Genomic DNA, 72,089 nt, shown 5'->3' with positions numbered 1-72,089 from the left:
ATTATTATTGTTGAGAGTCTGGCTTACTGTTCCCCAAGCTGGGACAGGAGGTCACACACTGTATTATTATTATTGAGATACAGGCTCACTGTTCCTCAGGCTTGGACAGGAGGTCACACACTGTATTATTATTATTGAGAGACAGGCTCACTGTCTGTTCCTCAGGATGGGACAGGAAGTCACACACTGGATTATTATTATTGAGAGACAGGCTCACTAATCCTCAGGCTGGGACAGGAGATCACACTGTATTATTATTATTGAGAGTCTGGCTCACTGTTCCCCAGGCTGGGACAGGAGGTCACACACTGTTTTATTATTATTGAGAGACAGGCTCACTGTTCCTCAGGCTGGGACAGGAGGTCACACACTGTAGTATTATTACTAAGTTACAAGCTCACTGTTCTTCAGTCTGGGACAGGAGATGACACACTGTATTATTATTATTGAGAGACAGGCTCGCTGTTCCTCAGGCTGGGACAGGAGGTCACACTGTATTATTATTGTTGAGCGTCTGGTTACTGTTCCCCAAGCTGGGACAGGAGGTCACACACTGTATTATTATTATTGAGAGACAGGCTCGCTGTTCCTCAGGCTGGGACAGGAGGTCACAATGTATTATTATTGTTGAGCGTCTGGTTACTGTTCCCCAAGCTAGTACAGGAGATCACGCACTGTATTATTATTATTGAGATACAGGCTCACTGTCTTTTCCTCAGGCTGGGAAAGTAGATCACACTGTATTATTATTATTGAGAGTCTGGCACACTGTTGCTCAGGCTGGGACAGGAGGTCAGACACTATATAATTATAATTATTGAGAGAAAGGCTCACTGTCTGTTCCTCAGGCTGGGACAGGAGGTCACAATGTATTATTATTGTTGAGCGTCTGGTTACTGTTCCCCAAGCTAGTACAGGAGATCACGCACTGTATTATTATTATTGAGATACAGGCTCACTGTCTTTTCCTCAGGCTGGGATAGGAGATCACACACTGTATTATTATTATTGAGAGACAGGCTCACTGTTCCTCAGGCTTGGACAGGAGATCACACTGTATTATTATTATTGACAGACAAACTCACTGTTCCTCAGGCTGGGACAGTGGATCACACTGTATTATTATTGAGAGTCTGGCTCACTGTTCCTTAAGCTGGGACAGGAGGTCACACACTGTATTATTATTATTGAGAGACAGGCATGCTCTCTGTTCCTCAGGCTAGTACAGGTGATCACGCACTGAATTATTATTATTGAGATATAGGCTCACTGTCTGTTCCTCTTGCTGGGACTGGAGATCACACACTGTTCTATTATTATTGAGAGACATGCTCACTGTTTGTTCCTCAGACTGGGACAGGACATTCCACACAAGGTTATTATTATTGAGAGACAGGTTCACTGTCTGTTCCTCAGGCTAAGACAGGAGATGACACACTGTATTGTTATTATTGAGAATCAGGCTCACTGTATCTCTGGCTGGGACAGGAGATCACATTGTATTATTATTATTAAGAGACAAGCTCACTGTTCCTCAGGCTGGGACAGGAGATGACACACTGTATTATTATTATTGAGAGAAAGGCTCGCTGTTCCTCAGGCTGGGACAGGAGGTCACACACTTTATTATTATTATTGAGAGACAGGTTCACTGTCTGTTCCTCATGCTGGGACAGGAAGTCACACACTGTATTATTATTATTATTGAGAGACAAGCTCACTGTTCCTCAGGCTGGGACAGTAGATCACACTGTATTATTATTGTTGAGAGTCTGGCTTACTGTTCCCCAAGCTGGGACAAGAGGTCACACACTGTATTATTATTATTGAGAGACAGGCTCGCTGTCTGTTCCTCAGGCTAGTACAGGAGATCACGCACTGTATTATTATTATTGAGATACAGGCTCACTGTCTGTTCCTCAGGCTGGGAAAATAAATCACACTGTATTATTATTATTGAGAGTCTGGCTCACTGTTCCTCAGGCTGGGACAGGAGGTCACACACTATATTATTATTATTGAGAGACAGGCTCACTGTTCCTCAGGCTGGGACAGGAGATCACACTGTATTATTATTATTGAGAGACAGGCTCACTGTTCCTCAGGCTTGGACAGGAGGTCACACACTGTATTATTATTATTGAGAGACAGGCTCACTGTCTGTTCCTCAGGCATGGACAGGTAGTCACACACTGTATTATTATTATTAAGAGACAAGCTCACTGTTCCTCAGTCTGGGACAGGAGATGACACACTGTATTATTATTATTGAGAGACAGGCTCGCTGTTCCTCAGGCTGGGACAGGAGGTCACACTGTATTATTATTGTTGAGCGTCTGGTTACTGTTCCCCAAGCTGGGACAGGAGGTCACACACTGTATTTTTATTATTGAGAGACAGGCTCACTGTTCCCCAGGCTGGGACAGGAGGTCACACACTGTATTTTTATTATTGAGAGACAGGCTCACTGTTCCTCAGGCTGGGACAGGAAGTCACACACTGTATTATTATTATTGAGAGACATGCTCACTGTCTGTTCCTCAGGCTGGTACAGTAGATCTCACACTGTATTATTATTATCGAGAGACCTGCTCTTTCCTGATTGTTCCTTTGGCTGGGACAGCAGATCATGATCTGCTTTATTATTATTGAGAGACTGCCTCACTCCTGTCTGTTCCTCAGGCTGGGACAGGAGATCACACACTGTATCATTATTATTGAGAGACGGGCTGACTGTCTGTTCCTCAGGCTGGGACACTGGATCACACACTATATTATTATTACTGAGAGACAGGCTAACTTTGAATTCCCAGGCTGGGACAGGAAGTCACACACTGTATTATTATAATTGAGAGACAGGCTCACTGTCTGTTCCTCAGGCTGGGACAGGAAGTCACACACTGTATTATTATTATTGAGAGACAGGCTCACTGTCTGTTCCTCAGGCTGGGAAAGGAGGTCACACACTGTATTATTATTATTATTGAGAGACAGGTTCACTGTCTGTTCCTCAGGCTGGGACAGGAGATCACACACTGTATTATTATTACTGACAGAGAGGTTCACTGTCTCTTCCTCAGGCTGGGACAGGAGGTCACACACTGTATTATTATTATTGAGAGACAGTTTCACTGTCTGTTCCTCAGGCTAGTACAGGTGATCACGCACTGTATTATTATTATTGAGATATAGGCTCACTGTCTGTTCCTCTTGCTGGAACTGGAGATCACACACTGTTCTATTATTATTGAGAGACATGCTCACTGTTTGTTCCTCAGACTGGGACAGGACATTCCACACAAGGTTATGATTATTGAGAGACAGGTTCACTGTCTGTTCCTCAGGCTAAGACAGGAGATCACACACTATATTATTATTATTGAGAGTCAGGCTCACTGTTCCTCAGGCTGGGACAGGAGATCACACAATTTATTATTATTATTGAGAGAGAGGCTCACTGTCTGTTCCTCATGCTGGGACAGGAAGTCACACACTGTATTATTATTATTATTGAGAGACAGGTTCACTGTCTGTTCCTCAGGCTGTGACAGGAGATCATATTGTATTATTATTATTGAGAGACAAGCTCACTGTTCCTCCGGCTGGGACAGAAGATCACACTGTATTATTATTGTTGAGAGTCTGGCATACTGTTCCCCAAGCTGGGACTGGAGGTCACACACTGTATTATTATTATTGAGAGACAGGTTCACTGTCTGTTCCTCAGGCTGGGACAGGCGATCACACACTGTATTATTATTATTGAGAGACAGGCTCACTGTTCCTCTGGATGGGACTGGAGATCACTCATTGTTTTTTTATTATTGAGAGACAACCTCACTGTTATTTCCTCAGACTGGGACAGGACATCCCACACTGGATTATTATTGTTGAGAGACAGGATCACTGTCTGTTCCTCAGGCTAAGACAGTAGATCACACACTGGATTATTATTATTGAGAGACAGGTTTACTGTCTGTTCCCCAGGCTTGGACAGGAGATCACACTGTATTATTATTATTGAGAGACAGGCTCACTGTTCCTCAGGCTGGGACAGGAGATCACACTGTATTATTATTATTGAGAGACAAGCTCACTGTTCCTCAGGCTAGGACAGGAGATGACACACTGTATTTTTATTATTGAGAGACAGGCTCACTGTTCCTCAGGCTGGGACAGGAGGTCACACACTGTATTATTATTATTGAGAGACATGCTCACTGTTTGTTCCTCAGACTGTGACAGGACATTCCACACAAGGTTATTATTATTGAGAGACAGGTTCACTGTCTGTTCCTCAGGCTAAGACAGGAGATCACACACTGTATTATTATTATTGAGAGACAGGCTCACTGTTCATCAGGCTGCGACAGGAGATCACACTGTATTATTATTATTAAGAGACAAGCTCACTGTTCCTCAGGCTGGGACATGAGATGACACACTGTATTATTTTTATTGAGAGACAGGCTCGCTGTTCCTCAGGCTGGGACAGGAGGTCACACACTTTATTATTATTATTGAGAGACAGGCTCACTGTCTGTTCCTCAGGCTGGGACAGGAAGTCACACACTGTATTATTATTACTGAGAGACACGCTCACTTTCTGTTACCCAGACTGGGACAGAAGATCACACACTGTATTATTATTGAGAGACAGGCTCACTGTCTGTTCCTCATGCTGGGACAGGAGATCACACTCTTTATTATTATTACTGAGAGACAGGCTCACTGTCTGTATCTCAGGCTGGGACAGGAGATCAAACAGTTTATTAATATAATTGAGAGATAGGCATACTGTCTCTTCCTTTGGGATGGGACAGGACATCACACACTGTATTATTATTATTGAGAGACAGGCTCACTGTCTGTTCCTCAGGCTGGGACAGGAGATCACACACTGGATTACTATTATTAAGACACTGGTTTACTGTCTGATCCCCTGGCTGGGACAGGAGATCACACACTGTATTATTATTATTGAGTGGCTGGTTCACTGTCTCTTCCTCAGGCTGGGACAGGAGATCACAAACTGTATTTTTATTATTGAGAGACAGGCTCACTGTTCCTCAGGCTGCGACAGGAGATCACACAATGTATTTGTATTATTGAGAGTCTGGCTCACTGTTCCCCAGGCTGGGGCAGGAGGTCACACACTGTATTATTATTATTATTGAGGGGCAGGCTCACTGTCTCTTCCTCAGGCTGGGACAGGAGGTCACACACTGTATTTTTATTATTTTGAGAGACTGGCTCACTGTCTGTTCCTCAAGCTTGGACAGGAAGTCACACACTGTATTATTATTATCGAGAGACCTGCTCTTTCCTGACTGTTCCTTAGGCTGGGACAGGAGATCATAATCTGCTTTATTATTATTGAGAAACCGGCTCACTCCTATCTGTTCCTCAGGTTGGGACAGGAGATCACACACTGTATTATTATTAATGAGAGACGGGCTGACTGTCTGTTCCCCAGGCTGGGACAGTGGATCACAAACTATATTATTATTACTGAGAGACAGGCTCACTTTCTGTTCCCCAGACTGGGACAGACGATCACACACTGTATTATTATTGAGAGACAGGCTCACTGTCTGTTCCTCAGGCTGGGAGAGGAGATCACACACTGTATTATTATTAATGAGAGACCTGCTCTTTCCTGACTGTTCCTTAGGCTGGGACAGGAGATCATAATCTGCTTTATTATTTTTGAGAAACTGGCTCACTCCTATCTGTTCCTCAGGTTGGGACAGGAGATCACACACTGTATTATTATTAATGAGAGACGGGCTGACTGTCTGTTCCCCAGGCTGGGACAGTGGATCACAAACTATATTATTATTACTGAGAGACAGGCTCACTTTCTGTTCCCCAGACTGGGACAGACGATCACACACTGTATTATTATTGAGAGACAGGCTCTCTGTTTGTGTCTCAGGCTGGGACAGGAGATAAGACAGTTTATTAATATTATTGAGAGATAGGCTCACTGTTTCTTCCTTTGGGCTGGGACAGGAGATCACAAACTGTATTACTATTACTGAGAGACAGGCTCACTGTCTGTTCCTCTTGCTGGAACTGGAGATCACACACTGTTCTATTATTATTGAGAGACATGCTCACTGTTTGTTTCTCAGACTGGGACAGGACACCCCACACTGGATTAATATTATTGAGAGACAGGATCACTGTCTGTTCCTCAGGCTAAGACAGTGGATTACTATTATTATGAGACAGATTTACTGTCTGATCCCTGGCTGGGACAGGAGATCACACACTGTATTATTATTATTGAGTGGCCGGCTCACTGTCTCTTCCTCAGGCTGGGACAGGAGGTCACACACTCTATTATTATTATTATTATTATTATTGAGAGACAGGCTCACTGTCTGTTCCTCAGGCTGGGACAGGAGATCACACTCTGTATTATTATTATTGAGAGACAGGCTCGCTGTTTGTTCCTCAGGCTGGGACAGGAGATCACACAATTTATTCATATTATTGTTGAGAGACATGCTCACTGTCTGTTCCTCAAGCTGGGGCAGGAAATGACACACTGTATTATTATTATTGAGAGACAGGCTCACTGTCTGTTCCTCAGGCTGGGATAGGAAGTCACACACTGTATTATTATTATTGAGAGACAGGTTCACTGCCTGTTCATCTGGATGGGACTGGAGATCACACACTGTTCTTATATTATTGAGAATCATGCTCACTGTTTGTTCTTCAGACTGGGACAGGACATCCCACACTGGATTATTATTATTGAGAGACAGGATCACTGTCTGTTCCTCAGGCTAAGACAGTAGATCACACACTGGATTAATATTATTGAGAGACAGGTTTACTGTCTGTTCCTGAGGCTGGGACAGGAGACACACAGTGTATTATTATTATTGCTCTTCCTGACTGTTCCTTAGGCTGGGACAGCAGATCATTATCTGCTTTATTATTATTGAGAGACTGCCTCACTCCTGTCTGTTTCTCAGGTTGGGACAGGAGATCACACACTGTATTGTTATTATTGAGCGACGGGCTGACTGTCTATTCCTCAGGCTGGGACAGTGGATCACACACAATATTATTATTACTGAGAGACAGGCTCACTTTGAATTCCCCAGACTGGGACAGATCACGCACTGTATTATTAATGAGAGACAGGCTCACTGACTGCTCCTCAGGCTGGGACAGGAGGTCACACACTGCATTATTATTATTGAGAGACAGGCTCACTGTCTGTTCCTCAGGCTGGGACAGGAAGTCACACACTATATTATTAGTATTGAGATACAGGCTCACTGTCTGTTCCTCAGGCTGGGACAGGAGATCACACACTGTATTATTATTATCGAGAGACCTGCTCTTTCCTGACTGTTACTTAGGCTGTTACAGGAGATCATAATCTGCTTTATTATTATTGAGAGATTGGCTCACTCCTGTCTGTTCCTCAGGTTGGGACAGGAGATCACACACTGTATTATTATTATTATTGAGAGACAGGTTCACTGTCTGTTCCTCAGGCTGGGACAGGAGATCACACACTGTATTATTATTATTGAGAGATAGGCTCACTGTCTCTTCTTTTGGGCTGGGACAGGAGATCACACACTGTATTATTATTACTGAGAGAGAGGTTCACTGTCTCTTCCTCAGGCTGGGACAGGAGGTCACACACTCTATGATTATTATTGAGAGACAGGTTCACTGTCTGTTCCTCAGGCTGCGACAGGAGATCACACTGTATTATTATTATTGACAGATAAAATCACTGTTCCTCAGGCTGGGACAGTAGATCACACTGTATTATTATTATTGAGAGACAGGCTCACTGTCTATTCCTCAGGCTGGGACAGGAAGTCACACACTGTATTATTATGATTGAGAGACAGGGTCACTGTCTGTTCCTCAGGCTGGAACAGGAGATCACACTGTATTATTTTTATTGAGAGTCTGGCTCACTGTTCCCCAGGCTGGGACAGGAGGTCACACACTGTATTATTATTGAGAGACAGGCTCACTCTTCCTCAGGCTGGGACAGGAGATCACACTGTATTATTATTATTGAGAGTCTGGCTCACTGTCTATTCCTCAGGCTGGGACAGGAGATCACACACTGTATTATTATTATCGAGAGACCTGCTCTTTCCTGATTGTTCCTTAGGCTGGGACAGCAGATCATAATCTGCTTTATTATTACTCAGAGACTGGCTCACTCCTGTCTGTTCCTCAGGCTGGGACAGGAGATCACACACTGTATTATTATTATTGAGAGATTGGCTGACTGTCTGTTCCTCAGGCTGGGACAGTGGATCACACACTATATTAGTATTACCGAGAGACAGGCTCACTTTCAATTCCCTAGACTGGGACAGAAGATCACACACTGTATTATTACTGAGAGACAGGCTCACTGTCTGTTCCTTATGCTGGGACAGGAAATCACGCTCTGTATGATTATTATTGAGAGACAAGCTCACTGTCTGTTCCTCAGACTGGGACAGGAGATCACACAGTTTATTAATATTATTGTTGAGAGACATGCTCACTGTCTGTTCCTCAGGCTGGGACAGGAGGTCACACACTGTATTATTATTATTGAGAGACAGGCTCACTGTGTGTTCCTCAAGCTGGGACAGTAGATCACACTGTATTATAATTATTGAGAGGCTGACTCACTGTTTCCCAGGCTGGGATAGGAGATCACACACTGTATCATTAGTATTATTGAGAGACAGGCTCGTTGTCTTCTCCTCAGGCTGGGACAGGAGATCATACACTGTTGTAGTGTGCTCTCACAAAGCACCAGTTCTGTAGGGGTTTGGGCATTTACTGGGACAATTATTAATTGTGGCAGTAAATCACAAATTTGATTCTTTTAATGGTCTCAGAATCTAACCATGCGATATAACTCAAACAACGCACACACAGGTACTAATACACGAGGATGCATTTATTATTATATAGAATATGCATGTAAACCTAACAGATCTTATCATAAGGGTTATCAGAATACAAAAGATATAAATTCATTCAGTTACAAAGACTTACACATATCAAGAGGACATAAGTTCGGTATATCATTCATTTAAACCGTTTCGTAATTGAACTTGTTTACAACTTCTACATTAGATACTCAAAACAAGTACATAACCTTAGGAATTAAACTGATATCAACTGGTTGGGATAACAATTGAATTCTCGAGCACTAATGCTGTGAAGTTGAATACTCACTGCTGGTGAAACCCTTTTCCCACTGTTTCCGTAGTGTAGTGGTTATTACGTAGTGTGGCGGGATCTGCACAGTGCGTGTCGCAGCGCATCCTGCTTTCACTTCAATGCGCATCCTGATGTACCCCAGTCTCCCGCGTGACAGGTGCGGATAATCACCACTATAGATAGATAGATACTTTATTGATCCCGTGAGGGAAATTGCAGTGCAACAGCAGCTTAAGACACACAACACAGCCACAGTGTAACGAATTATATAATAATGGTACAATACATACAATACAATACAATACAAGGTTACTCACAGTCCGGATGCACAAGAACAAACTAGAACAGAACAGTACACAGAACACAGAGTAACTATAGATATAAATATAAATATAAATATAAATGTATTGCACAGGTCCCTGGCATATATTGCACAAAAAGTGGTTGTAAACGGGAAAAAGAAAAAGAAAGAGAACAGATGTAGCAGTAGATGTGTAGATGCGTTTAGTCCAGAAACAGGTCACTGTCGATGTTGCCTCCACCCAGATGCAAGGTGGATGCGTTGTACAGTCTTATGGCAGACGGCAAGAATGACCTCCTGTAGCGTTCCCTGTCGCACCGTGGATGAATCAGTCTATTGCTGAACGTGCTCTTCATTCCTGCAAGCCTGTCAAAGAGGGGATGGGAGAAGTTGTCCATGATGGCCTCTAGTTTGGACACCATTCTCCTCTCAGCCACTACCTCCAAGGAGTCCAGGTCAGACCCAATGACAGAGCTTGCTCTCCTGATGAGCTTGTTCAGCCTTTTGGAATCTACTGCTCTAATCCCAGAGCCCCAGCACACCACTGCGTAGAAAATGGCACTCGCTACCACCGACTGATAGAACATGTGTAGCATCTTACTACACACATTGAAGGACCTGAGCCTCCTCAAGAAGTAGAGTCGGCTCTGTCCCTTCTTATAGATGGCCTCGATGTTCTTAGACCATTCCAGTCTATCGTCGATGTGCACTCCCAGGTACTTGTACGAGTCCACCATCTCCACGCCACTCCCATGGATGTAGACAGGAGTAGGTTTGACCTTTTTCCTCCTGAAATCTACCACCAGTTCCTTTGTCTTCGTCACATTCAGTTCCAAGTGGTTCACCCCACACCACTCCACAAAGCTGCTGACCAGTCCTCTGTACTCCTCCTCCTGCTCACCCTTGATACATCCCACAATTGCAGAGTCATCTGAGAACTTCTGCAGGTGGCATGACTTTGAGTTGTACTTAAAGTCCGAAGTATAGAGGGTGAAGAGGAATGGAGAAAGAACTGTCCCTTGAGGTGCCCCTGTGTTACTCACTACCTGTTCAGACACACAGTTCTGAAGTCTCACAGACTGTGGTCTGCCTGTCAGGTAGTCAGTGATCCACGAGGTCGTGGAGGCATCGACTTGCATCTCCTCCAGCTTCCTCCTTAGAAGTAAGGGCTGGATGGTATTGAAGGCACTGGAGAAGTCGAAAAACATGATCCTTACAGTGTTGCCAGCCCTGTCCAGTTGTGAGTAGGCCCTTTGCAGCATGTAGATGATCGCATCCTCCACACCAACACTGGGCTGGTAGGCAAACTGTAGGGTGTCCAGTGATGAGCTGACAGGGGTCTCAGGTGGGATAAGACCAGCCTCTCCAGTGTCTTCATGATGTGAGAAGTCAGTGCAACTGGTCTGTAGTCGTTGAGGACAGAGGGGCGCCCTTTCTTTGGTACCGGGACCAGGCATGATGTCTTCCAGAGCACCGGGACTCTTTCCAAGCGCAGGCTCAGGTTGAACAGTCGCTGGAGCACTCCGCTCAGCTGATCAGCACAGGCCCTCAGAACTCTGGGGCAGATGTTATCTGGTCCTGTGGCCTTACCCTCGTGCAGCCTCTTCAGCTCCTTCTTCACCTGGTCAGCTGTGATGGTCAGCCTGGCCTGGGGGATGGTGCTCATACTGCTTTCAGTGCTGCAGGTGTTAATGGCGGAGGTGTTGGAGAGTGGCAGCTGTGGGGGATGGGTGGGTGAGTAGCCGTCGGGGGTTGTGGCTGTAGGCGGCCATGTTTGTGGGGGGATGGAGGAGGTATTGGGCAGTCGCAGCTGTGAAGGGTTAGGGAGCGTGTGGCAGTGGGGGGATGGGTGTTGCGCCACAGAGGACCCAGAATCAAACCTGTTAAAGAACTGGTTCAACTCGTTGGCCATCTCCAGGTTCCCTTCTGTTGCACCCCCAGCCTGTTTGAAGCCAGTGATCTCTCTCATGCTGCTCCATACATCTCTCACCCTATTCCTTTGCAGCTTGTCCTCTATCTTCTTTCTGTATGCGTCCTTGCTCTCTCTTAACTTCTGCTTTAGCTCCCTCTGTACACGCTTGACCTCTTCCTTATCTCCCCTCCTAAAGGCTCTCTTCTTGTCATTCAGAAGAGCCTTCAGGTCGCTGGTGATCCAGGGTTTGTTATTGGAAAAGCAGTGTACGTCTTTGGTGGGGATGGTGTTATCTACGCAGAAGTTAATATAGTCAGTGACACAGTCCACCATACTGTCTATGTCGTCCCCATGTGGTTCGCACAGCACATCCCAGTCGGTGGCCTCCAAAGCACCACGTAGATCCTCCATAGCCTCCTGAGACCATCTCCTCACAGTCCTCATGGTCACAGGTTGGCGCTGGACAATAGGCGTGTACAGTGGTGTAAGCAAGACAAGGTTGTGATCTGATCTGCCAAGGGGGGGAAGGGCTGTGGAACTATATGCATCCTTAGCATTGGCATATAATAAGTCCAGTGTTTTGTTTTCTCTGGTCGGGCACTTAACAAACTGGTGGAAAGTAGGCAGAGTGGTGGAAATAGATACGTGGTTAAAGTCCCCTGAAATAGCTATAAAAGCGCTTGGGTGCTTTGTTTGTAGCCTGGCTGTGACTGTGTTTATGACGTCACACGCTACCTCTGCATTTGCCGTAGGTGGAATGTAAACAACAACAAAGATGGCGCATGTAAACTCCCGCGGCAGATAGTACGGACGCAGTCCTACGGCTACCAGTTCGATGTCCGGGTTGCAGACGCGCTCCTTAACATGAGTATGTCCAGGATTACACCATCTGTTGTTTACAAGCACCGCGAGCCCCCCTCCTTTCCTCTTACCGCTCTCGGTGTTTCTGTCCGCCCGCACCGTCTGAAAGCCGCCGATGGTAACGTTCGAGTCCGGAATAAGTTCCTGCAGCCACGTCTCGGTGAAACACATGATACTGCATTCACGATACTCCCTCTGGCTTCTCACCAATGCTCCCAGTTCGTCCATCTTGTTCACTAAGGACCTCACATTTCCCATGATGATCGAAGGAAGGTAGGGTTTAAATCTCCTTCTCTTCGACTTTCGCGTCGCACCAGCCCTACAGCCTCGGCTTCTCCTCCTCAGCTCCTCCGGCACCGATGGCTTCTCTCCAGTGAGTAGAGCCGGACGCGCTAGCGCGATCAGCTGGTCCCGCGTGTAGACAATGCTTCTGTGGCTATCAGCATTGCAACTCGATAGCCACAGAGGTCCAAGTATCAGAAAAAACAAGAAAAAGTTTCTCAGCTTCCTAGTATCCATCATGTTGTGATCGCAAATCTAGTTGCCGGCAAAGGTATGAAGAAAAAACACTAACACACTAGCATTAACTAACTGAAAGAAACAAAAAGACACAGAGCTGCTGTAGCAGGCTGCCACTAACACGGCGCCATCTTGGAACTTATAACGCGTGGAAACGACCGCAACTTCGTTTTCTGAGATGCTTTCTCTCACGTGGTGAAATCTCGACCTCTTTGGCATCTCTGGCTATAGTTCTTCAGTAGAGCAGGCTTTCACACCTCTGCTTATAGTGCCCTTGAAGTCATTTTATTTTTACAGGAAGACGCATTCCCTAACGATCTCTCCTGTTTTAGAAATGCTTCATAAGTCGTGTTTGATTCAACGGACAAACAGTATACTAATTGTACAATGCAGATCTACGCGGCATTCGTACTGGATTTGACTGGGATTCTGAAATACTTCTTGCAAAGGTATTCAGACTTTCTAGAACCTATATTACAACCACAGACCTGAAACTCCCTAGCTTCCAATCTCTGATGTTGCTGTCCTTAAACTCGGACGTGATGTTCTGCAGACGTGTGCATAATGTCCTGTTTTCTTACAGTGTAGACATTTTGCTGTTCACGCTCCGCATTCATCTGCTTTGTGCGTTGTTAGTCCGCACCTGTAACATGTAATGTCAGCCGTCCCCTGTTCTTCTATATCTCTAGCATGACTGCGTCCTGCTGCTCGGCTTTTGTTTGTAAAGTTTGAGCGAGCGCCCCGTTCAGTGTCACTTTGTCACTGTGGTCAGAAAGCATTCTTGATTCTGCTTGAGCTGCTTCATGAATTCTAGCGACTTTAAGAGCTCTTTCTAAAGTCAGCCCTTCCTCCTGCAGCTCCGAGGTTCAGTAGAAGCGGTGGAAAAAGCTGGGCATAAGCAAAGCTTCTCGGCGCGGTTGCCATATCTTCCATGGCGCAAGCTAAACGAAAAGTCCGAAAATTCAGAAGCTCGTTTCTACCAGCAAGAGAACTAAAATCTGCAGTGTTCTGCTCGCTTTGAGTCCGTCAAGCACTCATCTCTCGTCGCCATAAATGTTGTGTATCTTAATAAAGAGACGTTTTTATATTATTTTAACTATTTTATTAACTACACAGATCACGCCCTTACACCTTATATTCCCGCCTTCTACTCTCTCGTTCTGTTGTCTCACGATGTCTACTCACAATACTACATTTAGCATGACTTCTTGTTGCAGTTGAGCTCAAAGCTGGAGATGATCTCCATATTCTACCGCAGTAACTAGTCCGAAACGTAGTACACAGTACACACTTTTTAAGTGAAGTCAGGTTGTTAAAAAATTAAACCAGCGCCCTGTCACAGAAACGTACCCCGGTCTCCCGCGCAACAAGCGGGGGTACTCAGCACTATACTAACGAGGAGCGCTTGTCTGCAGCTGAGCGTCAGCTCTGTTTACTGTCAGCAGTCATTTCCTCATTTCCAAAGACTTTTTCACCTGCTCTCAGCTTTTAAAGACGATCATAAACGCTCAAGAAGTAATTCATGTCAGTTTGAAGTCTGTTTCTGTTGTCTCAGCTCTTGATAAAGAAAAGCCGTGCGTGGGAGACTCCCTCTCTGAAGAAGTTTGCCGTCACCCTGCGAGGGAGAAGAGCCATCAATCACCGAGGCAACCACTGAGACAGTTAACATTGAACACGTGAAATGCGAGATGTTGTGATTTTTTTCCCCGCTTAAGGCTTCTATCGTTTCTACTCTAACGAGAAAGACCTCTTTATTAGAAGTGAGATTTTAACAAACGTCTCCAGGGGTAACTGCGATCTGAACGCAATGCCTTAGACCACCAGCCATCTTGCCTGTGGTACTTATAATGAAGTATATATTTTATTTCTACTCGTTGATAAGAAAAGTGAAATCATGTAATTAGGGATATGTCCTTTTTTCATGGGGAAAACTAGCCCGAGCAAATGTAAAGTTTAGAGCAGCGCTCAATAAAAATGATCAGAACCCGAAAGCCTTCTTATGCGGATCAGTATATTCCGATACCACTGGTTCTGCAGAAGAAATAAGAAAAGCCGAACTCAAAGTAGAAATGTGTTGCCATTACGGGTACTCTGTCTGCAGCTGCTTTAATATCTACTCACACCGTGTTGCCATTAAGGCTACCTAGTTAAAAACAAAACTTATCGTCACCTTTTTGAACGTGATTATTAGACACCCGTTAAATCTCAACCGAGGTTTCTTGAGAGATCGTTCAGCGAGCGAGTAATAAAAAACTACTTCGCTTCCAACCTCTGCTGTCGCTGTGAACTCGGACGTGATGTTCTGCAGATGTGCAGTGTGCCTTTCCTCTTGTCGTATTCAAGAGTACTCACTGTGTGAGCTCCTCACTGCGTGTCCTGTACTCTACTGTGATTTCAATTAGATTATCTATGTGGAGTGTAGTAACATGATCTACTTGAACATTTTCGGTTTGTGAAATGAAACACTAAAGAAAATACAAGCAATGGACATTTAAAATAACCACAGTAAAGCTAGAAGAGTGAAAGATAAAAGACTGCTTAGAATGACATTCACAATAGACTTAAGAACAGTACAACCGCCTGAACAAGGAGTTGAACCCTGGGCCCTCAGATTAAAAGTCTGATGCTCTACCGACTGAGCTATCCGGGCTCTGAAAAAAAGTCGACACTGTCGGGATCCTCGCAAGTCACGTGTCTCTTGTGCCGAAGAGCAGTCATACCTGACCCGTCTGGAATGACCACTGACAGACATTATCCAGAAGCGACGGCACCACTCCCAGTAGAATGAGTGAGAAATACAGCATGACATGGGGAGGTAAGGGGCTCCCGCAATTAATCTTTCCTCACATTACTGATTTTTTCAATAGCATTTTGACCTTTTTTCACATTCAGATTTTTTTTCACATTTAATACAATCTTTTAATCAACAACATTAAAAAGAAAACAAATGGAACATTTTTTGGAACAATAATTAAAAAAAAACTTTCAATGCCTTGGTTGTATATGTGTGCACACCCTTTATAAAGGGAGTTGCAACAGTGCTGAAATTTAAAGAGCATTTCTGTAGAGAAAACAGCATTTTTTCTGCCTTGATGTTAAGCTTAGGGAGCCTGTCTTTTAGAAATTCTATTTCTTAACACCTTGCACAGCCTCCTGACAGACTAACAAATATTTTTTGGAGAAATTGGCTCACACACCGGAAGACACTAACGTTTATTTACGTTAGAGTATGTGAATAACAGTTTAACCGAAAAAGTTTGTAATTGTGATTTTGTTAAAATTCAATAAATCGTCTATCAACAGTAAGAAATTATTAAGAAATTGTTTTATTTCATAAACTATAAGACAATTAAGAGAGTTTATAGGTCATATCCGTCGCTTATGTTCTTTTAACTCTAGCGTTCAGGATCCAAACCCAGGTGCGGACGGTTGTGTTTCTTGAATCTCTTGTAATCATCAAAAGTCGATGTGTAGTCCTTCAGTACTTTCTCGAGTTGTGCCATGGATATTTTATTCGATCAATACTTGTCATGCTCTTTTGCATTTACCTAAACAAACGGAAAAAGTTCAAAGTGTGTTTATGGCTGTGCTTCACATCTAGACGAGAGCATTTGTAACAGTACAGGACACGCAGTGAGGAGTTCGTGAAGCTTTCAGTTTAGTGCGGAGTTCAGAAGGAGGATTCGCTCGCTGAATGATCTCTCAAGAAATCCCGGGTGAGATTCAACAGGTGTTTTCTGCAACAGTCACGACAAGTGTGAAGCAATCTCTGGATTTCCTGAATTTGAACTAAATTACTAGTTCAAATAATTTAGGATTTAACAGAACTAAATGAGGTACATTTAAAACAGCAGCGCAACTCTGCGGCACGTCGAGTTTAATTGTGTAAACCTGGCTCTCTCTGAACACGAGCAAAGAGTTCTCACTCAACAGAAGATTGCAATGTGAGTACTGTAATATAAAGCACTTGGAGATGCCAGGGATTGAACCCGGGACCTCATACATGCGAAGCATGCGCTCTACCACTGAGCTACATCCCCGATGGAAAAGGTAGTGGAACAGACTTAGAGATGTGCAGATGCTCACTGATCACAATCCACCATTCATGAAGAATGCCTGCAGTTTCCTACTTTCGCGTTTCCTCTACTACAGAGTAAATTAATGGGAATGAAGAAATAAGGAAGGAAAAATAATCGCATTGAAGCTTCAAGAGACTGGGCAAAAATTAATATATTATTTTTGTATCCAGTCACACGTGCGACGGTGGTTAATTCCCAGAGGGGGGAGTGCTTTTTTTCTACCTCCTTACTCGACTGTCTTTCAATTCTGTTTTATTTGAAAGCTTTTTACGTCTTTTATGTGCTCTTGATTAAACTATGCATAGAAAAACAGCACTACTGATGATTTTCATGGACCGATGCACACTTGTTCTGTACAACTCGAGTGATAAAGCCCTGTCTGCAAATGTTGTAACGCCCCAACCACAGGAATGGTAACAGGAAGGATCGTGTTCTTATTTGATAAGTCCTTTTGAGATGTCTTGTCAATGCACACAGGCGTTAGAGCTGAATAATTTACTTTTAGTGGTGTTTTTAAACAAAGATGGAACATGTTATTTCTATACCAGGAAGAAAGGAGCAGACTTTTACTTTAAGAGGCAAAAACGACACCTTATCAAAGCTAATATTAATTAAAATGACATCACAACAAAAGAGTGGAGCCTTGAGTGAATTAAAATTAGTTTTCATTGGACGTCTGTGTCTCCTTAACTTTGTAGGTGAGAGAGAGGATTGTGATTATTTGCAGGTGCTTCTCGGAAGTGTGTTGGTGCTACAGGTGCCTTCCAAATAATTAAGTCGGGTTTGAATCCCAGCCAGTACAAACCCAAATCTTTTCAAGATAATCTGTGGTCCGTTAACACATCTTTTGAAACACTACAACAGGTAACACCCCGTGTGAAACATCATGAGCATCTGTTAAACCTCTCTACCTGCCCGTTCCTCAAAGAGACATGACGAGGGTCTGAAGGGACATTTTGTGCCGTAGAAACATTTTATCATTCCGTACTTTCCTGTGCAGTCAGGTCAGTTCCACTTCAACTGCGCCCGACAATGGAGGTCGTTTTGAAAACAACGAGAGTAAAGAGACAGTGCACGTCTGCAGAACATCACGTCCGAGTTTAAGGACAGCAACATCAGAGATTGGAAGCTAGGGAGTTTCAGGTCTGTGGTTGTATTATAGGTTCTAGAAAGTCTGAATACCTTTGCAAGAAGTATTTCAGAATCCCAGTCAAATCCAGTACGAATGCCGCATAGATCTGCATTGTACAATTAGTATACTGTTTGTCCGTTGAATCAAACACGCCTTATAAAGCATTTCTAAAACAGGAGAGGTCGTTAGGGAATGCGTCTTCCTGTAAAAATAAAATGACTTCAAGGGCACTATAAGCAGAGGTGTGAAAGCCTGCTCTACAGAAGAACTAAAGCCAGAGATGCCAAAGAGGTCGAGATTTCACCACGTGAGAGAAAGCATCTCAGAAAACGAAGTTGCGGTCGTTTCCACGCGTTATAAAACCACTAGGTCAAACAACAAGAGCTAAAGAGCCGCTGTTGAGAGTAACGCGGCCGAGCGTTCTAAGGAGCTGACTTAAACCTCCAGTCTCTTCAGGAGCATCTGTTGGAGTCGCACTGCTACTGCGTATCTCCTTGTTAAGTATCCCTTTTATTGTTGTTGCTGCCTCCAGGCGATGTAAACCACATTCAGAAAAAAATAATTTGAACAACATTATTCCCCCGTTTACTCAAAGGGACGGTGGCCAAGTGGTAACGCGTCTGTCTCGTAAACCGAAGATCGTGGGTTCAAACCCCGCCTGTGCCTGTTTCTTTTGTCACTGCTTTCCTTTAGTTTCAAAGTCTTCAAAAAAATCGCAATGTAGGAGTCTCAATAGTAAGAGAGCATAACTGTCGCCAGTGATTAGTATTCTTGCATATCCTGCCTTGTTTTTTAGTCGACAAAGCTTGTCTCTCTTCACACCCATCTTCCGAATGATCGCCTCAGCATTGGGAAGGAACGTGCGGTTGGTACAGCCCCCCACTCCATGGTCTGATCACAAACAGATCGGGTGAGCTGTCAGTCCAGGTTGGAAATAACGTTCGAAAGCACTAAAAATCTGAGTTAGGAACGAGAAGACCGTGTTTTTTTAAACGAGTAAACGATAAAATAATATACTGCCTGCAAGACTATGTCAAGTTCAAGTTCAAGTTTATTGTCATTATACTCATACGCAGGTATATGGTATAACGAAATGCTATTTAGCTAGCTCTCGGACATAAGTAGTACAAAGAAAAAAACACAACAACAATACAATTGTATAACAAAAGAAAGACAGAGACAACAGCCGATGTGCAAAAAACAACAACAGGCAGTGTGCAAAACAACAAAAAGGTAACAGGTTATGTGCAAAAACATGCATCAAAAGAATGAAATAAAGGGATAGAAATTATGGGGAGTGAACTTTTGACATGTATGGTAGAGGTAGATTTTCAATGTGTGTTTGGGTTTTTGGTAAGAAAAAAGGCACTGTGAGATTCAGATCATAGGTGAGAGGTGAGGTCACAGTGAGAGAGGCTGGGAGTTTAATAGTTTGATAGTGCGGGGGTAAAAACTGTTTCTGAGTCTGGTAGTCCGGACCCGAATGCTACGGTACCGTTTTCCATGTCATGCTAAACGCCACAAATTGTGTTCAACCAGTCGTATCAATCGTCCTAAAGTTACGGAAAATCGGATGCAACTACTGCAATCAGCACACATTTCTTCAGGATAATCGAGCGGTTTAAAACAGCAAATTCACAGATTCGTGTCTTTTAAGCTTTGTGTTTCGCTCTCCAAATAGAGGCACGGGTTCAAATCCCACTCCCGACAGTCAGGCGTTTTACCCTGTCTTTTTTACCTGCCTTTACACTGTTTCAGTCTTGTTGTGCTCGCTGACAATCACAGTACGAGGAAAACGGAGAAACTAGCAAAAACATAACGGACAGAAAAAAGCTTCGTAAACACGTGAATGTGATTAGCAGCAGTAAGGTATGCATTCAAATGTTTAAGGCTGATTTATAAAAGCAGCAGAAGAAAGGTGCAGCCTTTGTGAGAATTCGCGGGTTTTTATGCTGCTTGGACTTCTTTCAAGCCTATGAAGTGACCCCCGTTTTATTTTCATTTTCAAACTTCAGAACCGAATAACAAAAAGGTTTCATGTGTGACAGCATTCCGTTGCAAATACCGTTTCCACGATGTATTCAGCGACGGGAATGAAATATTTTAGTGCTGGCTCAAATGCGAGGAATTTCCGAAAAGCCTGGAAAAGCAACGCTTGCAGTAAATGACAAATTTAAAGCGTATAGTCAGTATGAACAGAACAACGTAATGCTCTGTAAAAACGATCTGAAGCCGCAATTGCTCTTTTATCTCGGGCAGTTCATTCCGATACGATGTTTCCGCAGAATAAATGAAATGCCGAACTCCAAACATGTTGTTGCCATTATTGTTACTCCTGCTGCTGTAGTTTTAAGCTTTAATCAGTGGGTATGTAATGTTGTAAAGGGGCTGGACTACTTTGTTCAGTCCAAATTCCATTATGTGAATTTATGCTTTTTTAATATAAGCATTAACAATACAATGCGTGCTCAAAAACCATTACTTATTAGCTTAAGAAGCGGCAGTGTTTTGACAAAGTGTGGTATTCGAACAGTAAATGCTGAAGTGTTTAATACTTGCTTGTGAGCAGATCTCCCTCTGTTTAGACAAACTCTTGTTTGGCCGATGATTTCAGATCAAAATCTGAATCAAGTGGAAAGAAAGCTGAATTACGCAAAGGTCATATAAGGCACTGGGTATCACTGTTACGCCATCAGGTCCTGCTAGGAGGATTGGGGGGATCAAATTGACACAGAGGGACCCAATGTGGGGGCTGAACCCACAGTTCTGAGATTAAGAGATTCATGCTGTATTGACTGCACCTATATAACTCTTGTGCTACAGCAGTAATGTTTCTGGGTGTGGATGGACATGACATAATAGGCTGACAGCAGGAACACGTGGCCCACAGGCAGTGACAGTATCGCTATCACATTTGGCTGCAGTATATTGTGTTGAGAGCAGCAATAACTTTCCTGCAGAGATGGGAGTGCCTTTAATACAGCTCTTTCAATCGGACAGAGTAACAGGAACGGACCAAAAGTTTCTGCTGTGGATCCATCTCCACGTGGGGGAAAGAGACAGTAAAATAGCGATGAAGAAACAGAAAGAATTGTGCTCTCTGCAAAGTAGGAGAGAGGTGGTCAGACACATAAAACAGCTTGGTGATAATTTGCAGCGACAGTTTTATGTTATTTAGTACAAGGATTTCTCGTCATGTGACTTAAGATGTGTAATTTGTATGTTGGTTGTATGAGAACAGTTTCTTCTAAAGTCCTGTCAATTGACAGTGGAGAGCTAGCTGGTGCACATCTTCAAGAAGACTCTCTTTAAGGCGATTACAAGTTTCTTGAACAAATCTGTGTCATATTTTTAAAATAATTTAGCTAATGAGCAACGAGAGTATAAATGAATTCTCCCACCCTCCATTCAAAGATAAAACTCCATGTGCGAGTCTAAGTTTCCTTGGAGCTACTGATGTTCGTCATTATTGGACATTCCCGGTGATATTGACTAAGGAGCTCAAATTTTACGTGTTGTAGTTCAACATGTACAAAATATTCGTATCCCCTGCAAATATCGGCAAGGTCAGTGATATTCTCAACAATGTGTGCTATTGCAATTCGTGCAATTCGTGCCATACTTTTTCCCAATGTATTCTGACATGCCAAGATCAGAGGGTCATATTTAAAAAAACTGGTGCATTAAAATGTTTTGTACTTCAGGATTTTGATAGTCTGTTACATTGTCTTTCACACGTCGGTGTCAGAACTGTGAGACATTTTCATAATTGGGGGGGAAGGCCGTAGCAATAAGCAGAAAGTACAATCACCTTTTCCCAGTGTAAGTCCGTGTTATGGTGAGTTTTCAAAATTGGTTTGCGATTTTCTGAAATATATTCCATGCAAAAATATAATTTGGACAGTCGCTATTTATTTGGATATTCCCTTTCACTGAGGATGTCTACAGTATTCCAGCCGGATTAGAACTGATCGAAGAGATCCATCTACAGGCGAAAGGCGACATAACATCACAGCAGCAGCATTTAAGGTGGAACGAAAAACGCGAAGAAGAAGCTGGCGAATAAGAAGCCAACTTCAGCCTCGTAGCAGACCCTGGGAGGCACGCTCAAAATAATCATCTTTCCCAGTACTTTAGAGTCGTATTTAGAGCGCTTTACTGCAATTTTATGTGATCGATGGAAGATGTGAAGCCATCGAGCCTGTACTGCGATTCACATTGAAATTGAAGCCATTTCTCATGCTTTCTCTCAGTTTCGGGGCTGCAATTGCGTGTAAAGGAGGCGACTTGAAAATGAAACATGCAATCACCTTATAGAGGGTCTTCACGACGGGGTGCATCAGCTAGTTCTCCATTATTGTCAATTTACTGGACTTCTGAAGAAACCTATCGACATCAAAAATACAAACTGCACAGCTTAAGGCACATGAAGAGATCCGTGTGCTGATTGACTCAAAAATGTCGCTACAAATAATCCGCCGGGTTGATTTACTTGTCCGACCACCTCCCTCCGTCCCTCTTTGCTGTTAGCACAATTCTTTCAGTTTCTTTTCTTGTATTTTCCTTGCTATTTTACTGTTGCTTTTCCCCATGAGGAGATGGATCCACAACCGAAACCGTTTTCACCCTTTGTTTCTGCAGCGTCAGTCTGTATGAGGAGCACAACTCACACAGCTCCAGTGGCGCAATCGGTCAGCGCGCGGTACTTATACAGCAGTGCACAGCGGAGTCATGTCGAGGTTGTGAGTTCAAGCCTCACCTGGCGCAGTGTCTTCAGCTACTGAAAGCAACTGTCGAGTTTAGATACTCTTAGGTATTTGATGGAGATAAATTAACATCAAACGAACAGGTAAAGGTTTATTTCGACTCACAAAGAAGGCTCCACAGCTGAAACATTGTGTTTCCTTCTCTTTTCAGCATGGAATGTGTACCTCCAGTTGACCTGCACACAAATATATGAGAGAGGTCTACTGAGGTGAGTGGAGCACTGAAGACTTAATAAAGCTCTTGCATTAGATTCTGTTTTTGTTGTTCCCCAGATTTGTTTTTAAATGTTCTTTTTCTTTTGAAGTTGTTGCGTTTGGTTGTTTTTTTATAGTTGTTAGACAACTACAGGGATTTACCTAGGTTCCCGGAAGACTTCTCATTTTGTGTTTGTTGTGTTTTTGGGTTACAACTATTTTTTTTCTGTTAATAGGACCCCACGCATTACTCTGGGACTAGTTAACTTTAGTTCTTACATTGTACCTGAAATGACCTCAATAACTACTACTCTGTTTCCCTTTTTTTTAAAAAAAAGGCAAAACTGATGTTTGTTTCTCCTTGTTGCTGATTGGTAGCTACAACGGGTCAGTTGCAACAAACTTGGCCTCTGATATTTGTCAGCAGCTCTGTACTGAACCTGTTCTCAATTGCAACAAACCTAAAATAACAGCAGCTGCCCATTAGATGTTACTGAAGTAGCAGACTAAGCGGAACAATAGATTACATTAGAACTGTCCTGAATGTAGTGGAAATAATATCGTCATTAAGTAATGAACTGATGCACCACTTGTTTGAAAATTATTTTTATATTTAACTAAAATTGCTTTCCAGACACTACAATTATTCACAAGGTATTTTATCAATACATATTTTATTAATAAAAGTGTGATATCTAAATAATAAAGTTTAATGTTATCTTTAACATTAGTACTTTAGTAGCTGTATTATGCTTTTGTGAATTTCCAGGTATCCCGGTGGAGAGAACTGAAATTAAGGAAATACATATTTAAAGGGGTGTAAGTCTTAAATGAGTTCTGTTACATCTGGGTGTTAATTGAATAGATTTGTTGTATTATTTAATTTGATTTGACTCTACACTTCTGTTTCTCATGAGATAATATTGGGGATTTGCAGATACAGATAATAAGTTGTACTATACAGGCAAATGTATGGTTACCTTAATGAAGAAACTGTTATCATTACCCTTTTCAACATTATTATTTATGACAGTCTTTCAGAACAGTATTCTCGTATTAGTGGCTATAGTCTAATGATAACGGTGGTGAAACAGGCAAAATGTGTGGAAAGATTTGGAGATGGAACAGGAGACTCATACAGTCGATAGAAAGGTTGGGTAGGATTGCACACACCACCATGCCAGTGCTTAGTATAGTGGTTTAAAAACATAATAAGTGATTTAACAACATCAACTGCACAACTGAGAGCTCAGCTCCACTACTAGTAATACATCGCCCCTTTTTGTCAATTAGATAGATGTGTTTTCAACATGTATTTAATTAGTACTTCTTTCGTTTTAACTGATTTAAAATAGAATCTCTATAAAACAGATAAATGTGTATGTGTCGCGCTGAAATTCACACACGAGGGAAGCCACACGAGTAAGGAAAGATATCGCGTTTAGGAAGAAATCTAGGATGATGACCCCGCTGAATGGAAACAGCCTCATACATGAGTGGCATGTGCTCTACCACTGAACTGAACTCCCGACAACTACCTTTATCTGCAGCACTTTTAGGAAGAGTGAGGAGTCTACAAGCCCAGAAAACGTGAGGAGAATTCAGAACAGGAGGCTCTTCACCTTTCACTCAGCTTTCGTTGGACATCTAAGTGAATGACAAATTTTCACTTTTTGATTAAAGAAAATAAAAAACACCTTTCTTCCAGCCAGATTCAAACCAGAGACCGAAGGATTCCTCACTGTTCCCACTATATTCCTCCGCTCTAACAACTGAGTTATCAAAAACACAGGAATCCCACCTTTTGTCATACAAAAAGCACAATGGAATGCAGTGTTCCTATTTATTTAAATCCCAGTTCAAAATCAAATCTCATTCCCATAGTCCTGATTTGTTTAAATTTAAGCAATTAACCAGGCTTCTACTGTATAAACTTCTAGAGATATTACAAATTGTTTGAAGGGACATCATTTCAGATGGAAATTGACTTTTTTTCTAGTGGGATCACATTAAACCTTTCTATTGGATGGAGAACAGGATCATTGTGAGATTCAAAACACATCTGTCTTTGCTTCTTTCAAGGATGAATGGATTATTGAGATGCAAACATTGGTTCAAATCAAAACAAAATTGTGCTAAATAGTACTTCTGTTTTTATTTTCAGCTACCAAAATTTAGCCTTAGTTGTAAAATTCCATATTAATATTCAATATTAAGTAGATTCAAACATGCACAGTAGAGAAACAGAATAAATGAAGTAAATGTTTCACTAACATTTAAGTGCAACCTATTGATCGTCTTTGGCCAGTGAATTGCATAAGGCACCGCACAACTTTTACTGGAAGAAAAACTGTGTGTTCTGAGTGGCTGCATCTGTATATAATGTTATTCAGATAAGTTTAGGTGGAGGTCAAATTCTAACCTCGTACTTCTGCTTCCCTGCTAATAACAGCTCTCTGGCTACAGAGGGTGCTGGGCACCTCTTTTCTATCCCCTCCCTCCACTGCAACACCACTGCTGCAGGATTTTCTCCCTGGGGAGGGGATGTGAAGACACTGATCTCTTACCAGCACTATGCTTTCCTCAGCCAGGGAAGTTAAACCCGAAGCACTGTGTCACGATTATAGTCCCCCCTCCTTAAGGGTGCTCCAGCCCTTTCACTCAAGACTTTATTCTCTGCACCTGTTTCCCATTCCCAGCCCACCTTAAAAGCCAGGCGCTGACGCTCATCCGGGCTCTGCATCTGATTTCCATATCGTGCGAGTCCGGGACCTGGAAGCGCCTGGTCCCGTTAAGGTTTTAACCTCTGTTCCCGTTCCTGTTCCCCGTCCGCCGGTTCCGACCCGGCCTTCGTGGTTTTTAATTCTTTGTTCTGATGGATCTCCTGGTTTTGGACTTACCCTTGTGTTTTGGATATTCCCTAAGGACTACTCTTTTGGATTGTTCGCCTCGGCCACACCTCCCCCGTGCACCAGCGCACCTTGGACACGCCCCCCTGTCTTCAGCCCCGTATTCCTGCATGACGTTTCCCTAGTGTTCCCCCACTTCTTCAGATTGTGTCGTCCGCATAGGGTCCGGAAAGAACTGTTCGTTACACACTGAGCACTCAATACCTTGATATTCATCATCTGGCTACAGTATTATTATACTTATTTACCAAGCTGCTGGATCTGTGAAGTTCTATCATCATGGAAACATTATTTGTATCAGGAAGTATGATGTGGAAACACAATGTACGTCCTTTCAAAAGCTCACAGCAGTACTACTCTAAAACATAATTCTAAATTGCTAGAGAGGAAAACAATCTTAGCTTGATACATTGTTGTGCAAGATTCTACTGTCATTTTCACTATTTTATTACTGACCAGGAAAATGACTTTTACCAGATCAATGAAAAGTAAAGCTTTATTTAAAAGGTTAATTCAAAGTGATACAGTACATTCAATGTGTAGTAAATAAATCAGATTAACAACATATTAAACATTTCCTCTGCAAATATAAAAAGCTAAATTAAACTAAAAGGAGAACCAGAAAAGCCACTGAGCAGGAATGAAACTTTCATTCTGTGTGTTCAGATGCCTGCTCAACAATCATCTTATCAACACTAGTCTTATTGTCTTATCCGAGTAATTAAGATTTAAAAAAAAAATCATTCAGCACAAAAAACAACAACATATACAGTAGGTTACATTCAGTCTTTGAAAAGCTCATTAGAAAGGAAGGGTCATCAGTTCAGATTGAAAAGTCTAAAATTTGAGCCTCGCTGCTGTGTCCTGGGTTGAATGGTGGTAAGAGTTATTTTCTTCATTTTTCTGTGTGTGAGATGCTTTTATGCATCTAAATATACAGATGCAATTATAATGTATGCAGATTATTTTCCATATGTAGCACTCTGTAAGTGGCAGTGACATGAAATCAGGCCAGATTAACTGATCATTAATTAATGTTGTATCTACTTGTTCTGATAATGACACACATCTGTAATCAGTAGACAATGGGAAACAACAATCACAATTAAGTTCTTATCTCAGAATTGCAGGACATATAGACCTTCTGTTGTAGTGCAGTGTCTCTCAATGTAAAGGTATAAAAGTGCAGGTCAGTCTTACAGCCTGAGAGACACAGCAGGAGACACAGTAACAAGGTCTCACTAGGACAGTGACTGTGTGGGTACTGTACAGGTTTTCAGCTGTACAGTTACTGGATAATCTGAAATCAAACACCTCATAACCTACAGAACTACATACATTAAGGGAAATATAACAGTATTTTAACAGGGATGACTCAGAAACACAAGGCATATCATAATGGTATTGCTCAGTTAAAAACTCTAATCTGACTTCAGGACGAATCCTCTACAAAGCTGCACAGTGCTCTGACATAATCATACTAAGATCCTTTTTCAGAGGGTAGTGTGGTCAGGAGACTCCGACATCATCATAGTCACATCCATCTTCAATGGACTGTGTGGCCAGGAGACTCTGCACTTCAGGAGAAATGGCAGAGACACCTGCCAGAGACACACAGTCAGCAGAAGAGGTGAACAGGGTACAGAAAACAGAGTATTTCATACAGAAACAGACCCTCAAGATCTCATTACTCAAAGAAACAAGGTTGTGGAAAAGATATAAATTGTGTGAAGCATCTGTCAAGAGACAAAATACATGTGGCACAATCAACACTGAGAAACTTGCAATGGGCATTCTTGCCATTATGTGAAAATGTTAGTGAAAGAAGTCAATACTAGAATTTAATAATTATTAATTATTTACTGAAAGGATATATAGGAAATTATAGCTATGTTCGCCTTTTGTTTAGAGTGTACACATTTTGGAATACAAAAGTTTATTCCAAAAAATCACTAGTAACTAGCTTCTGATATCTGGGTACATTGCTTCAGACCTAGTAGCCCTTAATGTAAAAAGTCCCAGAAGTATGTCATGGCAAGAATAGAAAATTAAAAAATACAGAATATGTGCCCTCCAGATTTTTTCATATCCCCCATGAAACAGAAACAGAATCATCAAAAACAGATGTATGTCTTAGATCATGTGTCTCGCTTAAAAACATCTAAAAATGTTATATTGTAATTTCTATAGTACTGTACATAAAGTCCAGTAGAAATCATATTTATTTACATCCATGTAATATTTTGTAAATCCTCCCTTGTCAGGGATTACACTTACGGAACACCTCCTATAATAGACTGTTAGCATCTGGCACTTCTGAGGGGAGATTGGTGAATAACCTCATATGCACTCTTCAGAGAGCTCTCTGACTTTATCCATGATGACACATTTGTTGTGTTTAATCCCCTATTTTGGATGAGTATAAGTATTGTTATATCAATTGTATGTGTGGCTGTATAATTGTGTGTGTCTGGGGAATTGTGTCTAGGAAGATACAAATGAGGAGAATCTGGGGAAATATGTATCTTATGTTGACCACAGAGTGGCAACGTTTCAGTTTGATTTCATACAAATGAAAATATTTTAGACTATATTAAACACATATAAGATGGAATGGAATGAATTTGTTATTTTAGCTATAAAGAAATTGTTTGAAAGAATGCTAAAAAATTACATTGGTATTCTAAGAAAATAAATACTATGAATCTTTTCGCCATTAACAGTTTCACGGTGACTTTGCAGGTAACACGTCCATTTTGAAAATCATCTTTCGAACGTGATCAATATCTGAACCGGAAAAAAATAAAAAATGGCGAAAATCGAGAAAATCGGCTCTTTAGAAATTGGAAATATATTCGCGAGAGGAGTCCTTTTCTCAACGATTTACACTTTTTGCAGGAGTCACTTCTCCCAACGAACATCTGCAGGTTTCCGTAGTGTTCCTGCAAAGAGTGATCAATTTGAGACTGGCACATGTCCCGATTTAATTGAACAAAGCTAGATACGCATATTCTAATGCAGCCTTCATTACAAAACAGTTTATTTATCGAAAGCGTTTTATGTGAAAAAGAGTAAAACAAAAAAATATGGATGACAATCTTTTAAAGCTGAAGATTTTACTTATGAGAAATTGTCATCTTATGTAGATGCTTTTCAACCGATGCTTTTAGAACTTTGCTGTCCTTCCTGCATCATTTTCAGCCTTATAAACTGTGTAGAGGTAGCAATCACTTGCTATTTCTCAAATGCTTCCATCATTTTTCTTTCACGCTAGGACGCGAGTGTGTGCATGTGTTTGGTTTTCGTTTCACTGATTCTCATTGAAGATTTGGGAATTAACGACGAAAGAATCAGTAGCCTCGGAAAGCGGAAGCTTTGGTTCACAACGATCTTGAAGACACGCCCATGTAGAGCAGCGTGTGATGATTTGTACTACAAAAGACCAAGTGCTCAAAGTGACGTCCGCGTTTACCGTTGAGACATTTCATCTCGGGCGCACTTTTAGAAAGCAAAGAAAGAGCAGTCGTGTTGAATCAGCAGAGTGGCGCAGCGGAAGCAAACTGAGTACATAACCCAGATTGTCAAGGATTGTCAAATTCTCCAACAAATCTGTGATCTAGTTTTAAAATATTTTTGCGTAGTATAAATGAATTCTCCCGACAGCCAGTTAAAGCTACAATTCCTCACGTGAAAATGGTTTTCTTGGACATTGACTTAGGTACTTAATTTTTTACTTCTTGTAGTTCCACACGAGTAAAACACACACATTTCCTGCAAAGTTCAAGAGGGAACGTGTTGCGAAGAAATCCCATTAATTGTTAACGGAGATTATGTTTACATCAGAACAATCTGAAGCGCATCCCTGAGTGGGCTTGAATCACCAGCTCTTTGTTTAACAGCTGCACAGAGAGACACCCCCGTTGCTTTTCACCATTCACATGTTTGTAGTTAAAGGAAATAAAATACTGGCATTTTCCTGCCAGCCCGCAGTATTTCTTCTGCACTGACGAAGAATAACCAAGAACTGTATTTAATCTTTCGCAGGCTGTAATTTTCAGAAAAAAAGAAGTGAATACTTGTATTAAGCTAAATCAAGCCGACGGAGATGAACTGCTGTTGTTTTTCTCCACTTTTCTTTAAAAGGAGAAAAAATCACTGGCATTTGTTGTTTGTTTTTTTTTGCAATATTTCTTCTGTCCGGATAAGCAAGATTTGTATTTTATCTTTCAGAAGTTGTATGACTTTCTTGAAATTCAGAAACAACTTGTTCCAGAAAAGAAATGAACACTTGCTTCAAAGTTAATGAAGAAGTATACCTCTCTCGCTGCATGTGCTCTTATCTGTCCATCTCTCTCTGGCAGTCTGTGCAGAGTATCTGAAGGGGATGTAACACCACTTGGCAAAGAAGAAAAATCCTCAGAGGCAGAATAACAAATCATTATTCTCTTCTCAGTCAGATTCACAGCTCAGACTCACACTCAGACAGAAGCAAAATTTGATTACCAATTTTTTGGAGTGGTGTCATCTTAACCATCTCCAGCTTAACACCAGCAAGACCAAAGAAATGATCTTCAACTTTCAAAGGAATAAGTCTCCGCTGAACCCTGTTTCCATCCAGGGTGAGGACATAGAGGGCGTACATTCCTACAAGTACTTAGGGGTACACCTGGATGATAAGCTGGAGTGGTCTGGTAACACTGACGCCCTGTACAAGAAAGGTCAGAGCCAACTCTATTTTCTTAGGAGACTCAGGTCCTTTAGTGTGTGTGGAACACTGCTACACATTTTTTATGAATCAGTGGTGGCGGCAGCCATTTTCTACGCTGTTGTGTGCTGGGGCAGCAGCATCATGACAAAAGATGCAAATAGGCTCAATAAACTTATCAAGAAGGCTGGCACTGTGTTGGGGATGAGCCTTGACCCCCTGGAGGTGGTGGCTGAGAGGAGAATGCTGACCAAGCTCACAGCCATCATGAACAACACCTCTCATCCGCTTCATGGGACTTATACTGGGCAGCGGAGCACTTTTAGCAACAGGCTGCTCCAGCTACGGTGTTCAAGGGAACGTTTCCGCAGGTCTTTCCTCCCGGCGGCGGTCAGGGTGTATAACGCTGCCCTAGGCTAGGACTGTTAGCCCTTCATTTGCTCCTCTATGGACAGCATGTTTACTCCATTGTACTTTTTGGACAATCAGTCTGTATAAACCTATGCACATTTTGCACATATTTTATTGTTTTTACAGTGACTATGATCAGCACATTTTGCACACACCTATGTACTTATTTATTTTGTTGTCTTTTGTTTTATAACTATTCTGATGTCTATTTTGCTTGTCTTGGGCTGGACTGCTGTAACACATCAATTTCCCTACGGGGTTTAATAAAGTATTATCTATCTATCTAAGCTCAACTCCATACTGTTCTTTGTCCTGACAGTCCAGATCCAGAGGACATTCAGACAATCAGTGCTGCTACATGAATAATATCAGACAGAACAGCCTGAACTCAGGTCACATCTCCCCCTTTTCTCCTTCCTCCCAGCCTCTCAGAAACACAGAAGAGCTCCCAATTCTCCACTCTGTGAACTGGGCTCAGGGGTCACTGATCTGGCAGCTGTTGGCTCTGTTCCAGGTCAGAAGCAAGAAGCTTCTATTAACCCTTTCCAGGACCTCCCGCCCTTCTGTATTACTTTCTTTACTGTATGTCAGCCCCCAAACATGTTTCTAAGTGTTTTATAATGCAAGTGAGTGTGGAATGATTTTAGTATTTATTTTATAAACACCAGTATTGACACTCTGATCATCATATTGATTATTAGTAGCTGATGGTCCGATGGTTGTGACTACTATAGTGACCAGTTGACCAGTCTGTAGCTCTGAGCAGTGGGACTCAGATCACACAGAAGACCTGTCTGTGTGTGATCCACACCAGCCCTGGGATTCAGCTGCTCTCACAAGTGTCTCACAGACAGTCTTATGAATTTACAATTAGATGAAGTCTTGTAACAGTTATACAGTTCATTTAAATCATCAGACTACCTATGGAACTGAGAACTGGGTGGAAATAAAACCAGGATACACATTTTATCCTCTAGGATCAGGAGTCTGATCCTCCTGGCTTCTATACTCTGAAGATTCGTGTAAAACTGTTAAAAGCTCTTATTTCAGGGACTCGTGCTCGTTCTCTACTGCTCCACACGGGTACGCTTTGTAACACATTAATCTGCGAAGTAAACAAATTTTTTTTCCCTGTTTAATTAATTGCATTTCTTGGTTTGCCGCTCTCCTTCTCCAACTGTTATGATTCGCTTCTCTTCACAGCCCAGTATGTATTTTTTTTTGGGAGATGTTTTATCTGTAAGAAAAGCCCCCCGGGCTCCGGACAGGAGTCTCCTCCCGCGGAGACGCGCTCTGCTCTGTTAGAAAGAGCGCTGTGATGTCACAGACACCAGCAAAAGCGCCGGGATCAGAGAGGGAGACCGCGGGAGGCGCGCTGAGTGCACGGAGGAGAGTTATTGATCTCTGAAGAACCGTAGGATAAACGATTAACTTCACCGATTGGTGAGTACTGATTCATTTCCCATTCTTGACCCTGTTTTAAATATCTAGTAAACAGTCAATAAAGACTGTATCGATCAATTACCATACTGCGTTTAGTGTTAATAATGTTCAATCCGAAATTAAACAATGATTATTCATATTATTATTTAGGTAACTCTATCCTAGAGCTAGAAAATTATATTCCAAGTTGACACATGTATGTAAGTAACAGTTTAAATGCATTTTTTCCAGTGTTTATAAATCATAAGTATGGTAAACACGGCGACAGGCGTCACGTCACTGTGCGCGTCTAGGTGTCTCGCCTTCGTCACAAAGAGCGATGTGACGTCATGGGTAGCAACTAATACTAATACTAGTGTATTCATGTTAATATTAATGAGAGTACAACTGTTAGTTTTAATGCTAGTGTTCATGTGAGTATTAATGATGATAGCGCTACCGATAGTTTTAGTTTTAGTGTTCATATTCATGTTAATATTAATTATAATTATAGTGTTATAGTAGTAGTAGTGTTAGTTTTAATGATAGCATTAGTGTTATTATAAGTAGTTTGTGTCAGTGTTAGTAACAATGATAGAATAGTGTATGTTTTGGTGATAGTGTTACTGTTGCAATATTAGCAGTATCTGCACTAGTGTTAGTTATAGTGTATCTGTACCTAAGAGTGTATGCCGTGTCTATGTATGTATACGGTGTCTATGTGTGTGTCTGTGAATGTGTGTGAGTGTATATCTGTGAATGCGTGAGTGTCTGATTGAATGTATAAATTTGTGTTGTGTCTGTGAGTGTGTGTAGTGTCTGTGAGAATACATGTGTGTGAGTGTGTGGGTGTATATCTGTCAGTGTGTGTGAATGTGTGTGTAGGTGGGCTTGGGCTCCACTGGTGTGTCTGACAAAAGTGGCCCATCAACAGGTGTTGAGGTCCAGAGCCACTTACAAATAGAAACACTTTCTAGAGTCCAGACCAACACCCAGAGAGCTGTGAGTCCTCTGTTTTTATCACTATTAGTAGTAATGACAGTAGTAATTCTAACACGAATAATTGTTAACCGAAACAGCCATCAGAAAATATCGCCTTTGCAATGATGTCACTCCTCTTCTTCATGAATTTATTTTAGTGACAGGAAAGTTTTTGTGTCTGAGTGCCTGCTGCGAATAGTGCAACAAGCAATTTCTCTTCAATATTTTCTGGTGTGGTTATTTTTATCAAATACGAAACATTATTCTCCTTATTAATATTTTACCTGCAAAGTCACAGTGAAACTGCTAGGGCAAATGAACTTTTTATGGATGGAAAACATTCAAACGGTTTAATGGCTCCAGTGAAGGCTTGAACTCACCACCTCACCATGACTCCACTGTGCACAGCTGTGCAAGTACCACACACTGACTGATTGCACCACTGGACTTCCCTAGAAAAGCTCCTACACAGATTGTAAAAGTGGCACAAACGCAGAGTGAAACTAGGTTTCGGATGTGAATCCATCTCCACATGGGGGAAAGGGACAGTAAAATAGCAAGGAAAATACAAGAGAAGAAACTGAAAGAATTGTGCTTACTGCAAAGTAGGAAGAGGAGGTTGGACAAGTAAAACAGCTTTGCGGATAATGTGAAGTGACATTTTTTGTGTCAATCAGCACACACATTTATCTTCATGTGTCTTAAGGTGTGCAATTTGTATGGTCGTTGAATGAGATTGGTTTCTTCACAAGCCCAGTCAATTGACAGTGGAACGCTACCCGACGCACGACTTCATGAAGACTCTCTGTAAGGCGATTACATCTTTCAGTTTCAAGTTGCCTCCTTTGCATACAATAGTAGCACTGACACTAAAAGAAAGGATGAGAAATGGCTTTTATCAAGCGATCATAGCATTTGTTTGCCTGAGGATCCTTGTGTGCTGAACTGGCCTCTGGAGAAGTGTAGTGCAGTAAAAGAGAAGGTTTGTGTCACTCAAGACTGTAACAGAACTCAACTTCTTTTATGAGAGTAAATATTTCTGTTGCATCACAGTTCTTAGAATGGTGAAAACAGGAGCACTTTCTCAACATTTTTGACTGAAGTATTTAAAAAGCAAGAAATACTATCACTATGCAATCTAATGCAATTGAGCTCCTACAAATGTAGCAGTCTGATGAAATGACATACAGAATTAGGTGACAATATCGGAAGATGAACACAGAATTGAAATGCACAAGATTCATTTTCAGCAGCAAAAATGCACTCGATTATATTTTACAAGAAAGAAACCTTACATTCACCCACTACATTAGGAGAGAACAGTAGGACAGATAGTTAGTGTCACTGGACACTCCATCACAGAGGCCGATCTCTTCTCCTTCATTATGCTTACTTACACACTCATGATGAACTGTCCTCCAGCGATAGTCAGCTGGCATCACTGTCTCAGACATGATGTTCATGTACATAATATACCTTAATTGTACCTGGCACTGCATTATAATAATTTGATCAAAACAACTGATGAACTAACAATAATCAAATTTTTCTTTCCTTCTTTTAGTGGAGAAAGACTTTGTCCAATAAAGATGCACCAGGCACGCGGACACAGAGAAATACATTGAAAAATCTTCAGTAACTGCAGGAGACACATGCCTGTATGTTTCAAACGTTACTGACAATTGTTCTGCTTTCAATAATCACCAAACCACAAACAAATATTATAATCAGTTACTGCAAGAGAGAACAAACTGATTATTTTAACAATTATTATTATAATTTTAACTTAATAATACTTCCTGTCTATTTACAGTATATTTTACATTAGTGTTTCCTTCCTTGAAAAAACAAATCTTGCTGGTAAGAATGGTAAGAGCTTTGCTTTGAAGCTGCAACAACCTTGGTTTCAATCTGTGTTACTGTAGGACAGGAGTAGACTGAAGAGTCCCCTTGTGCTGTTTGCTTATATATTGGATTATATAAATGCAGAAATCGAAGCCTATCTAATTTTCCTTTCTGCTAAAGACATTTATGTGTTTGGGAAGCATTTTCCTGTCCTTTATGTTCTTGCTAAGCAGTTTCTACATTTTCCTCCTATTGTGATTGTCAGTGAGTACAAGTAGACTGGAACAGTGCAAGACAGGGAAAAAAACCCTAGCTATTGGGAGTGATATTTGAACCCCCACCTCCACTTAGAGACCAGGGCACATAAGCAACATGGAAAGACAAGACTCAGCCATCCTGACGAGTACTAGAAAGCACTGTGCTGAATGCACCCATTGTGTCCAATTTTCTGAAGCTTGAGGACAACTGCCATAGCATGACAGTCTTGAAGGCAGGCAATGATTTGTTCCAATAAATATTTTATTGTGTACTTGTTCAAAAAACACAGTCTGTGCGTCCCTAAGTCAGTTTTTCAGGGCATCGAATGATACTTCTAACCTATACTAACAGCTCACCTGATCTGTTTGTGATCACACCATGGAGTGGGGGCTGTACCAAACACACGTTCCTTTTTACACTGAGACGATCATTTATAAATTGGGTGTGAAGAGAGACAAACATTGTCGATTCAAAAGCAGTGCAGATTATGGTAGGACAACAGAAGGATTATGAAGTTATTTTCTTATTATTATAGAGATTCGTACAGTGCAAGACATTTAAAGACTTAGATAAAGGAACGTCATGATAAGTGAAACAAGCACGGACAGGGTTTGAAACTCCGACTTTCTGTTTACAAGACAAAAGCCTTAACATTTGGCTACCTTGCCTGCAATGCCACCTCCTTCCAATCAAGGCTAACACGTTTTTAAAATAAAATGAAATAAATATTTCGGTACAAATTGCAATGAGAAGAGGAACAGAACAAATATGATTATTACTTTTCAAATTAATTCTATTGAAACTGATTCAATTACATGGGGGCAACAACAACAAAACTGTGATTCTTAACAAGGAGATATTTGGCAGCAGTGGGATTCCAACTCATGCGCTCGAAGGGGCTGGAGCTTTAATCCAGCTCCTTAGAGCACTTGGCAAGTTACTCTGTACAGTGGCATTTGTAGTCTGATCTTACGGTGTTACAGTATGTAGAAGCAACCCCACCTCCTTTTTCTGAGATGCTTCCTCTTACTTGGTGAACTATTTTCTTCTTTGGTCCTTTGAAAATAGTTCCTTTGTGAAGCAGGCTTCAGACGGTGCTTATAGTGCCCTTGAAGTGATTTTATTTTTACAGGAAGACGCATTCCGAAACGTATCTCTCCTGTTTTAAAAAAGTTTTTTATACAACGCACAAATAGTATTCTAATTGCAGACTGCAGATCTGTGCAGCAATCTTACTCGATTTGACTGTGATTCTGAAATACCTTAGCAAACATATTCAGGTTTCCTTGAACCTTTAATAAAAAAGCTACATCGTTTCCAATCTCTGATGTCACTGTAAACTCGGACGTGATGCTCCGCAGATGTGCAGTGTGCCTTTCCTCTTGTTGCATTCAAGAGTACTCACTGCGTGACCTCCTCACTGCGTGTCCTGTACTCTACTGTGATTTCATTTAGATTATCTACGTGGAGTAGAGTGACAAGATCACCTTGAACAATTTCGGTTTGTGAAAGGAAACACTAGAGAAAATACAAGTGATGAACATTTAAAATAACCACAGTACAGCTAGAAAAGTGAAAGATAAAAGACGATTTATAATGACATTCACAATAGATTTAAGAAAAGCACGACTTGAATCCTGGACCCTCAGATTAAAAGTCTGATGCTCTACCAACTGAGCTATCCAAGCTCTAGAAAAAAAGACACTCTCAGGGTCCTCGCAAGTCACATGTCTCTTCTTGTGCCAAAGCGCAGTCATACCTGACCCATCTGGAATGACCACTGACAGACTTTATCCAGAAGCGACAGCACCATCATTCCCAGTAGAATGAGAGAGAAATACAGCATGACATGGAGAGTCAAGGGTCTCCCACAATCCATCTTTCCTCACATGACTGATTTTTTCACTAACATTTTGACCTTTTCACAGTCCGATTTTTTCACATTTAATAAGATCTTTTAATCAACAACATTTAAGAAAAAAATGGAACATTTCTTTGAACAATAATTAAAAAAAAATCTTTCCATGCCTTGGTTGTATAAGTGTGCACACCCTTTATAAAGGAAGTTGTAACTATGCTGAAATTTAACCAGTCACATTCCAGATCATGTAGAAAGGTTATTTGCCTTTGCCAGACATCAATTGTATTGATTCTGATTAGTCCTAATTTATATCAGCTGATCTCATATAACCAACTGATCTGGGAGAACAAACGTTCAAACTGCACGGCGGAACTTGAAGAGAAATCCATTCACCAAAGAATGTTGTTACAAATTATCCGCCGAGCTGTTTTATGTATCCAGCCACCTCTTTCCTTCCTAGTTTGCAGTGAGCACAATTCTTTCAGTTTCTTCTCTTGTATTTTCCTTGCTATTTTACTGTCCCTTTCCCCCAAGTGGAGATGGATCTGCAACCGAAACCCAGTTTTCGCCCTGTGTTTCTGCAGCTCAAGTCTGTATGAGGAGAAGGAGTTACACAGCTCCAGTTGTGCAATCGGTCAGCGTGCGGTACTTCTACAGCAGAGTCATGCCGAGGGTTTGAGTTCGAACCTCACCTGAAGCAGTGTAGCCTGTGTCTTAAGCTACCGAAAGCAACTGACGAGCTTAGGTGCTTTTAGGTATTTGCTGGAGATTTGGTCTAAATAAACAAGTAAAGGTTTATTCCAAAGAAGGCTCCACAGCCAAAACATTATGTTTTCTTCTCATTTCAGCATGGAATAAACCTTTCCTCATTCCTTTGCAGCCCATGCATGCTGACACAGCTACTTACTTAAGTTACCATCAGCTGTGGACCTCCAACTGACCTGAGTGATATCTACTTAGGTGAGAGGAGCACGATGGAGTACCGAAAACTTGAAAAAGCTCTCGCAGTTAGATTCTGTGTTTTTGTTGTTTCCCAGATATGTTTTTAATGTTCTTTTTCTTTATTTTTTGAAGTTGTTTCATTTGTTTGTTTGTTTTTATAGTTGTTAGTCCTCTACAGGGATTTACCTAGGTTCCCTGAAGACTTCTCGTTTTGTGGTTGTTGTGTTTTCGTGTTACAATTTTTTTTTTCTATTGATAGGACCCCCCGCATTACTGTGGGACTAGTTAACTTTAGTTCTTACATTCTACCTGAAATTGCCTCAATAACTACAACTCTTTTTTCTATATTTAACTACAGTTGCTTTCCAGACACCGCAACTATTCACGATGAATCTTATGAATACGTCTTTATGAATAATAGTATTATTTATTAATAATTAACTTGAATGTATATTTTTATTAGTAGCTGTATTACAGGTAATGCATGTACAGCCTTTAATATGCGATAGTGAATTTGCAGGTATCTTGGGGAGGGAAGAGAACTGAAATTTAGGAAATACATATTTAAAGGGGGTGCAAGTCACCTCTGTCACATCTGGGTGTTAACTGAATAGATTTGTGGCATTATTTATTGTGTTTTAACTCTATACTTGTGTTTCTCAGGAGACGGCAGAAATATTGGGGATTTGTGGCTACAGAAAATAGTTTGAACTTTACAGGCAAATGTAAGGTTATGTTTAAGAAAAAAAAAACTTATTTTCAACTTTTTCAACGTGATTATTTAAGACAGTTGTTCGGAACAGTATGTCTTCTCATATCTGTGGCTGTGGTCCTACAATAACGGTGATGAAACAGACGTTATGTGCGGAAAGAACTGGAGATGGAACAGGAGACTCACCCAGTCTATAGTAAGGTTGTGTAGGACCGCACACACTAGGAAGAGTGTTGAGTAGCGGGTGTAAAACCTTCACGAGCCAGACAGGAATCGAACCTGCAATCTTTTGATCCGAAGTCAGACGCGTTATCCATTGCGCCACTGGCCCCACTATCATCTTACTCAACTGCACTACAGTGAGCTCAGAGCCGCTACTAGTAATACATTGTCCAGATCCGCATTTTCTCAATTAGATTCACGTGTTTTTTACGTGTGTCTAATTACTACGTCTTTCATTTTGTCTGGTTTTATAAAAATGTCTCTTGAAAACAGACAAAGGGTTTATGTGTCTCCCTGAAATTCACACACGAAGGAAGTCACACGAGGAAGGAAAGATATCGCGTTTAAAGAGAATCCAGAGTGGAGACGCCGGCGAATGAAAACGAAGCTTCATATAGTACGAGCGCACTACCACTGAACTAAACTCCTGATAGTGAACTTTTTCCGCAGGTTAATTGTGTTAGGAAATGTGAACAGTCAACAGAGCGCATTTTAAAGGCCAAAGCAAGACAATTAGATGTGAAGAGAATTCTGCTTCTCTGTTTACTGAGCTTTCGGTGAACGTCAAAGTGAAAGACAAATTCGCTATTTTCACTTTTTAATTAAGGAACAAGAAAACACCATCCTTCGAGCCGGATTCAAAACAGCTACATAACAATCGTCCGCTGCTTTTTTAAACAGTTTTACGCTCTAGCAACTGAGCTATCGAAAGGTCGACTCCAAACGCACACGTTTTGTCATACGCGTAGCCCAATGTAGTGTAGAGTTCCTGTTTATATAAATCGCAGTTCGACATCAAAATACTCACTAACAGTCTCGTTTAGTAGAAGAAATGGACCAGGATTCTACTGTATAATCTTCCAGAGGTCTTACAAAACGTTTGGAGGGACATCAGTGCAGGTGGAAATTGACTCTTTTTCTAGTGGGATCAGTACCATATAAAACCTTTCTTTTGGATTGAGAAGAGGATCATGGTGACACTCAAAACATCCCTGTCTTTGCTTCTTACGAGGACTTTTGAGCTGCAAACATCGGTTCAAAACAAAACTCTGCTACTGCAGTTGCTTCTTGGAGAGTTTCTTCAAATCTTTCAACTGAACGTCTTGGGATATTGACGATGATATAATACAGATTGTGGTTTTCTTTTGATCGAAAATTTTATTAAAATATGAGCCTCTTTTACCTTTGTCTTGGATGTTTCGCAAGGTATAATACTTTCCCTTGCATCCTCAGATAAACATTCTAAATACCACAAAGTTACAATATATGGAATAGCATTTATTTTTACATATGTTTTAAAATGTACTCTTATTTAAAGCTACATTTAGTGCTAGGTAAAGATAACGTTGCTAATACTGATGTAGTAGAAATGTAAGATGAATTGATAGCTTTATCTGAGCTAAAAAAGTCCTAAAACGCCTCCTATAACAGGAAAGGACTCGTAGCAAGATTAAACTCCAAACGTTGCTATTACATTATGCATTATGTAAACACGACCCATTTCAGCTTCTGGTGAGTGCAGTTTTTCCAAATTGAATCAAAACTACAGCTCGAATGAAATAAAAAAAAGTTTATGTGTCTCTTTGCTGTAACAACTCTGCCAAAACTATTCAGATAAATCAGAATAGCATCAGAACGTGACTAGATTTTATTGGATATTAGGAAATTTATTTGTGTGCATTTCCCCCTACGATCATAATACCTTCCTGTTTTCATCGTGTTTATTGTTTCTGCCTGTGATCTCGGAAATAAAGTATGTGTTCACCGAAATATTCCGGGAGTTTGCTGTGGTTTGAGAGGAGTGTATGAAGGTAATGAATGAGGGAGGACACGCGCATTCAGCACGGGGAGCGCAGAGCAATGAGCCGCGCCTGCAGCTCGCTGAGTCTTTTCTTATATAACCACTGAGTCCGGACACACAGCGTTTCCAGCCCGTGTTGGAGATTTACAGTTCAGAAAACGACTGTCTCGAGCAGAAACTGATCTTCCTGCTTTAGTTAAGGTTATCGGAATCGGCGGCTGCTGTGGGGGTATAGCGCTTGTATCTCTCTTCTCTGGCTAAACACTATCTACTGTAAAGTATAGAAATAGACAGAAGATGAAATACAGCTACAAATACTTCAGTAAGGCCGAGCAGATAGGAAAGTTTAAATCAAATGTTCTATAACTCGATCTGCCTATATTTTCGAACTCTCTGTTCGAGCTCTGATATAATCCTCTCTGCTCCTGTCGTTGTCACTCTGCATTCCGTAGGGCTACAGGTTGATTTCACAATGCCACAATTAATTAAATACAGGAGAAACCGCACGGACAGCAATATGTTTTAAGAAATCTTCTTCTGGATTTATATTTCGGTCTTTCTCCTTTAAATGCATACCTTGCCGTAAATCTTTACTCGATTACAGGCACCCCAAACAGTTTTTAAGGCAGAAATCGAACCCCATTTGATTTTCTGCTAATAACGTGTAAGTGTTCACGAAGCATTTCCCTGCACATCGGGTGCCCACAAATCGGTTTCTCCGTTTTCCTCTTCCTGTCGTTGTTAGCGAGCACAAGAAGACGGGACAAATGCAAGAGAGGGAAAAGGGAGCGGCTGTCAAGAGTGAGATTTGAACCCACGCTTCTATTCAGAGACCAGGGGGTGAGTTTCCCGAAAGCATCGTAGCGCTAAGAACATCGTAAACTCGCTCTTAAGATCGATCGTTGATTTACGAGTGTTTCCTAAAACCTATCGTAACTAAAGTAGAACGTTATAATCCTTCGTAATCTACGTGCTCCCCGACCCACTCGTTAATCACTAAGTGCTTCTTAAACTGGCTACCTCTTGCGCCAACCTTAGCGACAGAGATCGCCAGACAGAGCACATTCAATTCACATCATGGGAATTCTCTGGAAATATAGAATACTAAGATTCTATATTAAGGATTTTGATATTTTGTTGTACTATGGAAGAGGAAATTCGAAAAAAGAACATTTATTTATACAGTTATGAATTTATTAGTCATCTTGGGTAAATTTCATATTCATAAATCAAATGTTTTAATAATACTCCCTCTTTTAGTACTTTTGGGGTGGGGTTTAAATTGTATTTAAATTCCATAAAGAACGTGAAACATGTAACATGTATTACAATGTAGCGCCACGCAGGGCGGGCTGAGAACAGCACCTGGGGACTACCGGACTGTATATAGTGGGACGGAGGCTGAGATACAGTCTCTTCCCTTCGTGTGTGTGTATGTTAGTGTAGGTGCAGCGCTGTAACCCCTGTCCCTGTGTGTGTACCTTTCCCGATTCGAGTTATTAAATGTGTTGTTCAACCCCATTCCCTGAGTCCTACGCCTGTTCCATTCCGTACCGAAACCCGCGGTCCATACAATATTTTAAGTTCGAATGCCGTTTTATGTTCTGTCTTGATTGTTGACGGTAAAGCTTAGACCTACTTGTTTTTAAATTTGATTATAGGTCCTGTATTTGTTGAGTGACACGTGCCAAGCTTAGTAGTTAATTTTTCCAGATGTCATGTTAATAAGACCAATTAAAAAGGAGTTCCAACACACCCAACAACTTTAAATAACAACAGTATTTTCTCTTGAAACACTGTGATTCCTAACGATGGCAGCGTGACAAAAAATATTGCTTTAAATCAAAGACGTCGTGCAGGACGCATACACTGTTCACACAGTTAAACTTGGTTTTCTTTTACAGCATGTCAGTCATTTATTTTATTACACCATATAATGAAAGTATTGTCAATCAATTGTTTGTCAATCGACTTCTGATGCTTTTTGCTAAGCGACTTCAGGGGCGGGGTTAACAAAGAAGTACTTTATACTCGCTCGTTAAATGATCGATTACGAGGGGTTTTGGGAAACCCACGAAAAAGTAGCTTGTATGTTACCTACGTACATCGTAAAGTTGCTCGTTCGTCTCTAAGATTCATCGTTTTCGGGAAACTCACCCCAGAACACCCAAGCGATGAAAAGACAGGAGTCCTTGAGTCTGGCGCCTTAGACCACTCGGCCATCCTGATAAGGTACTGTAGGTTTATTCCATGCTGAAAAGAGAAGGAAACACAATGTTTCAGCTGTGGAGCCTTCTTTGATTGTGACTCGAAGTAAACCTTTACCTTTCCTTGTTCGTTTGATGTTAATTTATCTCCGTCAAATACCTAAGAGTATCTAAACTCGACAGTTGCTTTCAGTAGCTAAAGACAGGCTATACTGCTCCAGGTGAGGCTCGAACTCACAAAGAGGGTAAAACGCCTGATTGTCGGGAGTGGGATTTGAACCCGTGCCTCTATTTGGAGAGTGAAACACAAAGCTTAAAAGACACGAAGCTGTGAATTTGCTGTTTTAAACAGCTCGACTATTCTGAAAAAATGTGTGCTGATTACACCAGTCGCATTCGATTTTCCGTAACTTTAGGACGATTGATACTACTGGACTAACACAATTTGTGGCGTTTAGCATGACATGGAAAACGGTACCGGAGCATTCGGGTCCGGACTACCAGACTCAGAAACAGTTTTTACCCCCGCACTATCAAACTATTGAACTCCCAGCCTCTCTCACTCTCTCCTCACCTCTCACCTATGATCTGAACCTCACAGTGCCTTCTTTCTTACCAAAAACCCAAACACACATTGAAAATCTGCCTCTACCATACATGTCAAAAGCTCACTCCCCATCATTTCTATCCCTTTATTTCATTCTTTTGATGCATGTTTTTGCACATAACCTGTTACCTTTTTGTTATTTTGCACACTGCCTATTGTTGTTTTTTGCACATCGGCTGTTGTCTCTGTCTTTCTTTTGTTATACAATTGTATTGTTGTTGTGTTTTTTTCGTTGTACCCAGTGGGCAAAAGACGTATAATATACGTCTATTAAACGCATACCTTAAACGTCTAAATGTGGTCCGCAATTCGTCTAGAATGAAATTCTAATATACGTCTATTGTTATACGTCAATTATACGTCTATGATTAGATGTTCATTATACGTAAATGGTTAGAGTTCTATTATACGGATAAATTTAGAAGACAATTATACATATATGGTAGGAGTTCCGGATAACTTTAGAGGTCTATTATACGGATAACTTTAGAGGTCTATTATACATCAAAGATAGGTTTTACAGGTGTAGAAACTAGTAAATCAACCCAATGATTTGGTTTAGAAATTTATTCTGAAAATACACATTCACACCTGAAAAATATGTATTTCAAATTATACATTGTATACAATCAATCAACAATCAACATACTTGTACATACTTTTGGTGAACAAAAAAATTTGCTTGCATTTCATCTTTCGCAAGCTATATGATTTAAAAAAAACAAGTTGTTCTGCAAAGGAAATTAATAAACGCATAAAACCAAATCAAGACCTCTTTGAGTGTCCCAAATTACATGTTCTGTAAAACAAGACAGGAAAAAAGGTACCGCTGGCATTCGGATCCAGGATCTCCTCTTTATGAAACAGGTGTTTTAACCAGCTTTACCACAGCACCGGCAGAACACTATTCTTATACAGGTGGGTACCCACCCTCAAACCTTTGTTCTCCCGCTACTTTACCTTTGCCTACTGTCCTGTCTCTCTCACACATGAAGAAGACTCCACGGCCGAAACATTGTGTTCTCTTTCTTCTTTTTTTCAGCATGGAATAAACCTATTACCTATTCTTATACAGCCGCTTGGACACACCGCTCTGAGACATCTGAGGTCGATGTGCGCTGAGCCTGGTCGCCGAGCAAAATCATGCCCAAGGGGAAGTGGCATGCGAGACGAGGTGGCCGAGTGGTTAAGGCGATGGACTGCTAATCCATTGTGCTCTGCACGCGTGGGTTCAAATCCCACCCTCGTCGGTTTATGTCTTCGACTTGTGATCCGTTTCTAAGTTGGACTTGCTATCTTTATCTACTGTAGTAGAGTAGTAATATTTCTAGCGTTGGCTGAATATGGCTTACAGCAGTAGCTGACAGATATAGTCTCTTAATAAGTTAAATTTATGCTTTGTACTGCTTTCACCTGACATTAATAGTAGTCCTGATGAACGATTTAGGGACATGGCGCATCTTGAAAATGTTCTTGTTAATTTCAGTTTGGAAAAAATGCACTCACCAGAAGCAGAAACTGGTCGTATCTGCAAAATGCGCAATGCAATAGTACTGTCTTGCTATGAGTCCTTACCTGTTACAGGAGGCGTTGTAGGACTTTTTTAGCTCAGAAAAAGCTATCAATTCATCTTACATTTCTACTCCATCAATATTAGCAATGTTATCTTTACTAAGCTCTAAATATAGCTCTAAATAAATGCAAATTTTAAAATACATTTTAAAATAAATGCTATTCCATATATTGTAACTTTGTGGTATTTAGAATTTTTATCTGAGGATGCAACGGAAAGTATTATACAAATGTGAAAGAGGCTTGTATTTTAATACAATTTTCGATCAAAAGAAAACCAAAATCCGTATGATATTACCATCAATATCCCTCGATATTGACGTTCAGTTGAAAGATTTGAAGAAACTCTCAAAGAAGCAACTGCAGTTGGAGAGATTTGATTTGAACTGATGTTCGCAGCTCAATAATCCATTCGTCCTCGAAAGAAGCAAAGGTTAGTATGTTTTGAGTGTCAACATGATCCTCTTCTCAATCCAAACGAAAGGTTTTATGTGATCCTGATCCCACTAGAAAAAGAGTCAATTTCCGCCAGCACTGATATCCCTTTAAATGTTTTATAAGAACTCTGGACGTTTATAGAGTAGAAGCCTGGTCCATTTCTTCTACTAAACGAGACTATGGGAGTGGGTATTTTGATGTCGAACTGGGATTTAAATAAAGAGGAACACTACACTACATTGGGCAACGCGTGTGACAAAACGTTTATTTTCTGACCTCTCGATAGCTCAGTTGCTAGCTCTTAAGATTGTTGAAAAAGCAGCGAGTATTTCTTATGTCCCTGGTTTGAATCCAATTCAAAGGATGGTGTTTTCTTGTTCCTTAATCAAAAAGGGAAAATTGCGAATTTCTCTTTCACTTTGATGTTCACCCGAAAGCTCAGTATACAAAGAAGTAGAGGCTCCTGTTCTGAATAATCCTCAAGTCTGATTGTTTTGCTTAGACCTTTAAAATGTACACTGTTGACTGTTTGCGCTTCCTAACACAATTAAAAACCCGCCGACAAACTTACCGATCGGGAGCTTAGTTCAGTGATAGCGCGCACTTAAGACGCTCCGTTTTCTATCGCCGGCATTTTTGTATTCTCTTTCATCGCGATATCTTTTATTCTTCGTGTGTGAATTTCAGGGAGACTCATAAACCCTTTGTCTGTTTTAAAGATACATTATTTTAAACCAGACATAATGAAAGACGTAGTAACTAGACACATGTACAAAACACATGAATAGTAGCGGCTCTGAACTCAATGTGGTGCTGGATGGGAATGCAATACAAACGCCAATGGCACAATGGATAACGTGTCTGATTACGGATCAGAAGACTTTAGGTTTCTACTCCTTACTGGTTAGTGAAAAAGCTTTTAAACCACGCTATTCAACACTGACATCGTAGTGTGTGCGGTCCTACACAACCTTCCCAGTGGGCAAAAGACGTATAATATACGTCTATTAAACGCATACCTTAGACGTCTAAATGTGGTCTGCAATTCGTCTAGAATGAAATTCTAATATACGTCTAAAGTTATACGTCAATTATACGTCTATGTTTAGACGTTCATTATACATAAATGGTTGGAGTTCTATTATACGGATAAATTTAGAGGACTATTATACATATATGGTTGGAGTTCCGGATAACTTTAGAGGACTATTATACGTATATGGTTAGAGGTCTATTATACGGATAACTTTAGACGTCTATTATACGTATATGGTTAGAGGTCTATTATACGGATAACTTTAGACGTCTATTATACGTATATGGTAAGAGGTCTATTATACGGATAACATTAGAGGTCTATTATACGTATATAGGTAGAGGTCTATTATACATCAAAGATAGGTTTTATAGGTGTAGAAACTAGTAAACCAAGCCAATGATTAGGTTTAGAAATGTATTCTGAAAATACACATTCACACCTGAAACATATGTATTTCAAATTATACATTGTATACAATCAATCAACAATCAACATATGGGCAATAATCATAAAAAACACAACTAGTCTTAAACTTCAGCTACAAATTCTGGTAACATGGCAATATACAGTATAGTAATGACAAACACAAACTAATTACATTAACACACTAACTCAAAACCACATTTTGATTCAAATATACATTTTAAAATGTACAACTTCTATATTTCCAAGAAAAAAAATATTACAATGCAATGCAAATATTACAAATATTTGCAATGTATTTGCAAACCCTGTCTAATTGTCCTAACAGTTAGAACCAAAAACCTATTATTTTCAGTGTCCAGATCTCCTGGCCCCCTGCCTTGCATATGCATTTTTCAAGTAACACATTGCGTGCTCCTTTATTTCTTTTTCTGTCGATGTAGGGTGGGACTTCAGCACCGCAGCTAGGAGAAAATTATATAATATTACTTCCCAAATAAATGATGATTAATATCTTCTTTAGTATAATCTAAAAAATGAACGGTTTACTAAGCTCAAAGCTGAAATAAATGTATAAAATTTGGCTTGCATCATAGCAGTTGAGCAATAAAGTCTGTCCTAATTAAAGAGTACCCAAAGTTTGAAAGTACAACATAGAATAAGAATAGAGAAACGGCAAAACGATTTTGTGTCATCTTCCCCATTCACACTATTTTTATGTGCCATTTTTTGCTTATTCACGTACTATTTTAATCAAAATAATATTAAGAAAGATCTGTATGTATTCAGATACTATTATTATTGTTCATACTTACTCATCAAAAGAGGATTGCTGAGATATTTGCGGATATACTTCTACGTTTGAAAAACGTGTCCAAAATGGTGACCAACGAATATTAGCAATGCATTGTGGTATATAACCGGAAAATATGCTGGGTTCGATATTTTCTCAACGTATGCGTTTATTAATGTTGTCGATATTATGGTTGAAATTTAACATTGATAATACATCGCGGCTATGTGCCCCCTGCTATGAGCTGATGTGCAATTTTAACGCATGCAGTTAGTAAGGATCGGTCACTGTTGTATGGTATTATATATAATGACATTATGGAATAGGATGGGTACAGGCCTGGCATCACGGGGGGAGGGAGGAATGTCGCCCCTTCAGTTTTGGGCAAAAAGATTTACCTAACTTAATTTGCGTCCTAAAAAAATAGTTGTACTTTGTCAATGGTCAGACAACACTAAATGACACGAACAGTCACTCAGTCTGTTTGATGGGCAGGAGGGCTATCCGTCCAGGAACGGCACATATCAGTGTCGTTAGTGTGTCAACATTACGATCCTGTTTGCTCATGTGGACCGATTCCTTGCAGTAGTTTATCATTATACTTAAAATCGTTATATAACTAGGACTAGTTATAGCAGTCTGTGCTTTCTGTTGGTTTTACAACATTTTTTTCTTAACGATTCAGAACGTCCATGTAGCTGCAAAAATGAACGCTTATGGTACTTTTCGCTCCAGGCAATACAAACCGTGAGAGTGACGAAAAATGTGAAACTGAACTTCATCGCAAATACCAGATTGCTAGTCGTTATCTTCTATCATGAAGCACTAACCAATGGCATAGCTACGAGATTTCATTTGGGTAGCTGCACCGTACAGCTCCGTTTCAACCGAAATATCACCCCCCCTCAGAATTTCAGACGCCCCCCTACAGATTTTTCCCCGGGCACCGCGCACTGATGGGGGACGGGGTGTCCAGGAAATGGTATCAACTTTTCTCAAGAAAATAAAAATAGAAACTCTATAGGCACTCAAACATTTTACTGTTTTTTTTCGGGCAGGTGGCAAGACCCCCTCAGCAAAACCCTTGTATGCCAAGCTGTGGGCATTGATTCGTCGAATATACGTATATTTACGGCGAAAATACGGCTATACGTATATATACGTCGCCTCGACGTATAATCAACGTCGAATTGCAACCGTAAAATCGACGACATGAATAAACGCATATATAACGTCGAAAACACATCTAACACAGTGCCTGAGGCTTTTTACTGTATGTATCGTGTCGCAGTAATTAATTTACACGTGTATAATAAATATAGTAAATATAATAAATTAATTACTGCGAAAATAATTTACTTCGTACACTGTGCAGAGTGCCGTATACTCTTAGTTGCGGCACACACGATACATACAGCTTTCCTTTAGTTTCAAAGTCTTCAAAAAACTTGCAATGTAGGAGTCTCAATAGTAAGAGAACGTAACTGTCGCCAGTGATTAGTATTCTTGCATATCCTGCCTTGTTTTTTAGTCGACAAAGCTTGTTTCTCTTCACACCCATCTTCCGAATGATCACCTCAGCATTGGGAAGGAACGTGCGCTTGGTACAGCCCCCCACTCCATGGTCTGATCACAAACAGATCGGGTGAGCTGTCAGTCCAGGTTGGAAGTAACGTTCGAAAGCACTAAAAATCTGACTTAGGAACGAGAAGACCGTGTTTTTTTAAACGAGTAAACGATAAAATAATAGTTCAGGTGGGTAGCTGCGTCAGCATGCGTATATACTGCCTGCAAGACTATGTCAAGTTCAAGTTTATTGTCATTATACTTATACACAGGTATATGGTATAACGAAATGCTATTTAGCTAGCTCTCGGACATAAGTAGTACAAAGAAAAAAACACAACAACACAACAACAATACAATTGTATTACAAAAGAAAGACAGAGACAACAGCCGATGTGCAAAAAACAACAACAGGCAGTGTGCAAAACAACAAAAAGGTAACAGGTTATGTGCAAAAACATGCATCAAAAGAATGAAATAAAGGGATAGAAATTATGGGGAGTGAGCTTTTGACATGTATGGTAGAGGTAGATTTTCAATGTGTGTTTGGGTTTTTGGTAAGAAAGAAGGCACTGTGAGGTTCAGATCATAGGTGAGAGTGAGAGAGGCTGGGAGTTTAATAGTTTGATAGTGCGGGGGTAAAAACTGTTTCTGAGTCTGGTAGTCCGGACCCGAATGCTCCGGTACCGTTTTCCATGTCATGCTAAACGCCACAGATTGTGTTCGTCCAGTCGTATCAATCGTCCTAAAGTTACGGAAAATCGGATGCAACTGGTGCAATCATCACCACCCATTTCTTCAGGATAGTCGAGCGGTTTAAAACACCAAATTCAGAGATTCGTGTCTTTTAAGCTTTGTGTTTCGCTCTCCAAATAGAGGCACGGGTTCAAATCCCACTCCCGACAGTCAGGCGTTTTACCCTGTCTTTTTTACCTGCCTTTACACTGTTTCAGTCTTGTTGTGCTCGCTGACAATCACAGTACGAGGAAAACGGAGAAACTACTTAGAAAAAACATAACGGACAGAAAAAAGCTTCGTAAACACGTGAATGTGATTAGCAGCAGTAAGGTATGCATTCAAATGTTTAAGGCTGATTTATAAAAGCAGCAGAAGAAAGGTGCAGCCTTTGTGAGAATTCGCGGGTTTTTATGCTGCTTGGACTTCTTTCAAGTCTATGAAGTGATCCCCGTTTTATTTTCATTTTCAAACTTCAGAACCGAATAACAAAAAGGTTTCATGTGTGACAGCATTCCGTTGCAAATACCGTTTCCACGATGTATTCAGCGACGGGAATGAAATATTTTAGTGCTGGCTCAAATGCGAGGAATTTCAGAAAAACCAACACTTGCAGTAAACGACAAATTTAAAGCGTGTAGTCAGCATGAACAGAACAACGCAATGCTCTGTAAAAACGATCTGAAGCCGCAATTACTCTTTTATCTCGGGCAGTTCATTCCGATACGATGTTTCCGCAGAATAAATGAAATGCCGAACTCCAAACATGTTGTTGCCATTTTTGTTACTCCTGCTGCTGTAGTTTTAAGCTTTAATCAGTGGGTATGTAATGTTGTAAAGGGGCTGGACTACTTTGTTCAGTCCAAATTCCATTATGTGAATTTATGCTTTTTTAATATAAGCATTAACAATACAATGCGTGCTCAAAAACCATTACTTATTAGCTAAAGAAGCGGCAGTGTTTTGACAAAATGTGGTATTCGAACAGTAAATGCTGAAGTGTTTAATACTTGCTTGTGAGCAGATCTCCCTCGATTTAGACAAACTCTTGTTTGGCCGATGATTTCAGATCAAAATTTGAATCAAGTGGAAAGAAAGCTGAATTACGTAAAGGTCATATAAGGCACTGGGTATCACTGTTACGCCATCAGGTCCTGCTAGGAGGATTGGGGGGATCAAATTGACACAGAGGGACCCAATGTGGGGGCTGAACCCACAGTTCTGAGATTAAGAGATTCATGCTCTATTGACTGCGCCTATATAACTCTTGTGCTACAGCAGTAATGTTTCTGGGTGTGGATGGACATGACATAATAGGCTGACAACAGGAACACGTGGCCCACAGGCAGTGACAGTATCGCTATCACATTTGGCTGCAGTATATTGTGTTGAGAGCAGCAATAACTTTCCTGCAGAGATGGGAGTGCCTTTAATACAGCTCTTTCAATCGGACAGAGTAACAGGAACGGACCAAAAGTTTCTGCTGTGGATCCATCTCCACGTGGGGGAAAGAGACAGTAAAATAGCGATGAAGAAACAGAAAGAATTGTGCTCTCTGCAAAGTAGGAAAGAGGTGGTCAGACACATAAAACAGCTTGGTGATAATTTGCAGCGACAGTTTTATGTTATTTAGTACAAGGATTTCTCTTCATGTGACTTAAGATGTGTAATTTGTATGTTGGTTGTATGAGAACAGTTTCTTCTAAAGTCCTGTCAATTGACAGTGGAGAGCTAGCTGGTGCACATCTTCAAGAAGACTCTCTTTAAGGCGATTACAAGTTTCTCGAACAAATCTGTGTCATATTTTTAAAATAATTTAGCTAATGAGCAACGAGAGTATAAATGAATTCTCCCACCCTCCATTCAAAGATAAAACTCCATGTGCGAGTCTAAGTTTCCTTGGAGCTACTGATGTTCGTCATTATTGGACATTCCCGGTGATATTGACAAAGGAGCTCAATTTTTACGTGTTGTAGTTCAACATGTACAAAATATTCGTATCCCCTGCAAATATCGGCAAGGTCAGTGATAATCTCAACAATGTGTGCCATTGCAATTCGTGCAATTCGTGCCATACTTTTTCCCAATGTATTCTGACATGCCAAGATCAGAGGGTCATATTTAAAAAAACTGGTGCATTAACATTTTTTGTACTTCAGGATTTTGATAGTCTGTTACATTGTCTTTCACACGTCGGTGTCAGAACTGTGAGACATTTTCATAATTGGGGGGGAAGGCCGTAGCAATAAGCAGAAAGTACAATCACCTTTTCCCAGTGTAAGTCCGTGTTATGGTGAGTTTTCAAAATTGGTTTGCGATTTTCTGAAATATATTGCATACAAAAATATGATTTGGACAGTCGCTATTTATTTTGATATTTCCTTTCACTGAGGATGTCTACAGTATTCCAGCCGTATTAGTACTGATCGAAGAGAGCCATCTACAGGCGAAAGGCGACATAACATCACAGCAGCAGCATTTAAGGTGGAACGAAAAACGCGAATAAGAAGCTGGCGAATAAGAAGCCAACTTCAGCCTCGTAGCAGACCCTGGGAGGCACGCTCAAAATAATCATCTTTCCCAGTACTTCAGAGTCATATTTAAAGCGCTTTACTGCAATTGTATGTGATCGATGGAAGATGTGAAGCCATCGAGCCTGTACTGCGATTCACATTGAAATTGAAGCCATTTCTCATGCTTTCTCTCAGTGTCGGGGCTGCAATTGCGTGTAAAGGAGGCGACTTGAAAATGAAACGTGCAATCACCTTACAGAGGGTCTTCACGACGGGGTGCTAGGTCTCCATTATTGTCAATTTACTGGACTTCTGAAGAAACCTATCGACATCGAAAATACAAACTGCACAGCTTAAGGCACATGAAGAGAAATCCGTGGGCTGATTGACTCAAAAATGTCGCTACAAATAATCCGCCGGGTTGATTTACTTGTCAGACCACCTCCCTCCGTCCCTCTTTGCTGTTAGCACAATTCTTTCAGTTTCTTTTCTTGTATTTTCCTTGCTATTTTACTGTTGCTTTTCCCCATGAGGAGATGGATCCACAACCGAAACCGTTTTCACCCTTTGTTTCTGCAGCGTCAGTCTGTATGAGGAGCACAACTCGCACAGCTCCAGTGGCGCAATCGGTCAGCGCGCGGTATTTATACAGCAGTGCACAGCGGAGTCATGTCGAGGTTGTGAGTTCAAGCCTTATTTGGAGCAGTGTCTTTAGCTACTGAAAGCAACTGTCGAGTTTAGATACTCTTAGGTATTTGATGGAGATAAATTAACATCAAACGAACAAGTAAAGGTTTATTTCGAGTCACAATCAAAGAAGGCTCCACAGCTGAAACATTGTGTTTCCTTCTCTTTTCAGCATGGAATAAACCTATACTTTTCCCTTTGCAGCATGCCCACGCATGCTGACGCAGCTCCCTACTTAAATTACTATCAGCTGTGTACTGTAATATGATTTGACTCCACGCTTGTGTTTCTCGGGAGACAGCAGAAATATTGAGGATTTGCGGCTACAGAAAATAATGTGAACTTTACAGGCAAAAGTAAGGTTACGTTAAAGAAACAAAAACTTATTGTCACCCTTTTCAACTTGATTATTTAAGACATTTGTTCGGAATAGTATATCTTCTCGTGTCTGTGGCTGTTGTCCTACAATAACGGTGGTGAAATAGCAGGAATGTGCAGAAAGAATCGGAGATAGAACAGAAGACTCATCTAGTCGATAGTAAGGTTGTGTAGGACCTCACACACGTCGATGTCAGTGTTGAGTAGTGTGGTTTAAATCTTCTTCACGAACCAGAAAGGAGTAGAAACCTAAAGTCTTCTGATCCGTAATCAGACACGTTATCTATTGTGCCATTGGCGTTTGCATCGCGTTCCCATACAGCACCACATTCAGTTCAGAGCCGCTACTATTCATGTGTTTTGTACGTGTGTCTTATTACTACGTCTTTCATTATGTCTGGTTTAAAATAATGTATCTTTAAAACAGACAAAGGGTTTATGAGTCTCCCTGAAATTCACACACGAAGAATAAAAGATATCGCGTTTAAAAAGAATACAGAGATGCCGGCGATAGAAAACGGAGCGTCTTAAGTGCGCGCTATCACTGAACTAAACTCCCGATCGGTAAGTTTGTCGGCGGCTTTTTAATTGTGTTAGGAAGAGCAAACAGTCCACAGTGTACATTTTAAAGGTCTAAGCAAAACAATCAGACGTGAGGATTATTCAGAACAGGAGCCTCTACTTCTTTGTATACTGAGTTTTCGGGTGAATGTCAAAGTGAAAGACAAATTAGCAATTTTCACTTTTTGATTAAGGAACAAGAAAACACCATCCTTCAAACTGGATTCAGACCTGGGACATAAGAAATACTCGCTGCTTTTTCTACAGTCTTAAGAGCTAGCAACTGAGCTATCGAGGGGTCAGAAAATAAACGTTTTTTCACACGCGTAGCCCAAGTGTAGTGTAGTGTAGTGTTCCTCTTTATTTAAATCCCAGTTCGACATCAAAATACTCACTCCCATAGTCTCGTTTAGTAGAAGAAATGGACCAGGCTTCTACTGTATAAACGTCCAGAGTTCTTATAAAACATTTGAAGGGATATCAGTGCAGCAGGAAATTAACTCTTTTTCTAGTGGGATCAGGATCACATAAAACCTTTCGTTTGGATTGAGAAGAGGATCATGGTGACACTCAAAACATACTGACCTTTGCTTCTTTCGAGGACGAATGGATTATTGAGCTGCGAACATCGGTTCAAATCCAATCTCTCCAACTGCAGTTGCTTCTTTGAGAGTTTCTTCAAATCTTTCAACTGAACGTCAATATCGAGGGATATTGACGGTAAAATCTTACGGATTTTGGTTTTCTTTTGATCGAAATTGTATTAAAATTCGAGCCTCTTTCACAGTTGTATAATACTTTCCCCTGCATCCTCAGATAAAAATTCTAAATACCACAAAGTTACAATATATGGAATAGCAATTATTTTTAAATGTTTTTTAAAATTTGCATTTATTTAGAGCTACATTTAGTGCTAGGTAAATATAACATTGTTTATATTGATGGGATATAAATGTACGATGAATTTATGAGCTAAAAGGTGTACGCAGGTGCCTTTTGCGTACTTTAATCAAAGACAATAAATAACTTTCACTCAGACGTTGATCAGAAGCTCAATAAATGACGAAGCAGAGGCTCCTGTTCCGAATTCCCCTCACGTCTGATGGTCGTGTTCTGATCAAGATCAATCTAAATTGGTACAAGGGATTTTAACAAATCTGGTCTTTAAGTTCAGGGACTGCTCTGTCTGCTTTGTAATTCAAAAATAGATACAAATGTCAAGTTTTTTATAGATAATGTGTTGTCTGTTTTCAAAAGTTAGGTACTTAATTGACTTTATGATTTGGTTTTGATTTTGAATCGTTATATTATTAAGTTTGTGCTTTCTCTGTTTTTATCGTATTGTGAAGTTATTTTTTAAACAAACGCTTACAAAGGCAAACAGGGCACACAGTACAAGCTACTGTGCACTTTTGGGAGTATACCAGGTTCGATATAAAATCACAAAAATGTAAAAGGAGAAAATACCCCAGACTGCGTGTAAAGCCCTCCTTGAGGTATGCTTTCAAAATAGCTGCACCAGGCACTTGGACACAGATAAACACAGGGATTTAAAATTCAGGAATATGAATGGTCAATTGCTTCCAGTTGTTTTTTTTACGTTTCGTATTTAGCGATTTGTGTATAAATCTTTTAACAATTCATTAAAATGCTAACAATATGTAAAATAAAAGCAACAGCACCGTTAAATGCCGGGGAGACGGGCAGTTTTTTTTTTTACAATCAGATTCCAATCTCTAATGCTGTGTGTGAGAGCTGTGTGTGAAAGCTTACTGTACATAACTTTCCTTTTCTCACATTTTCTGACAACTATTTTTTCTGACCAAAGGGGCACCCTGTCAAGATGTGAGTCGCTCTTGAATCAGAGCTGGGTGACACGGGCTTCTGTTCTGATATGGTTGTACGAGAAGCAGGAGGAATCACTTCACTCGTATGAAGCATGAGCTGAATCAGGAGTGAGACATTTCGTGTGTTTGTGCATATGTCAACGCCTGACCTACATCGTAAAACTAAAACTAAATTAAAAACTAACATTAAGTTGTCAGAGACATTCATTTATATACAAACATTACTTGTTTCTTTGCAGATATGCATGCTGAAGTAGCTACCCACCTGAATATATTAAACGTTTCATCTATACAATCAACATAGTGTTCTCCTGAATAACTACTCAAAAGAAGCCGCAGCTCAGGTGTTAGAGAGATTTGAAATCAGATCGATGGATTTAGAGTCCAGACTGCTAACCGACAGCTGACACAGGTCTTTTACAGAACTGTTTTGATTTTTTCTACTTTGTCCCCGTGACAAAGCCGAGCCCGACACACGGTACCATCTGGTTTCTGTCGCTGGGCGCTCACCCTGCGGTCCATGTGGGTCCTCATGCCCCAGTATAATGACGGGGACACTAAACTGTAAACAGGTGCCGTCCGTCGGCTGAGAAGTAAAACTGAGGTCCTGACTCTCTCTGGCCTTTAAAAATCCCAGGTCGTCTCTTGAAAGAGTAGGGGTGTAACCCCGGCATCCTGGCCCAATTTTCCATTGGCCCTTACCAGTCATGACCTCCTAATAATCCCCATCTATGAACTGGCTTTATTACTCTGCTCTCCTCCCCACTGATTGTTGATGTGTAGTGAGCATTTTGGCACAGTATGGCTGCTGTTGCATCATCCAGGTGGGGCTGCACATTGGTGGGGGTAGTGGGATTCCCCATTACCTGTAAAGCGCTTTGAGTGGAGTGTCCAGAAAAGCGCTATATAAGTTTAAGCGATAATAATAATAATTATTATTATGTAAATTGCAATAAAAATAGAATATTTGTTTCAAAATCGATTAATGTAAAAACTGATAAAGCTAATGCTTTTTTCAGGGCTATATCTACTTTTTTAAAAAAAGAGAAGTCTGTTGCAATTGTGAAATTTGGAGAAGATGCACCAGCGGGTGCCTTCACATCTCCAGCTTCAGTCTCGCCTGTAGCTGGGAGAAGGTTAAAAGCACACAAGTGATCTGTAGACGATGTTCGGGGAAGAGATAATTCTGTTTTCAGCACAGGGAGTGAGAATGATAAAAACACAGAAAGCACAAAGTTAATAATACAACGATACAAAATCAATACCAAATCATAAAGCCAATTAAGTAGCTATCCTTTGAAAACAGAGAACACCTTTATATCTACAAAAAACTTGACATGTGCATTACAAAATGTATTTTTGAATTACAAAGCAGACAGAGAAGTTCCTTAATTCATAGATCAGATCTTGGCCAAAACAAGACAATCAGATGGGAGCTGAATTTGGAACAGGAGCCTCTGCTTCGTCGTTTATTGAGCTTTTGATCAACGACTGAATTAAACAGATTCACTATTTTAACTCTTTGATTAAAATACACAAAAGGCACCTTCCTTCAAGCTGGAGTCAAACCAACGACCTAAGGATTCCCAAGTGTTTCCATTATAGTTCCCTACTCTACCAACTGAGCTATCGAAGGGATACCAGGAGCTGCACTCTGACACATACTGCCCAATGTAGTGAAATGTTCCAGATGAGTAAAATCCCAGATCGACATTGTTTCCAACTCGTTTCCTTAGTCTTTTTTACCTTGAATTTAAGCCACAAAGAGTTCAGTTATGCCAGGGAGTGAAGAGAACTGAAATTTAGAAAATTCATATTTAAATAGATTGCAAATCTTCAAAGTGTTCTGTCACTGCAAAATTATTACAGGGGTCTACCAGCTGCGATACGTGCTTGTTTTGGGACTATTTCCAATAAGTATCGCATTAGTAATTGTGTGTCCTTACTGGTATCTTTTAAACTGTGAGGGACATTCGGTTATATAGTCATAATCCGATTTTAACGTGTCCTGCATTTTAATTTACTGAACAGATAAATTGAAACGTTCTGATTCAGAGCCCCTGCAGTTCGTGCTAATTAGAACCACAACAATGCTCCCGTGTCCTGAGCACCACACTGAGCACACGTTCAGCTGGACTCTGACTTTGTTCAGCACGACTTCTTGTTGCAGTTGAGCTCAGAGCTAGAGATGATCTCCATATTCTACCGCACTAAGTAGTTCGAAAGTTAGTACACAGTACACACTTTTAAGTGGAGTCAGGTTGTTAAAAAATTAAACCAGCGCCCTGTCACAGAAAAGTACCCCGGTCTCCCGCGCAGCAAGCGTAGGCACTCAGCACTGTACTAAAGAGGAGCGCTTATTCGCAGCTGAGCGTGAGCTCTGTTTACAGTCAGCAGACATTTCCTCATTTCCAATGACGTTTTCGCCTGCTCTCAGCTTTTTAAAGACGGTCATAAACGCTCATGAAGTAATTCATGTCAGTTTGAAGTCTGTTTCTGTTGTCTCGGCTCTTGACGAAGAAAAGCCGTGCCGTGATTTTTTTTCCCACTTAAGGCTTCTATCGTTTCTACTCTAACGAGAAAAGCTTTTCATCAGAAGTGTGATTTGAACATACGTCTCCAGGAGAAACTGCACTGGCTGTAAACTCCAGAGACTCCCTCTCTGAAGAAGTTTCCGTCACCCTGCAAGAGAGAAGGTCCATCATTCACTGAGGCAACCACTGAGACAACATTGAACACGTGAAATGCGAGATGCTTTCTACCTAGGGATTTTATCGTTTCTACGTTGTCAGAAGTGGGGTTTAAACAAAAGTCTCCAGGAAAAGCTGCAACCTAAACGCAACGCCTTAGACCACCAACCATCCAACCTGTGTCTCTTATACGGAATTATATTTTATTTCTTTCTACTTGTTGAAAAGAAAAAAAGTGAAATCATGTAATGAGAAAAATGTCTTTTTTCATGGGAAAAACAAGTACGAGCAAATGTAAAGTTTAGAGCAGCGCTCAATAAAAACGATCAGAAACCGAAAGCGCTTCTTATGCGGATCAGTATATTCCGATGCCGGTGGTTCTGCAGAAGAAATAAGAGTAGCCGAACTCCAAGCACTGTGTTGCCATTACGGCTACTCTGGCTGCAGCTGCTTTAAGATCTACTCAGCGAGCACAGAAAGTTGAAGGAGGTCAGACTGGTTTGCGCTGTCTAAATAACAGTGTGTGAATTTAAATAAGACTGTTTACAATGTAATACATGCTCCAAAAGCGTTAATACTGCACTGGCTGCTATTTGAAACGCCTTCATAAATGACGCGTAATAGAGATTGATGCAGCTGGCTTTTATGCTTCACAATACATTGCAATCAGGAAAGTATACTGTATTGTAATCAAAATAATTATATTAATATATAAATTATTAATATGCAATACAACGTCTGTTCTTAAAAATGATAGCTGTTTTACACTGACGTCGCTCTTTATGAGATAATCCAGATTGTGAAGACGACTGCACCCTAGCAGATCAAAATATTACACGAAGGCTGAAAAGCACACTCTGAATTTATCCGAATATTTGATTTCCGCGATCCGTTTAGGCTACAACAGGCAACTTGGCGCTTCTCCAGCAAACCATTTCTCAGTTTTGTGAATTACTTGTGCTTCCAGCACACCACTATCTGTAGCTTGTCAGGATGGCCGAGTGGTCTAATGCGCCAGATTTAAGGGCTCATGTTTTTCCATTGCTTGGGTGTTTTGGTCTCTGAAAAGAGGCGTGGGTCCAAATCGCACTTCTGACAGCTACCGTCTTTTCCCTGCCTTGCGTTTTTCTTGTCTTCTTGTGCTCGCTGACAACGACAGGAAGAGGAAAACGGAGAAACCGGCTTGGGGGCACATGATGGGCAGGGAAATACTTCTTGAACACTTATGTGATTAGCAGAAAGTCAAATAGGCTTCGATGTCTGCCTTAAGAACTGTTTGGGCTGCCTGTAATCGAGGAAAGATTAACTGCAAAGTATGCATTCAAATGTGAAAGACCGAAATATAAAACCAGAAGAAGACTTATTAAAAGAAACATTGTTTTCCTTGCGGTTTCTCCTGTATTTCACTGGCTGGAGACACTGTGTCCGGGCTCAGCGGTTATATAAGAAAAGACACAGGCACAGGTCACACATGACACAGGTCATGGTTCTGCGCTCCCGTGTGGAATGCGCGTCTCTTCTCTCCTTTAATACCTTCATACACTCCTCTCAACCCACAGCAAATTCCCGGAATATTTCGGTTTTACCTATTTCACAGGTAGTGGGTCTTTCTTTCCGAGATCACAGGTAGAAACAATAAACACGCTGAAAACAGGAAGGTATTCCTGATCGTAGGCGAAGATGTGCAAAAATAAATTTCCTAAAATCCAACAAGGTCCAGTCACGTTCAGGTACTATTCTGATGTAGATGAATATTTTTGGCACAGCTGTTACAACAAACAGGCAAATAAACTTTTTTTATTTCATTCGAGCTTTTTTTGAAAATGTTTTTTTCCATTCACTAAATAATACAAAACACAAACCCACCATAAACGTCTGACCATTGATATTCCTGAATTATAAGCTCGTACACACGTACCGCGAAATTCGTGCAAGAGTCACAGCTGGGAGGCAGTTCAACGAATATGATGCCTTTCAGGGGCCGAGTATTAGACACGCGTTATCGTGCGGAGCTTATTCTTCCTCTACCGCAGTCTTTGCCTCGGACCACCCCTCTTGGCACATTAGCACTTTTAATTTTCGATTTTCTGTATAGAACACCGAATATCTTGAGGAAGTCTGTCAAGCAAAGACTGCTGGATAATTGAGTTGCAAACGTTGGTTCAAAATCAACATCCTCTGCTATTGCCGTTGATTCTTTGAGAGTTTCTTCAAGTTCTTCATCTGACCTTCAATATCGAGGGATATTGAGCATAATACCGTACTATTTATAGCTTTCTTTTGATCGCCTGTTTTATTAAAATGCCAGCCTCTTTTACAGTTATTGAGATGTTTGGCAAGGTGTAATAGCCCCCCTCGCATCCTCAGCTAAAATATTTTAAAAGTACAACAAAATTACATTATATTGAACAGCGTTTATGTTAACATTTATATTCAAATTAAAGTACATATACGAAAATATTAAAATACAACTTCGGCGATCTGTCGTTTTTGCTTGTCAAGTTCTCAAACAATTTTGCTATGTATTTTAAATTACTTTAGCTGAAGATGCAACGGGAGCATAAGTGAATTCTCCCGCCACCCACTGGAACCTATAATTCCATGGGTGAATACTAACTGCTTGGAAATTGCCAATGTCCGTAATTATTGGAAATTCCCGGTAATGTTGACTCTGGTACTCAATTGTTTACTACTGCAAATATCAAAATAGTTCAGGTTTTGCGGAACAATTAAATTTTTGCGGCGATGATGTTTACTATAGGAAGAAGTGCGTCCCTGGGTGGGATCAAAAAACCCACCTTGGAGTTAATAGCCAAACACGCTAACAGGTTGCACCACAGAAATGCTTACACCTTGCTTTTTTTCATTTACATACTTTTGGTGAACAAAAAAATTCGCTCGCATTTCATCTTTCGCAAGCTATATGATTTTAAAAAAAGCAAGTTGTTCTGCAAAGGAAATGAATAAACGCATTAAACCAAATCAAGACCTCTTTGAGTGTCCCAAATTACATGTTCTGTAAAACAAGACAGGAAAAAAGGTACCGCTGGAATTCGGATCCAGGATCTCCTCTTTATGAAACAGGTGTTTTCACCAGCTTTACCACAGCGCCGGCAGAACACTATTCTTATATAGGTGGGTACCCACCCTCAAACCTTTGTTCTCCCGCTACTTTACCTTTGCCTACTGCCCTGTCTCTCTCACACCTGAAGAAGGCTCCACGGCCGAAACGTTGTTGTCTCTTTCTTCTTTTTTCCAGCATGGAATAAACCTATTACCTATTCTTATACAGCCGCTTGGACACACCGCTCTGAGACATCTGAGGTCGATGTGCGCTGAGCCTGGTCGCCGACCAAAATCATGCCCAAGGGTAGATAGCTTTCGTGCCGAGGTGGCCGAGTGGTTAAGGCGATGGATTGCTAATCCATTGTGCTCTGCACGCGTGGGTTCGAATCCCATTCTTGTCGGTTTATGTCTTCGACTTGTGATCCGTTTCTAAGTCTGACTTGCTTTCTTTAGCTGCTGTAGTAGAGCAGTAATATTTCTAGCGTTGGCTGAACATGGCTTACAGCAGTAGCTGACAGATATAGTCTCTTAATAGGTTAAATTTATGCTTTGTACTGCTTTCACCTGATATTAATAGTAGTCCTGATGAACGATTTAGGGACATGGCGCATCTTGAAAATGTTCTTGTTAATTTCAGTTTGGAAAAAATGCACTCACCAGAAGCAGAAACTGGTCGTATCTGCAAAATGCGCAATGCAATAGTAATGTCTTGCTATGAGTCCTTACCTGTTACAGGAGGCGTTGTAGGACTTTTTAGCTCAGAAAAAGCTATCAATTCATCTTACATTTCTACTCCATCAATATTAGCAATGTTATCTTTACTAAGCTCTAAATATAGCTCTAATTAAATGCAAATTTTAAAATACATTTTAAAATAAATGCTATTCCATATATTGTAACTTTGTGGTATTTAGAATTTTTATCTGAGGATGCAAGGGAAAGTATTATACAAATGTGAAAGAGGCTTGTATTTTAATACAATTTTCGATCAAAAGAAAACCAAAATCCGTATGATATTACCGTCAATATCCCTTGATATCAACGTTCAGTTGAAAGATTTGAAGAAACTCTCAAACAAGCAACTGCAGTAGCAGAGAGTTTTGATTTGAACCGATGCTTGCAGCTCAATACTCCATTCGTCCTTGAAAGAAGCAAAGACAGGGATGTTTTGAGTGTCTCCATGATCCTCTTCTCAAGCCAAAAGAAAGGTTTTATATGATCCTGATCCCACTAGAAAAAGGGTCAATTTCCGCCAGCACTGATGTCCCTTCAAACGTTTTACGTTAAGAACTCTGGACGTTTATACAGTGGAAGCCTGGTCCATTTCTTCTTCTGAACGAGACTATGGGAGTGAGTATTTTGATGTCGAACTGGGATTTAAATAAAGAGGAACACTAAACTACATTGGGCTACACGTGTGACAAAGCATTTACTGTTCGACCTCTCGATAGCTCAGTTACTAGATCTTAAGACTGTAAACAAAAACAGTGGGCATTTCTTATGTCCCTGGTTTGAATCCAGCTCGAAGGATGGTGTTTTCTTGTTCCTTAATCAAAAAGTGAAAATTGCGAATTTGTCTTTCACTTTGATGTTCACCCGAAAGCTCAGTATACAAAGAAGTAGAGGCTCCTGTTCTGAATAATCCTCACGTCTGACTGTTTTGCTTAGACCTTTAAAATGTACATTGTGGACTGTTTGCTCTTCCTAACACAATTAAAAAGCCGCCGACAAACTTACCGATCGGGAGTTTAGTTCAGTGATAGCGCGCACTTAAGACGCTCCGTTTTCTATCGCCGGCATCTCTGTATTCTTTTTAAACGCGATATCTTTTATTCTTCGTGTGTGAATTTCAGGGAGACTCATAAACTCTTTGTCTGTTTTAAAGATACATTATTTTAAACCAGACATAATGAAAGACGTAGTAACTAGACACACGTACAAAACACATGAATAGTAGCGGCTCTGAACTGAATGTGGTGCTGTATGGGAACGCGATGCAAACGCCAATGGCACACTGGATAACGTGTCTGATTACGGATCAGAAGACTTTAGGTTTCTACTCCTTCCTGGTTCGTGAAGAAGCTTTTAAACCACGCTACTCAACACTGACATCGTAGTGTGTGCGGTCCTACACAACCTTACTATCGACTGGATGAGTCTTCTGTTCAATCTCCGATTCTTTCCGCACATTCCTGCTATTTCACCACCGTTATTGTAGGATAACAGCCAAAGACACGAGAAGATATACTATTCCGAACAAATGTCTTAAAAAATCACGTTAAAAAGGGTGACAATAAGTTTTTGTTTCTTTAACGTAACCTTACTTTAGCCTGTAAAGTTCACATTATTTTCTGTAGCCGCAAATCCCCAATATTTCTGCTGTCTCCCGAGAAACACAAGCGTAGAGTCAAATCATATTAAATAACACAACACATCTATTAATTTAACACCCAGATGTGACAGAACACATGTAAGACTTACACACAGCTTTTAATATGCTATAGTGAATTTGCAAGTGTCCTGGGGAGGGAAGAGAACTGATATTAAGGAAATACATATTTAAAGGGGATGTAAGTCTTAAATGTGTTTTGTCACATCTGGGTGTTAACTGAATAATTTTTTAGCATTATTTATTGTGTTTTGACTCTATACTTGTGTTTCTCAGGAGACAGCAGAAATATTGATGTTTACATTTATTTTCACATTCCCGGTGATATTGACTTAGGTACTCAACTATTTACTCGTAGTTTGACTCGTGTCAAAAGTTGAAAATCTCTGCAAACATCAAGATGGCTAAGGACGTGGAAAGAAACTCAATCACATTTAGAGAAGGTAATGTTTAGATCGGATTAATTCGAAGTGTGTCTCTGCGTGCCTTTGATCTACCAACGTTGTGTTTAACTGAAGGACACCCTGAGTGTGGCATAGAAACTAACACATGTCGTATTTTTTCTACATTCACAGATTTTTGTCTAAAGTAAAAACAAATCGTTGTCATTTTCTTGCCAGCTGGCAGTAATTCTTTTGCATTGATAAGAAAGATGAGCACTTTATCTTTCGCAATGTGTGGATTTCTTGAAAAATAACCTGTGCCAAAAAGGAAATGAACACTTCTTTTAAACATAATGCAGAAGCATGTTGTCTATATCAATAAACGGTGCGAGAAGACAGGAAGAAAGGCACCGCTGGGATTTGAACCCAGGATCTCCTGTTTACTAAACAGGAGCTTTAACCAACTAAGCCACAACGAGAGCGAAGCAATATCCTTTTACAGCCAATTGCACACACTGCTCTGTCACATCTTCGTTCGGTGTGCGGTGAGCCTTCTCGCTGAGCATGTTGAGAAAGGATGTGAAATGGCTTTTATCCGGCAATTTCATTACCAAGGAGCTCAATATGCTTTTGATGATCTACAGGGTGTCCAGTGCAACACAGGCGATGGACTGCTAGGATTTGGAGCCAGGATTTCCCGTTAGCTAGACAGGTACTTTAACCAACTAAGCCACGGCGCCGGCAGAATTCTCCTCTTTTACTGCCACTTGGACACACCGCTCTGAGACACCTGCGTTCAGTAAGCGCTGAGTCGGCTGGCTGAGCACGTTCCCTCCTTTACATTCAATAGGAGCCCCGACACGAAGAGAAATGGCTTTTATTGTGCACTTTTCATGTCCAATGCGCTTGACATCTCCCAAGGGCGACAGAGTTCATTTACGACACTTTTCCTTTCTTTCTTTCTTCTTTCTGTACTCTTTGATGAAACAAAACGAGAAATCATGTAAGGGAAAATGTCTTTTTTCATGGAGAAAACATGCACCAGGAAATGTTGTGTTTAGAAGAAGTGAGTTAACATGAAAAGTGACCTAATTTACCGGAGCAAATGCTCACCTAGCAAGATCTGCTTTACTACTAGAGAGAAGTAGAGTGAAAGACGTGATCATTTCACGCCGTTGTGGAACACAACTCTTTTTTCTTGGAATTCTAAATCAATTAGAAATTCAGAGCAACACATAAAGGCTTTGTCTGCTTAAAAGTGATGATTTTTTAAAACTGATAAAAATGTACAAAACACGTTTCTCACGTAGAAATTTAAGATGGGGGTGGGGTATTACTAGTAGCGGCGCTGAACTCACCATGGTGCAATTGAGTTACGTGACGGGCTAGTGGTTTAATGGATAACGCGTCTGATTTCGGTTTATAAGATTGTCGATTCGACTTCTACCGGGGTTGTGTGATTTAAATCAGGCTCCTCAGAAATAGATGTCCGTTATGTAAATGAACCGCACCTGAAAGCAAACGTTGGGTCTGGGTTCCTTTCTTTCCTGCATGAAATAGCAAATCGTTACAAAAAAAACACCAACTAATGTCCAATAGTCCAATAGTTAGTCATTTAAGTAAACATGAATATACTGTAAGGTCTTGGTACATGGGAGTGGATTTCAACCACAATTAAAAAAGGGCAAATTATAATTACAGGCTTCAGACACTTTTTCATACAAAAGTGACCAAACACTCCCTAACTTTCAGGTTTGCTTGAACCTGTAACAAAAAAGCGGTCTGAAACTTCCATTCTCTGATGTCACTTTCTCTAAAGTCAGACGTGATGTTTCGCGGATGTGCAGTGTGCCTTTTCTCTTGTCGTGTTCAAGATGAAACGCTGCATAAGCTCCTGACTGCGTGTTCTGTACTGTTCTGTTATTTCGTTCAGATTACCTATGTGGTGTACAGATAAAACTGAACAGCGTGGTGTAATTTCCGGGTTTGGCACCAGCAGCACCTGCAAACCCATCAGCTGACCTTGACGTGATTTGAACACGCAACCTTCTGATCTAGAGTCAAACGCGCTACCGTTGCGCCACGAAGTCACTCGCTATACATGCTTTTAATTCCCTCAAAGAGAAAAATCAGCGTCCCTGAAAAATATATATTTTTTTCATTCTCTCCTGTGTGGAGCGCCTCCGAGGGTCTCTTCTTCCCAGACCACAGATTATTCTTCCCGCCCGGCTCTCTCACAGAGACCAGACACACCGTCTCCACTAATGTGTTTACTACATCTATAGATCTGACCCCCTACAGCCCCGATATTCCTGGACAGGATATTTACCACCCTTTTATCGTGAACTTCTCAACTTGACCTCTCCCAGGAGAAGCACAATTAACACAGAATCCTCTCTCCATTTAGCATTTATCAAATTGCGTGGATGCAGACATCACTCAGAATCACCTGTATGATTCTCCAGAATTCAAACTGGCTGTGCTTTAGTGCTTTCAAAAATGTATAGGTGAATAGCTTCCTAACAGTTTTCAACAGCATTTGAAAACGGCTGTCGATGCATTGGGCTTGAACCGACCCCAGCTGTCTTGGGGTCTGTCTTGGAAGACAGCTATGCCCGACACTACACCATCAACGCACACGCCACAGAGTCCCTCAGAACATCATACGATAATGCCACTGATATCGGAAGCTTTCTCCAGCATTTGTGCTGATTCCACATATCGCGAAGGAATCATGATATTGTTCAATACTGTCGCTAGACGTTCGAATGGGTTTCAGGGCCAGGTGGACTGTTTCCTAGAGAGTCACGAACCGCAGTGGTATTGTATTGCAGTGACACAACACAATGCCTGCTAGACTATTCATGCTATTCGTGCTAAATGCCACAGATTGTGTTTGTCCAGTCGTGTCAGTCATCCTGAAGCTACGGAAAGTCAGACGCAAATGTGCTGTAATACTTTCAGGAAGTTAGGATTTGTTTGTGCAAAATCCGAGAACATTGCTCTGTTATCTTATATCTTTGCTCTGTCATCATCATCAAGGCTCTGTCATCTACTGCTGAAAATGAGCAGTGGTTTTCTCAGAATGCCCTATGTATCCAAAGGATGTAAACTATGAAATAGTTAAACCTATGTAAACCTAAAGCTATAAGGGGAAGACAAATGTGAAGCGTTACAGCAATGGCATATCATGAGATGGTTAATCGCAATTTCCATAGGAGCCCCATGGTTGCCTGGCAACCGTCAGCTTTGCGCAGTGGCAGTATCGTCGCCTATGAGGTTTAGCAGAGGCGCAGTTATTGCTAATTGAAAACATTTCCCAATACCCCGCTTCCTCTGATTTGAACTACAATCAGTGGGAGCAATTTTTGACAGTCTCGTGAGAGGCTAAGCAAGGTGTTTAAAGACAAATTTTGTCATTGTATCATCATAGCACAAAGAAGCGTGTTTTTGTCTTCTCAACAGAAATGTTCTTCAGCTCTTTCAGCGTTATGCAGGGAACAACGTCCGTTGAGATCACCTTTGAGTCAGTGCAAATGTTTGTGAGCTGTCAATTAAATTTTAATATTGGTTGTACTGGTGTGCTGCTTGTCTGTGAAAAATTAATCTTCTGCTTCTTCATGCCGAATCATCTGCAAAGGTCGAGTTTATTTAATGTTTGCGCACAGCACTCCATCAGGAATATTTTGTCCTAGTTCAATAAGGACTTACTGCACGCATTCACAAACCTCACAAACCGATAAAACCGGTTTGCTGGTTAAAAGATTTTATTAAATGTGAAAAAAGGTCTGATTGTGAAAAGGTCAAAATGTTAGTGAAAAAATCAGTAACATGAGGAAAAATAAACTGTGGGAGCCCCATGACTCCCCATGTCATGCTGTATTTCTCTCTCATTCTACTGGGAGTGGTGCCGTCGCTTCTGGATAAAGACTCTCAGTAGTCATTCCAGACAGGTCAGGTATGACTGTGCTTTGCCACAAGAACCTCAGAGATTGTAAGCTGGGTAGTTTCAGATCACTATTTTATTAAAGGTTCAAGCAAACCCGAATACCTTTGCAAGAGACATTTCAGAATCCCAGTCAAATCCAGTATGATTGCTGGATCCTTCGAATTCGACTGAACTATAGCACAGATCTGCAGTCCACCATTAGAATACTGTGGGTGTGTTGTATAAGCCATACCACCCAAAATAGTTCTAAAACAGGAGATGCATTCTCGTTTAGGAATGTGGTATAAAGTGAAATGGTCTGGGAAGAGTCCTACGTTTGAACAGTTCAAAATAGATGTAAAGGGGTATTTACAGACTCTTTCGAAATGTAAGAACAAGCTGTGCGGACCTTATCTTTATTTACCTTGTGTAATCGTTTTTCATAAAGTGTAATTGTATTATAGCATGTGCCCCTGATGATTTTCTTGATACGTTATATGTGCTCTTGTTTGTATTGTATGTAGTTTTGTTGTTCAAATAAAACGTAAAAGACACAACTTTCCGGATGCGGCTGCTGTAAAAATAAAATGACATCAAGGGTGCTGTACGCAGAGGTCTGAAACCTGCTCCACAGAAGATCTTTATCCAGAGGTGTTAAAGAAGTCGAGATCTCGCCATGAGAGGGGAAGCATCTCAGAAAAAGCAGGTGCAGTCGGTTCCACGGTCATAACGCCACTAAGTCGGGCGACAAGAGCAAAACCCACCCGGCTTCCTCCCGGCAAGTAATGAGACAAAGAGACAGCGCACAGCGGGTAGTGTGGCCGAGTGGTCTAAGGTGCTGGATTAAGGCTCCAGTCTCTTTGGGGGCGTGGGTTCGAATCCCACCGCTGCCGGGTGCTTCTGTCGAGACCCCCTTTCAGCTGACTTCAGACGAAAGGGAGGGAGCTGCTTTTTGGCAGTCTCTCGAGAAACTAAGCAAAGTGTTTAAAGATACTTTCTCAGCTTGACATCAAGGCACAAAACAAAAACCTTCTTGCGTCCTCTCAACCCAAAAGCGCTTTGCCACTTTTTGCGTTATGCAGGGAACGACGTCTGCCCAGATCACTTTTGTGTCAATGCAAATCGTAGTGTGCCCTCCGTTTTAATGTTGGCTGTGCTGGCGTGCTGCTTCTGTCTGTGAAACTTGAATGTTCTGCTTCTTCACACCGAATCGTTGGCGGGGGTTGAGCTTGTTAAATCTTTGCGCATAGCGCTCCTTTGGAAGTACTTTGTCCAAGTTCAAAAGCGATCGTGGGATTTACTTCATGCGTTCAAAAAGCATGCCTCGCACGACAGATTTAAATGGGGAATGGAGCCTGCTTCTTGCTGTTTTTCCTGTGGTTGCAGTTACAAAGTTGATCGTGCTTTCACATTCTGTTAACAGTATTCACTGGCTGAGCTTTATCAGTTGGTTCGTAAAGGAATCTCTGCTTCGGTTCCAGAAAAGTCATCTGTAGTGTGTTTTTTTCCGTGCCCATGGCAGTCTTTTAAAGCTGGTAGTAATGGCGGCAAAGTTAATTTTTTATCCTCTTTAAAAGAATAAGGACGGGCTGGGGCGAGCTCCATTTACCACTCTTTCAGCTAACCGCCGAACTCGCGAACTGATTACACTGCAGAGCCACAGGTGCCTCGCTTTTCTCCAGTCTCTGGGTTAGGGTGAAAAAAAAAACTTTGCTGGTATTAGCTGGCCTGCTGGGAGTACCTCTTCTTCACTGATAAGCAAGATTTGTGTTTCATCTTTCGCAAGCTGTATAGATTTCTTTCAAAACAAGTTGTTCCAGAAAGGAAACGAACACTTGCATTCACCTGAATTAAAAGGCATGGGATTTGCCCGTAAGGATAAATTCTGTACAGTAAGACAGGAAGAAAGGCACCGCTGGGAAACGGACCCAGGATCTCCTGTTTACTAGACAGGCGCTTTAGCCAACTAAGCCACGGTGCCGGCAAAGGGCCGTCCTTTGACAGCCGCTTGGACACGTCTCAACTGCTCTGAGAAATCTGCGTTCGGTGTGCACCGAGCCTGCTCGCCTTGCAAGTTGCCTCATTTACATGCGATAGCTCCAGCACTAAGAGAAAGGATGAGAAATGGCTTTTATCTGGCACTTTTCATGTGAGAGGATCTCAATCTGCTTTCCGTGTACAAGAGGATGTCCAACTCATGTAGCTAAAGACGTAGACGACAGTGCTCCACTGAAATCTTGATCTCACAACCCTCGGCATGACTCCACTGTGTTCTGCTTTAGACAAAGGGGGGAAAAGACTTCTTTCATCACACGTTTTGCACTGTTTACGGTGTTTGCAGTGCTCTTTCTTAAATGAAAACCAGGAATCGGCACCATATGAGGTGAGACTAGATAATATTGGAACAAGTAGCCTCGCCATTCCATGCGTGACGTGAGCAAAGTGTAATTCCTGTCTTTATAGTGTGCTTGTTAGAGACTTAGCTGGCACCCAGAGCGCTTTAAATCCGGGAGTCAGCAGCCCAAGACAAGAGAGCTTCCTTCGTCTATGTTTTTTGCGTGAAGGGGGGAAACCATGTGTGTGCTGAAAACGATCTTAGTATCGAAGTGCCGTCCCACATAACCGATCCGAACAATCTGCTTTACAGAGGAGCACTGCCGGAGCTTATCGTTGGCAAACTGAAGACCAGGCCGACCTCTTCTGTGACTCTTGAACACTGAATCTCAAGGTTGTGAATTCAAGCTCCACGCTGGCGGGAAATTCCATAGGTAATGATCACATTTTCTTCCATGCTAATCAAAAGAAATATTAAGAAACTTTTCCCGATACCAGTTTTTTACAAAAGTAAAGGCACATGGCACATGTGTGCCACACCACGTCCGAGTTTAGTGACAACTACCTCAGAGATTGTAAGCTGGGTAGTTTCAGATCAGATCACTTTTTTTATCAAAGGTTCAAGCAAACCCGTGTAGCGGCAATGCTTGTTAATAAGACAGAATTAAGTGTTGCGGTGCTTTCCCAAATGAGGCCTCATCTCTCTGTTCATCTCTGTGGTGCAGCCACAGAGAAACTATTCATGCAGGCTGATTTAAAGATGTTTTCTTTTGATAAGGGACAGCTCCCAAAGGGGGATGCACTTAGCTAAGCCTGGCTATCATGATCAATGGTCATCCATTGGCGCCTATCTGTCTAGGGAGTGCCAGATGGACATCTG

The 72,089-nt window shown here is 41.0% G+C and overlaps 7 non-coding genes across 7 annotated transcripts; 5 read left to right on the top strand and 2 right to left on the bottom strand.

Moving 5' to 3' along the window:
* Window positions 1–16,780: 16,780 nt before the first annotated feature.
* trnaa-cgc (transfer RNA alanine (anticodon CGC)) lies at window positions 16,781–16,852 on the bottom strand. Its single transcript has one exon. It is a non-coding gene; the product is annotated as a tRNA-Ala (tRNA).
* Window positions 16,853–22,696: 5,844 nt separating this feature from the next.
* trnai-uau (transfer RNA isoleucine (anticodon UAU)) lies at window positions 22,697–22,790 on the top strand. The gene is made up of 2 exons: window positions 22,697–22,734; window positions 22,755–22,790. It is a non-coding gene; the product is annotated as a tRNA-Ile (tRNA).
* Window positions 22,791–39,288: 16,498 nt separating this feature from the next.
* On the bottom strand, window positions 39,289–39,361 carry trnar-ucg (transfer RNA arginine (anticodon UCG)). Its single transcript has one exon. It is a non-coding gene; the product is annotated as a tRNA-Arg (tRNA).
* A 5,674-nt stretch (window positions 39,362–45,035) lies between these two features.
* Window positions 45,036–45,117, top strand: trnas-gcu (transfer RNA serine (anticodon GCU)). The gene has a single exon. It is a non-coding gene; the product is annotated as a tRNA-Ser (tRNA).
* A 17,377-nt stretch (window positions 45,118–62,494) lies between these two features.
* trnas-gcu (transfer RNA serine (anticodon GCU)) lies at window positions 62,495–62,576 on the top strand. Its single transcript has one exon. It is a non-coding gene; the product is annotated as a tRNA-Ser (tRNA).
* Window positions 62,577–68,192: 5,616 nt separating this feature from the next.
* LOC148813180 (U4 spliceosomal RNA) lies at window positions 68,193–68,334 on the top strand. The gene has a single exon (XR_016086279.1). It is a non-coding gene; the product is annotated as a U4 spliceosomal RNA (small nuclear RNA).
* Window positions 68,335–69,686: 1,352 nt separating this feature from the next.
* trnal-aag (transfer RNA leucine (anticodon AAG)) lies at window positions 69,687–69,768 on the top strand. Its single transcript has one exon. It is a non-coding gene; the product is annotated as a tRNA-Leu (tRNA).
* Window positions 69,769–72,089: the final 2,321 nt, after the last annotated feature.

The sequence above is a fragment of the Atractosteus spatula genome, assembly GCF_055471065.1.
Source record: "Atractosteus spatula isolate fAtrSpa1 chromosome 10 unlocalized genomic scaffold, fAtrSpa1.hap1 SUPER_10_unloc_10, whole genome shotgun sequence".
Taxonomy (NCBI): domain Eukaryota; kingdom Metazoa; phylum Chordata; class Actinopteri; order Semionotiformes; family Lepisosteidae; genus Atractosteus; species Atractosteus spatula.
This window is presented reverse-complemented; position numbering and strand designations above follow the sequence as displayed.